The sequence below is a fragment of the Lissotriton helveticus genome, chromosome 2_1 (genome assembly GCF_964261635.1).
Source record: "Lissotriton helveticus chromosome 2_1, aLisHel1.1, whole genome shotgun sequence".
NCBI lineage: Eukaryota > Metazoa > Chordata > Amphibia > Caudata > Salamandridae > Lissotriton > Lissotriton helveticus.
In genome coordinates, this window is record NC_136059.1 from 1231981833 (window position 1) to 1232053921 (window position 72089).

At 45.0% G+C, this 72089-nt stretch overlaps 1 protein-coding gene across 1 annotated transcript; it reads right to left on the bottom strand.

Moving 5' to 3' along the window:
- Positions 1 to 30257: 30257 nt before the first annotated feature.
- On the bottom strand, positions 30258 to 36890 carry LOC144818581 (uncharacterized). Its single transcript, XM_078676121.1, has 5 exons — positions 36759 to 36890; positions 33481 to 33547; positions 33329 to 33373; positions 31540 to 31767; positions 30258 to 31097 (listed from the first exon to the last, which is right to left on the bottom strand). Exons 2-5 carry the CDS (start codon positions 33538 to 33540, stop codon positions 30657 to 30659), a joined length of 774 nt encoding a protein of 257 aa, XP_078532247.1. The 5' UTR covers positions 33541 to 33547; positions 36759 to 36890; the 3' UTR covers positions 30258 to 30656.
- Positions 36891 to 72089: the final 35199 nt, after the last annotated feature.

A 72089-nucleotide genomic window follows, 5' to 3' on the forward strand; every position in this document is an offset into this window, starting at 1 on the left:
CCTGTTGGAAATGGGGGTCTCTAGTTGGCAAGGGCTTGCACTTTTGTCCAAGTAGGGGCCCTTCTTCCTAGTCGGGGTAAGGGGGAACACTTCTAAAATAACCCTTGTGCACCCCCTTGGTAGCGTGGCACGAGCAGACAGGCTTATCTCAGAGGCAGTTTGTAAAGCATGTGTGCACACATACAGTAATACAGTGAAAACACTACAAATGGACACTACTCCTGTTTAGAAAAATAAGTAATCTTTATCTAAACCAAAGAGGACCAAAACAACAAACATCCACAATACAGTAATCAAAATATGACTGTTAAAAGGTAGAAACAGTTCTGTCCATAGCAAATTATAGATGCAACAGTTTCAACACAAAGTACCTTGGAAGTGTATAAACCATGAACAAAAACAGCCGCAGGGAAAGTGATACGTCGGTTCCTTACTTCAGAGGAGGTGATGCGTCGGTTCCTTACTGCCACGCAGGGGAGGTGATGCGTCAGTTCCTTACTTCAGGGGAGGTGATGCGTCCGTTTCTTTTCTGCGTGGAGGTGATGCATTGGTTTTTCACTGTGGCCCCAGTGTTCCTACAGACTTGGCGCGCCAGTGAGATGCATCAGCTCTCTAGGTGGTGGCGGCAACAGTTTCTCCAGCTGCTGTCCCACAATGCATTGACTCTTGCAGCCGCACAGCAGGGCCTGCGTCAGAATCAGTGTGGTGATCTCAGACTCTGGAGATCGGTGCACTCGATGTAGTGTGTGGTGATTTCTCGAGTCGCGGGCGGGTGTTGCATCAGTTTCTTTGGCGATGCATCAGAACTAGGTGTGGATGTGTTACGCTTCTTGTCTTTGCGTTACTTTTCCAGCTCCAAATAGCAGGAACAACCTCCAGAGCCCCAATTCAGCAACTGGCACCTCCTGGCAGGTCAGAACTCCCAGCAAGGAAGTTCAGGGGAGCTGGTGGTGAGGTCTTTGTATCCCTGAGACTTCAAAACAGTAGGCAAGCTCTACTTCCAGCCCTTGGACATCTTCCTCATGCAGGGGATGCAGCACACAACAAAATCCTTGTCCTTTACTTGGCAGAAACAGCCACTGCAGGCCAACCCCAGACAGCACACAGCAAAGGAGCAGTATTTCTCTTCCGTTTCTCTAGCTTGTCTCCTTGGCAAAGGTTCCTCTTCAATCCCAGAAGTAATCTAAAGTTCAGGGGACTGGGCCACACCTTGTATAGTCTATTACTCTTAGTTCTCTGGTGTCAGAAAGGCTCTGTGCTTTGACAAAACCAGTGCTGTCCTCTCTGATGCCAAATGCAAAAACAACAGTTGATGGACAGAATGCAAATGTCATACATTCACCCCAGTACAGAGATCTGGGCCTAAACCCATCGTTTTTTTTGCTCACCATGCCATTCCAGTTTGAACCTAGCCATATGCAAATCAGTCTTGACCCTGTGCCCCATGGGAACAGTCCAGCCCGAACTGCCAAGCCAGGTCCTCCCTGGACTGGAAACAAGCATCCTAGGACCTGTTTCAGGCTATCAGCCCCCATCAGCCAGGATAGCTTGATTCCAGTGGCATGGAGAGCAAGGGAGTCACGTCTGAGCATACCCGTCCCACTCGGGGGGACAAATGCAAAAACAACAGTGGATGGACAGAATGCAGAACAATGTCATACATTCACCCCGTACAGAGATCTGGGCCTAAATCCATTTTTTTGCTCGCCATTCCAGTTTGAACCTAGCCATATGCAAATCAGTCTTGACCCTGTGCCCCATGGGAACAGTCCAGCCCGAACTGCCAAGCCAGGTCCTCCCTGGGCTGGTAACAAGCATCCTAGGACCGGTTTCGGGTTATCATCAGGATAGCTTGATTCCAGTGCATGGAGAGCACGGGACTCACGTCTGACCATACCCATCCCACTCGGGGTGACAAATGCAAAAACAACAGCTGATGGACAGAATGGAAAACAATGTCATACATTCACCCCAGTACAGAGATCTGGGCCTAAATCCATTGTTTTGTTGCTCACCGTGCCTTTCCAGTTTGAACCTAGCCATATGCAAATCAGTCTTGATCCTGTGCCCCATGGGAACAGTCCAGGCCCAACTGCCAAGCCAGGTCCTCCCTGGACTGGAAACAAGCATCCTAGGACCGGTTTCGGGCTATCAGCCCCCATCAGCCAGGATAGCTTGATTAAGCATGGGCGTAAAATCCGCTCCGATCGCGGATTTTTCGGATTTTCGGCAAATTCGCAATCCGCGAACTCTCGCGAATTTGTCGAAAATCCGTGAATCCGCTCGCGGCGGATTTTTTGCTTGGTTGCGGCGCGCGGCGTGGTGCACGGCGTTCACTTTCCGTCATTAAGCGTTTGCCGAGTTGTTTTTCTCGATCATATTTTGCGAGTGCCGCGCCATTTTAGATCTTGCTGCGTGATCCCGCAGGAGTTTGGCGCCCGCGAATACGTAATCGCGGCTTGCCACTTTGCACAGCACACCTCGCGAGAGTTCGCAATTGCGAACACGTAGTTGCGGCGGAAAGGAACAATCTCGCACTCGCGAAATAGAGATTTTGCAATTCTGCACAAGAAAATCACCAGCAAACAGGATAAACCTTCAGAAAATTATGATTTTTATCAGAATCACTCCTCAGGTTGACATTTGCGTGGCCTTTTTTTTTGCAAGGAGTCCATTTTTGGGGGGGGAGGAAGGAAGTGCCCCACAGTCTCCAACTTCCTGTTCCTGTCCAGCAGGCTCCTCCCAGTGCTTTGTCCATCTCCTGGTCACTTTCATTTGGATCTGGAGCTGGAAGGATTACTTTTTGTGGGTGCTGCTGGATATTTGGATTTGAGGCCTTTTTGACTGTCTTTGGATCACTTTTGGATTAGAAATCAACTTTCACAAGTAAGTTTGTTTGGGGCATTACAGTTGCTGCAAGTACAATTTTGGAACTTTTTCAGAGCATTAAATAAATTATATTGTGGGTAGCCACAGTATCCAGTAGGACCAGGGTTGGTTAGGGGTGCATGATACAACTGTTTTGTTGAATTTAAACACCATTGAGGCCATGGATGGGCTGGGATTGTGCTGATTTTTGTCGTTTTTTGGGCCTGCTGGTGTGGCCCTTTGCCCAGGGGTGGTGAGTGTCGCATGGGCCTAGTCTTTCTGTGGGGTGTCTTCTTGAATTTAAACATCATTGAGGCCATGGATGGGCTGGGATTGTGCTGATTTTATTGTTTTTTGTCGTTTTTTTGGGGCTGCTGGTGTGGCCTTTTGCCCAGGGGTGGTGGTGCATGGACTGAGTGTGCCTGTGGTGTGGTCTCACTCTCTTTAATGTAAACATCATGGATGGCATTGGATTGTGGTGATTTCTGGCTGGTTTTCTGTTTTTTGGGGGTGTACTGTTGATGTGGACTGGCCATGTGGGTGGTGGTGGTGGCCATCTTGAGTGCTGGCTGGTACAGGCAACATGTGCTTGGGGTGCAAGGGGCCATTTTGAAGAGAGGCAGTGTCTGAGGCCTGCACTTATTTTGCCTACCTTTCATCCATTATGCCCAGGGGTAGTGAGTGTTGCATGGGCCTAGTGTTTCTGAGGGGTGTCTTCTTGAATTTCAACACCATTGAGGCCATGGATGGGCTGGGATTGTGCTGATTTTATTGTTTTTTATCGTTTTTTTGGGGCTGCTGGTGTGGCCTTTTGCCCAGGGGTAGTGGTGCATGGACTGAGTGTGCATGTAGTGTGGTCTCACTCTCTTTAATGTAAACATCCTGGATGGCATTGGATTGTGGTGATTTTGGGCTGTTTTTCTGTTTTTTGGGGGTGTACTGTTGATGTGGACTGGCTTGGGGTGTAAGGGGCCATTTTGAAGAGAGGCAGTGTCTGAGGCCTGCACTTATTTTGCCTACTTTTCATCCATTATGCCCAGGGGTAGTGAGTGTTGCATACTTGCATGGCCCTAGTCTTTCTGTGGGGTGTCTTCAATGTAAACATCATGGATGGCATGGGATTGTGCTGATTTTTCTGTGTTTTGTCGATTTTTTGGGGTGTATAACTGAACTGATGTTCCTCTGTCTTCCATTGCTTTTAGGTGCACAAGACTCAAGAGAACCACCAGGGCCAGGAAGAAGGACTGCAGCGGTGTGTGTGTGCAGCATAACGTCACGCGACGTCACGTCTGGACACAGACAACTCTGCAACTTGTGCAACTGCTGCCTGCTGTTCTGACCTGCTCTGAAGAAGATGGCCCCCAAAAAAGTTACCCGTAGCTCCTCTAGCAAGAAAGGTGCCAGTAAGGAGCAGAAGAAGCAAGTTACCAAGGAGACTGGTGTGCCGCCCGCCCCTTTTTTTGGGAGTAAAAAAAAAAGTATGCCTGCAGCAGCAGCGGGATCTGCTGGGGACCAAGCTGGCAGCAGCACCCCCGCTCCATTGGGCTCAGTGCCACCACCACCACCACGCCAACTTAAGTCCAAGCCCTTGAGTGCTGCAGAGGCAGCCAGTATAGTTCTTCAATCACCATCGACCAGTGATGTTGGCTCATCGCAAGAAAGCAGCAGCAATGTCCCTCAATCAACACAGGTTGTTGTAGCTCATCTGACGAGTGTTGAACAACCACAGCCGCAACAACAATCACATGTGCAAGTACAAGCCCAAGTACATGTGGAAGGAGAGGCAGCGCAAGGAGATGCGCAAGCAGAGGTGCATGGAGGGTCACAAGTGCCCACAATAGTTGTTCCTCCCGAAGTAGGGGCACATCAGGAAATCGACAATCAAGGCGAGGTATCATTTGAGGAAGCCACTCCTCCTGATGATCATTCATTGTCTTCCACACCCCTAGCAAGGAAGAGATCAAGGGTGGTGTCTACATCTTCTTCAAGCACACCTCCTTCTGATGATACGGATCAAACTTGGGAACCAGCACCACTGCCGTCTGAGAGTGAGGCACACCATGATCTGACAAAGGTAGTTAAGCGTAAAAGGAAGCTCGTCCAAAGTCTCAGAGTTATGGAGTGTGATGAGGCTCAACAAGAAGTGGCGGATACTGCTGCTGATGAAGACTCTGACAACGACGACCCAGTCATCATAAAGGTCACTGCAGCCCCAGCGGGCATGCAGCAAACAGACATTTTGACCCTAGCCCGAAGAGCTGCTGAGCGTGATGATGATGATGTTGTCGAGGAGGAGGCAGTGGAAACACCACAATCATTGGAGTTAAGTAGTACACCAACTCGTCCCGCTTCCATATTTCTTTCTGGCAAGAAGGGACCTCCATCCACCTCGACCTTAATTAGTGGCGGTGAAAGTGCACAACGTACAAAAGTTGGGCAATCCAGATCCTCCACTTCATCTGGCATTAGCTTCATGACCACCACCACCAGTATCACCGCCTCCTCCAGGCCCCACAGACACTTCAAGTCCCCAGTTTGGGACTTCTTTACTGTTTGCCAAAAAAATCCAAAGTTTGCCATTTGTACCCTTTGTAAGCTTGCAGTTAGTCGTGGTAAGTCAGGTACCAACTATGGTACCGGAGGCCAGAGAGGTCATCTTGAGAGAAAGCACACTGTCAAATGGTTTGCGCACCTAGATGCGATCAAGGAAGCTCGAATTGGAAGTCAAGAAAACGTTGATGTTGCATCTGATGATGACGAGGAGGAAGAAGACGTGTCAAACACTTCCCTTACACCCAGTACCCCTGTCAGCAGCACACCCAATGTGAGGCACACTAAGAGTGTTGGAGCGAGTGAGACACCAACGCACAAAAGTTCACCAGCGAGCAAAATTGGGTCAACGAAGTCATTATCAGCCCGTAAATGCTTGGTCCAGGGCAACATTAGAACCTTGTTTTCTTCAGACGTGCCATATGAACGCAACCACCCACTGACGCGTCTGTATAACACTAAGCTGGCTAAAATGCTAGCTGTGGACCTTCTCCCTTTTTCTTTTGTAGAAGCGGTAGGTTTTCTAAAATTAGTGGCAACGCTCTGCCCTAAATGGAAGGTTCCTAGCCGGTTCTATTTTGCCAGAGTTGCGGTTCCAGCACTACATGAAGATGTGCTGGAGGCGATTGGGGCAGCTTTGCAGAAGAGTGCTGTTCACACAATACATCTGACAACAGACATGTGGACCAGTGGCGCAGGCACTGATTACATGTGCATCACTGCATACTGGGTCTCTTTTTCAGGTGTTAAAGCAAAGCTAAACGCAGGTGTTGACCCGGACCAAGTTTTCAAAGCTGCTCGGAAACATGCAACACTAGCCATGTTTGGCTTGGAGAAAAGTCACACATCCGAAAACATTTTGGACGAGTTTAACAAAAAGGTCTCGAAAATGCTATCCCCAAAAAAACGCCAGATTGGTTATGTTTCCACGGATAATGGCGCCAACGTAGTTAAGGCCATGTCGCTGGGTGGCTATTTCAGAGTGCCGTGTTTGGCGCACTGTATCAACCTGGTAGTTCAAAAATTCTTGAGTGATAGAGACAGTGCAGCGTTCGCGGTAATGGCCACCTGCCGCAAAATGTGCAACCATTTCAGCCATTCTTTTAAGGCCCGGAAGCATCTGAGGAGGCTGCTACTTCAAAGTCGAATACCAGTGAAAGCACTCATCCAGGAGGTGGCAACACGTTGGAACTCAACCTTCTACATGCTTGAGCGTCTGTATGAGCAGTATACGGTACTCGATCACTATTTCTTAACAGAGGGTACATCTCAGAAGGAGGACCTGCGGATGGGTGCGGCGCAATGGGACATAGTTAAAAGCCTGACAGACAAGCTTCGTCCTTTTGAGTTCTTCACGCGTGCAGTCAGCCAGGAGGACTGTAATTTGGGAAAAGCTATCCCATTGTTGTGCATGCTGGAGCACCAACTGATGGCGGTGTCTTCTGAGTTTGAAAAAGATGTAAAAAAAAAGACCCTTTTATTTTGTCTGAGAAATTATTAGAGCGCCTACGTGGTGATGAACGTCTTCAAAAGATCAAGTCAGAACAGCATTACATTTGTGCTACTATTCTGGATCCACGCTACAAAAAGGCGCTGGCAGGCAAAGCATTCTTTCCTTTTACTGATGAAGATGTTCAAAAGTACAAACATTGGCCAGCCTGGTCAGCCAAGAGGTTTGAAAAAGAACGGCAGGTTATTGAAGGAGAAGGCAGTACATCAGCATCAGCATCAGCAGGCCATCCCCAGTCACAAGAATCCACTTCTGCACCTGTGGCTGGGGCACAAGTGACCTCTCAGCCGTTAAAGACACCGGCAACTGGATCATCTGCACCACACACAACAGTAACAGTGGCTGCTGTAGAGGATTGGCTAAGTTTGCTTGGGTATGGTTCTCGAAAAAATGTCACAGGCACAGCAAAAAGTAAGCAAAGTGGAGGAACCGTTGATGACCTTGAGTCGATGGTGCAGGACTATCTGAATGACTCAACAGAGGTCTTTCTTAATGATGAGCCATTGCAGTATTGGCATGGCAAAAAACAATTGTGGCCACAGCTCTCCAACCTGGCTATAAACTATTTGTCTTGCCCACTCGCAAGTGTGTCTTCTGAACGTGTTTTCAGTGCTGCTGGTGGCATTGTAACTCCCAAACGGAGCCGCCTCTCGCCCACAAATGTGGAACGGCTGACAATGATCAAGATGAATCAGCACCTCATACCACCAGATTACAAAGTACGAGAAAGCACGCCGCATGAAGACGAGGAGGACGGCAACGTAGATGAGGGGATTTGTTCTCTGTTCGGTGGCACTGACCTCATCCTGCCTGAATTCGCAGAGTATGATGACGAAATCTTCTTCTTATTCCCTGACACCGAGCCCTGAAAATGAGACAATGAATCAATAACTTTCTTTTTCGTCCTTATTCACTTTTATTCCTGTGTGTCTCTCTTTCTTTGTTTTGCACAGTTAATTTAATTCAAACTTTAATCACCTAATCCCAAAAACAAGACCATCAGCAGAACTGTCTTCACTTGTTTGCTTATTGATTTGAAGGTGCCGCAGTCTACATTCCTCAGGTTCACAAGTTCTGAAGAACATGCTCCTCTATCCTCCTCCTCCAGACTGCGATTTCCCTCAAAGCAGAGTGCTGGATTATGCCCAATGAAGAAAGACTCAGCACTTGTGGGGGTGTTCTACTTCTTTGCGGGTGAGTTGACGGCTTTGGGCCCATTGCTGTCAAGCTCTAATAATGGATAAAAGTGTTTTGGACCAAATATGAGGTGGAAATTTCTTGCCGTTTTTGCTGACTTGCTTGCCTTTGAGGTGCTCTTTGGCGGGGTTCCGGGTGTTTGTGGGTGAGTTTTGGGGTCTGGGAGCACTGCTGCGACAATTTGCTTTTCAGGAAATCCGTGGTGGAAAACAGGAGTTATGATGATTGGTGACCTAGCTGCACAGCGCGTTTGGACCGAAGGCCGAGAGATATTGTAAGTATGAGATTTAGCTTTTTTGCTGTTTGGGGGTGTTGTCGAGTGCTTTTTTGCGGGTGGGTTGGCGGGTCTTGGCTGGGGCATTCCTGGGAAGGTCTAATACCGGATAGAAGTGTTTTGGACAAAATCCTTAAGGAAAAACCTTTTTTTTGCTATTTCCTCTGACATCTTGCTCAATGTAGCGTTTTGGGGGGCTTCCTGCTGTTCGTGGGTGGGTTGCGGCCGGGGTCTCTGTCGAAGCACTGCTGCGACAGTCTAATCTTGATTGCATTTGCTTTTCAGGAAATCCGTGGTGGAAAACAGGAGTTATGATGATGACCTAGCTGCACAGCGCGTTTGGACCGAAGGCCGAGAGATATAGTAAGTATGAGATTTTGCTTTTTCGCTGTTTGGGGGTGTTGTCGCGTGCTTTTTTGCGGGTGGGTTGGCGGGTCTTGGCTGGGGCATTCCTGGGAAGGTCTAATACCGGATAGAAGTGTTTTGGACAAAATCCATAAGGAAACACCTTTTGGCACTTTTTGTAAGTTAGGGTTCGTTAGGGTTAGCCCTAGCAGCAGGATTGCATGTGTTTCGGGGTGTTCTATTGCAACGCAGTTCTGGGGTTTTAGAGCACTGTTGGAGCGATGCTGGCTATGGATACTTTTGCTTGCTTGCAAGTGGTTTGAATACAATCCACGGTCGGTAAGGGTGTATTTGGGCCTACTGTTACTTTCAAAGTACGTTTTGTCACCATTTTTCTGCTAGGCATCGTTTTTGGAGATCTGATTGGGGGTCTTCTACATTTTTGCGACTGGCTTTAGTAAGGGTCTTGGTGGGAGCATTGCTGGGAAGGTCAAATTGTGTTCTAAAACACAGTTTACAGTACACCTACCTTGAGGGGAAAGATCCGCTATAATATTTTGGCCATACTTATTTATCCTTAAAAAGGTGACTCAGACAGAGCACGCAATTTCAAAAATATTGTACTGTCTATTAGGGAAATCAAAGTGTGACTTTTTGCACCACACAGCGTACATACCTTTTATTTATTTATCAGTGGTATTGTAATAGCACTTCCTGTTTTCCGTTCAATAATTACAGGCCGGGTTTCAGTCAACATCCGCCAGGCAGGCAGTGGACAGGGTGTCTTCTGTCAGTGGTCACCAACATTGATGGACGAAGCGTCAGCTGGAATGGAGGAGTGCCGCTAATAAGAGGAATTGTTTGCTGCATGCAACTTACTTACCAAATTCAACAGGACAACTCCAACAACATACAGAATACAGATACAGTATCCATTGTTTTCTTCTATGAGTGTGACTGCATGTGCTTAGCTTTAGTTTGTACCCAAAGATTTCTTTATCTTCAATTATTGTTTGTCCAGGCTGTGCATTTTTTTCTTCTCTCAACAAAACCTACCCAAAAAGAAACCCCCATTCCCATCCATTTTCCAAACCCTAACCCTCTTCCCCCGGGCTGTGTTGTTTTGCTTGATGTCTGACTAAAATGACATCAATAATTCCACACACTTGCTGGGGAGGATAAGGTCATAGCAACAGGCTGGTGAAGGAATACGAGGATATCTTCTAGACTTACTCAGCTTCAGTACTATTTCTTCTAGTAGTAGGAGCCAATGTCAAATAAATTCAACGTAAGTACTAGTTATACTTGCAAGCAAATACTTTACCATTTGTTAGGCTACATTATGGCACTGTTCTAGTGTACTGTCACCTGCTATATTCTCGATCGTACCGTAACTGTTGTAATGCTACAGTAAGGACAAACCAGGAAACGTTTTCCTTTTTTTCCATAGGCATGCAACTGCCACTGTGTCACACCACTAGTACCACCGCAATGAGGAAATTTCACCCGCCCAGGATTGCCAACGTTAATCCCCATTTCACGTGGAGCCAGCCCTGGGCCTAGCCCTAATTTCTAACACAAATTACAGGTAAGATAAGCGTTTGGTGGGAGGTAGTATAATGGAGTATTAGGACTAGACGAGAGATTGACGGTAGTACTACTAAAGTCCTACGACTGTTCAGGAAAACAAACTTACTGTTACACCCCCGTCCCCCACCCACCAGACTGAAAAGCAGTAAAAAACAGGTATGGTCAGATAAAGTTCAAAAAAGTATATTTATGTAGCCCTAACAAAATAATCTCCCTCAAGACCCTCCCTAACCCCAACGATTGTCTTTGAAAAGTCCAAAAAAGAACCCAACTCCCAAATCCCACCCCCCAAAAATCTCTAAAAAAAAGGGCAAGGGACACACCACTACTGGAGGGTGCTGGTGAATTTTGCGGCCAGGGCATCATACTCCTTGCGGAGGGTGGCAAGGTCGAAGCGGAGGCCCTCCACCAAGTTCTTGTACCTAAGGACCTCCTGCTCCAGGTAGGACATTCGGACTCCTAGGCGGCGCTGGCGTGCCTTGCAGCTCCTGTGGGGGGCAGCTGGTCTTTCTGCTGCTTGGCGGTGGCGGTTGGCTTTCTTAGCCCGGCTCCGTACCGCTGGAGCACTGCGCATGCTGGCGGCCCGTGGGGTCACGGAGGAGGATGCAGCTGTCCCAGTCGAGGATGTTGTGGTTGCACCGGTCGACTGCATGTCCTCCTCCTCCTCCAGGGCCACCAGCCGCCGATATTCGGCGACAGTGGCATCCAGCCTCCGTTGCCGGGCCATTCGAGCCTGCTCCCTCCGTGATGTCGATTTGGAAGGAGCAACTATATGAAGAAAGAAAGACATAGTCTGTAACCAATGCTCCTTAGCATTAATAACACAAAGTGATTGAGCCGAAAGTTGGGTCACAGTATAAGTAGCAAATTGAAAGCACAGTACATAACTATTGAGGACAGTATCTATGTAACATCCCACTTCTGCATCCTTGCTCTAACATTAGTGGTAGTTTAATGAACAAATTCTACGACCACTATGGACTTCCATTACAGTCGACTATGACAGTACACCAGTCTTATTCTTCTTCTTCTCTCTTGTTTAGGAAAATTGGTACGTTATCTTATGCAAGCCGGCAGAATGGCAGCACAGTGAACTTGCACCCGAGAAAAACAGTTGCACACCATGATGAGTGAGACAGACTGGCGTTACTGTACTGGTCCAGTACATGCAGGTGGTGAAGCTATTACTTTTCTATTACGGGTGGCACTGAGAATACTCTGTTACAAGGGCTACTGCTTAATTAATTTACCTTTCACCCTACAGTGCAAATGAGTACTAGAAAAGGAAAATGAAGAAGCTAAATAATTTGATTATCTATCACTTCACATGGGACGTATTTGATGACATATGGGATGACTTTAGGTGCTTTGCTTAATATTGAGTGAACAGTGATACACCCACACATGAATGACGTACTACAACTAAACTAAAGTTATTAAGAGAGGTACGGAGTGTCCACCGTAATAACCGGATATATGCTGTGCTTGCAGTTGCAATACAAAGTACTGCTACTATTCATGGTAGTATTGGACACATTTACAATTTCTTTTCCTTGCCTTCCCTACACTGGAACGGACGTGCGGGTGCGGTGGTACATGCTCTTCAAGGTAACACTTAGTTCATCCAGCGACCATCTACTCTCTCTAGATACACATGTGCTATCTAAGAGTCAGAGAATACCATGCTCCAGGCATCCATTCATTCAAAGTATACGCACACATACAGTTTCTGTTTCACCCACCCAGGCTGCTGTCCTTCCACCCATCCTTGCTTCATCATTGATCCAGCCATGCACCATACCATATTCTTTCCTTCCCAGCCACCTCGGGGGCCAAGCAAACACATATCGTTCTTCTTTGCCAGCCATCATAAAATTTCGCGTCCCACTTACTTACACCCTTCTTTCGCTTTTCGTTCATCCCATCCATCACGTTCATCTAAGACCTTATTGGGATTCTTCTCACCAAAAACTTCACAGCTAAGTCGGAGTACATTTCGAGGAGGCTACTACCTGGTTGATTTGTAATACACCCGTGCAGAAAGCACACTATGCAGTCTTCAATCTCAATAAGTAAGGAATATATAGCTTACCTGTTCCCGCCACCACCGTGCGAACCCCCACAGGACCGTCCGCCGGCTCTTGCACCGCTTCCTCCCCAGAGTCCTCCGAGTCCTCGCCCAACACCGCCACCTCCGCGCTGGCCCCGCCACCAGATGTTCCACCTACAAAGTACATTTAAGAATGTTAGAATACACCACTCACTACTATATAATATTTGGTCTAGGAGTAATAAAGAAATGTTAAAAAAACAGAATACAATGTAATAATTTGTGACTGTCTACTCTAAAGTAAAAATGTCCCTTTTTCCAGGGAAGGCTGTTGTCTTGCTGCACTTTTATGCACAACTGATGAATGCTTGCTTTTTATTTTTAACACGCACCACTTTTTCTCCTAACAGACAGAAGCTTGACTTCTAAGAACACGAGTCCAGGATCAAGTTCAAACCAGGTGAGAGCTCGGCTCGACCACAAGAAATGTGTCCAATTAATCGTCAGCACTAAGCACTTTTCCGTTTTCAGTTAAATAGTTTTATGACAAAGTTGATTTTAATAAATGTGTTTACTTTTAATAAAGCTTTTAAACTTAAATAGACTCTGTGGTTTTTGGTCCTCCAGACTAGAGTGGATGAGCTAAAGGTTTTGGAATTTTTGCAAGCGTGAGTGCCTCTGACACTTCTTGACTGTGACTCCGTACTCTTGTCCTGCGTAGGATAATCTAAAGATCATTGGGGATCAATCATCGGTGACTTCGGGAGCTAAATGACTCTGCCACACTCTCTAGTCAGTAAGGAGACAGTGCATAGAGCTATTGCTGAATAGAATGGGAGTACAATGGAATTGCCAAATGTCCAATCTTAGTTAGCTACACAGACAGACTAATAAGAATAATCTAGTAATACCACATGGAGTCATATTCGAGGCAGGATAAGAATTTATATCCAGTCTACAAGAAGATCAAAGACGATTTAGAAAAAATCGAATGAGGAACGCTAGGAAAAAATAGGTACTCTTTATTAAAATTTAAACTTACTGGGGCCAGCAAAGGAGCCCTCGCCTGCCCGATCCTGGCCTGCATCCTCCTGAACAGCACCCTCCTCCTCCTCCTGTGTCCGACTCCTCTTGCCCTTGGGGGGAGCTGATGTACAACATGAAAGAAAGAAAGACCAGAAAACATGGATGAGATTTGTCAACCAAATCAAACATTTCAAAAGAACAATAACAAAATATTTTGGAGAAATAGCAAATAGATAGACAACTATTCCACGGGATCTATCTCATGTGGTATACTACGTTATTCGTATTGCCTGATTTGCGGACCGTTCACTTAGAAAGTTCCTATGTAACTCAATAAACAGACTACTAAAGAGGTTTGCCTAGGCCTGGCAGGCAGCAGTCCGCAGCACGCAAAGTGACAGACAAAGTCCATCCTGCTTGCAGATCAGTGAATACTCAAACTATCAATCCACCGACCACCGCCACTATTTCTTCTTATAGCCATGTGTCTAAAGGAAGGACTGGACTTCAGTCTGTTGGGGCTGATTTAGAAGTCCCTTGCGGCTCATTTTCCTCCATTGTTGCGTGACTTTTGTGACGCAGCGGCAGAACAAAAGACTCGCCATGGTGTTGGTGCGGCGTATATATGCATCACGTTGTAAAGCCCTGCGCCATCAGGGGGCGTTCCGGCGCAAGGGAGGGCATACCTGCGCAGGAACGAATCCTAAAAGTGGCTGAGGGAAATCTACAAGATGTCAATCAGTCACTTTTAGGACAATGATGCATGACTCAAACCCTGCGCGCTTGAAGCCGACGTACGGCTTGATGCAGCATTGGGGAGATAGGGTACCCAAGAGCATTGCTGGAGCTGCGCCATCGTTGGCACGCAACTCCAGCAATGCGCCGCCTTTACGGCACAGATGCGTAAGGCTTCTGTGACGTTTTGGGCCAATGGGTGGTGGTGGCATGGCACACAATTACTGCCGCACCCCTGCTACTTTGCAGGGATGCGCCGGTAATTGAAAATATGACCCTTAGTGTCTAGCATTACGCAGTTCTTATCTTTACACTACACTCATACATAATTTCTCAGGCCAATGAAATGAACACAAAATACAAAACAAATAAGCATAGTAGCAAGCAAGGCTACTGAGAAGGAGAGCAGTGCACCTGAAATGCATAGAAGATTTTGAAATATAATTTACCTACAATGTAATCGGCAGCATTATTGCTCTTGGTAAAGAACAAAGATTTGCAAATGACAGAGCCGGATAAAACAGAGTAGTGATGAATAGCTACTACTACTCACCAAGCCCGGGGACCTCTACGCCGAGCGCGTCCAGCAAGTCCCGTTCCCGGTCCATGACATCTGTCCAGCGGTGGGTGGCCTGGTTATATGTGCTGATGATTCAGAAAAGGGGGTGGTGATGAACAGAGTGCCTGAATTAAGCAGACCACTCTTACCCAGTCCAAAGATCAGGGCTTGATCCATCACCGTTTTTTAGCTCACTGCACCATCCCAGCTCAGAACTTGGCTATATGCAAATTAGTCTGTTCCTGTCCCAGTGCATGATGGGAACAGGGCAAACCAAACTACCAAGCCAATTCTTATACTGGGAAGGAAACAAGCTTCCGGGGACCGGTTTCTGCCATTACAGGCGTCTTCGGCCCGGCTTGCTTGAATCCTGATGGTGCAATGAGCAAGGGACTCACATCTGAGTATACCCTTCCACGCTTATGGTGGACAAAATGATTCAGAAAAGGGGGTGGTGATGAACAGAGTGCCTGAATTAAGCAGACCACTCTTACCCAGTCCAAAGATCAGGGCTTGATCCATCACCGTTTTTTAGCTCACTGCACCATCCCAGCTCAGAACTTGGCTATATGCAAATTAGTCTGTTCCTGTCCCAGTGCATGATGGGAACAGGGCAAACCAAACTACCAAGCCAATTCTTATACTGGGAAGGAAACAAGCTTCCGGGGACCGGTTTCTGCCATTACAGGCGTCTTCGGCCCGGCTTGCTTGAATCCTGATGGTGCAATGAGCAAGGGACTCACATCTGAGTATACCCTTCCACGCTTATGGTGGACAAAATGATTCAGAAAAGGGGGTGGTGATGAACAGAGTGCCTGAATTAAGCAGACCACTCTTACCCAGTCCAAAGATCAGGGCTTGATCCATCACCGTTTTTTAGCTCACTGCACCATCCCAGCTCAGAACTTGGCTATATGCAAATTAGTCTGTTCCTGTCCCAGTGCATGATGGGAACAGGGCAAACCAAACTACCAAGCCAATTCTTATACTGGGAAGGAAACAAGCTTCCGGGGACCGGTTTCTGCCATTACAGGCGTCTTCGGCCCGGCTTGCTTGAATCCTGATGGTGCAATGAGCAAGGGACTCACATCTGAGTATACCCTTCCACGCTTATGGTGGACAAAATGATTCAGAAAAGGGGGTGGTGATGAACAGAGTGCCTGAATTAAGCAGACCACTCTTACCCAGTCCAAAGATCAGGGCTTGATCCATCACCGTTTTTTAGCTCACTGCACCATCCCAGCTCAGAACTTGGCTATATGCAAATTAGTCTGTTCCTGTCCCAGTGCATGATGGGAACAGGGCAAACCAAACTACCAAGCCAATTCTTATACTGGGAAGGAAACAAGCTTCCGGGGACCGGTTTCTGCCATTACAGGCGTCTTCGGCCCGGCTTGCTTGAATCCTGATGGTGCAATGAGCAAGGGACTCACATCTGAGTATACCCTTCCACGCTTATGGTGGACAAAATGATTCAGAAAAGGGGGTGGTGATGAACAGAGTGCCTGAATTAAGCAGACCACTCTTACCCAGTCCAAAGATCAGGGCTTGATCCATCACCGTTTTTTAGCTCACTGCACCATCCCAGCTCAGAACTTGGCTATATGCAAATTAGTCTGTTCCTGTCCCAGTGCATGATGGGAACAGGGCAAACCAAACTACCAAGCCAATTCTTATACTGGGAAGGAAACAAGCTTCCGGGGACCGGTTTCTGCCATTACAGGCGTCTTCGGCCCGGCTTGCTTGAATCCTGATGGTGCAATGAGCAAGGGACTCACATCTGAGTATACCCTTCCACGCTTATGGTGGACAAAATGATTCAGAAAAGGGGGTGGTGATGAACAGAGTGCCTGAATTAAGCAGACCACTCTTACCCAGTCCAAAGATCAGGGCTTGATCCATCACCGTTTTTTAGCTCACTGCACCATCCCAGCTCAGAACTTGGCTATATGCAAATTAGTCTGTTCCTGTCCCAGTGCATGATGGGAACAGGGCAAACCAAACTACCAAGCCAATTCTTATACTGGGAAGGAAACAAGCTTCCGGGGACCGGTTTCTGCCATTACAGGCGTCTTCGGCCCGGCTTGCTTGAATCCTGATGGTGCAATGAGCAAGGGACTCACATCTGAGTATACCCTTCCACGCTTATGGTGGACAAAATGATTCAGAAAAGGGGGTGGTGATGAACAGAGTGCCTGAATTAAGCAGACCACTCTTACCCAGTCCAAAGATCAGGGCTTGATCCATCACCGTTGTTTGGTTCTGGTTATATGTGCGCCAGGACCCCAGAGAGCTTAAACATGGCCCGGCACACCTTCTCCCACCGCTTCCGGCGCTCCCGGATGCCATAGCTGGTTGCGATCTTGCCGCCTCCCAGGATCGTCTTGGGGAGGCGGCGCTGGACGTGGAAGATGAGTGCGGCCACCTCCTCCGCGCTAAAGATCTCCCGTGGCACCACTTGCTCCCCCCTCAAACGCCCGCACGGGAGCCGGGCACGGGGTGCGGGACCCTTCCCCTTCTCAGGGTGCTTCCCGGCTCCCTTTACCATGGTCTGGGCAGAAATAAAGTTAAATGATAAAGAAGAAATAGAATAGTGAAGAAGAAAAGAAAAGAGTTTAAAAAAGTAGTTTAAAAGTAACTAAAAGCAGCAGAAAACACAAAAATATAGAGCTAGAAAAATAGAGGGATAGATAATAAGTAAAATAGATCAAATAAACTTCAAACAAGCAAAGGATGGCAGAGATTCAGAGAGGATACAGAAAGCATGCCCAGAACCATAGCAATGAATGAGAAACAAGATGGCCGCGCCCGTTCACGACCGCGTGGGTAAGTTCGCGCGAGATTTTCCTCACGAGCATGCGCGAAATTGTACTAGCGAGCAGCACAGTTTGCGAGATTACACATAGCGGCCGGAAACGGAATTACGTCACGCAAACAAGATGGCCGTGCCCGTGTACGACCGCTAGGGTAACTTGGCAAACGTATAGCTACAAGCGCCTCGCTAACACGCACAAAATCACGCGAACATACACGTCGCAAAAAAAAATTTTGTGTATTCGCAAGCATTCGCGGCTTCCGAAATCGATCTCGCACTGATTCGCGCCCCAAAAAACGCGCGAAATTGCAGAAAAAACGATTTTTGCTAAACTGAAAGCAATGAGCAGGTGCAAAAGTTCAAACTTAACATTAGTAACATTCACTCTAGTGCTTCCTGAGGGGCCCCTCCAGAGTTTGCAACTATTCTATGACCCTGCTATGACCCTAACAGCAGGCTCATAGAATAGCTACAAGTAGACCATAAAGGTCCTGTGAAAAAAAATTGCACTGCAACAGAAAGCAAATTACAGATAAGGAAGGAAGCAGGTGCCAGCCAGACTGGAACTTTCAAAATAACTGACACATTAATCAACCCCAAATTAATTCACGGCAGTTGAAGTAGGGGAGGTGTGCTTGCTTTTTTCAACCCCCATAAACTACAGTGATAAACAAACCTAATGGGTGGCAGTGAGGATGTACCAGAGGGTGGCATGGGTGTCCCAGAGGGTGGCAGTGGTGAAACAGAGGGTGCTGTGAACCTGTGATGATAAACAAGACGTAGAAACAACATAGTCGCGGCCGTTGCGAGCCGAAAAGTACGTTCGCAATTGCGAAATTGTCCCAAAATCCGCGCGAACGCTCGCCAACACAAAAAACGGGAAAATCCGCAAATCCGCGAGAGTTCGCGTATTGTCGCGGATTGCGAATCCGTAAATCTGCAAATTCGCGTACGCGAGATCCGCTAGATCCGCCCATGCTTAAGCTTGATTCCAGTGGCATGGAGAGCATGGGACTCACGTCGGAGCATACCCGTCCCACTCGGGGTGACAAATGCAAAAAGAACAGTTGATGGACATAATGCAGAACAATGTCATACATTCACCCCAGTACAGAGATCTGGGCCTAAATCCATTGTTTTTTTGCTCGCCATTCCAGTTTGAACCTAGCCATATGCAAATAAGTCTTGACCCTGTGCTCCATGGGAACAGTCCAGCCCGAACTGCCGAGCCAGGTCCTCCCTGGACTGGAAACAAGCATCCTAGGACTGGTTTTGGGCTATCAGCCCTCATCAGCCAGGATAGCTTGATTCTAGTGGTGTTGAGAGCACGGGTCTCACGTCTGAGCATACCCCTCCCACTCGGCGTGACAAATACAAAAACAACAGTTGATGGACAGAATGCAGAACAATGTCATACATTCCACCCAGTACAGAGATCTGGACCTAAATCTATCGTTTTTTTGCTCATCATGCCATCCCAGTTTGAACCTAGCCATATGCAAATTAGTCTTGGCCCTGTGCCTCATGGGAATAGTCCAGCCCGAACTGCCAAGCCATGTCTTCCTTGGACTGGAAACAAGCACCCTAGGACTGGTTTCAGGCTATCAGCCCTCATCAGCCAGGATAGCTTGATTCCAGTGCCCAGACGTGGGTCCCTTGCTCACTCTACCACTGGATTAAAGATAGCCTGGCTGATGAGGATTATGAATCCAACACCGGTCCCAGGATGCTTGTTTCCGGTCCAGGGAAGACATGGCTTGGCAGTTCGGGCTGGACTGTTCCCATGAGGCACAGGGTCAGACTGATTTGCATATGGCCATGTCTGAACTGGGGTGGTGGAGTGAGCTAAAGAATGATGATGGATTAAACCCAGATCAGTTGACTGGGGGTGAGTGTTTGATTTGCTCAAACACTCCGTCCATCATCCCCTTTGGTATCCCTTTGTCCTCTCTGGTGCAGCATTCCCACAGGAGCTGGAGACAGCATTGTCCAAAGCAGACCAGGCTCATTCAGATGTGAAATAAATCCCCTCCCCCTACTGTACATGCAGCCTAGGTCTATCCAGCCCAGCCCTGACTCACCCTGGCAAGGTAGGACACACCTCACCTGAGTGGCTGTCTGAACAAAATGCACATCCCCAGCCCCTGTCTCTCCAAAGCCAGACAGTCAATACACGAACCAGCAGAGGCATATAGGATGGCTAACAGGAAAATACCTACTTTCTAAAAGTGGTATGTTCAAACACAGAAATTAAAAATCATCCTCACTAAAAGATGCATCTATATATTCTGAGTTCAGGCATACTAAACGTTATCTTCCTGTCTTGTCCAAATGGGAAGTTAGATTTAGAAGATGTTATAAATAAACTCCCATTCTTTCCAGATAGCCTTTCAATAGTGAAAAATGAAATTGGCAGTATTTCACTATCAGGACATGCCACCCACATCAGTGCATGCCCCACCTTTCACATACGCTGCACCCTGTCCACAGGGGTACCTTGATCCTACCTCAGGGGTGACTCACATGTAAGAAAAGGGAAGGTTAGGGTCTGCAAGTGGGTGTGCTTGCTATGTCAACATGAGAGTACCAAACTGTGCACAGACACCGCAGTGGTAGGTCTGAGTTACATTTACAGGCTGCTAATGTAGGTGACACAATCAGTGCTACAGGCCCCCTAGCAGCATTTGATGCAAATGCCCTGGGCACACACAGTGCACTGTACGAGGGACGGACTAGTAAATCAAATCAGCCAATCATGGAAACACCAATCCATAACAACAATTTACAGAGTTAGCACTTGCACTTTGGTACTGATCAGCAGTGGCATAGTGCCCAAAGCATCTAGACCAGCAAAAAGGAAGCCCAACACACAGCAAAATAACAGGTGGCAAAGGCCAAAATACAGGGGAATCTCACACCAATGATGCAACAGGTCCGTTGTTTGTAGATGTGCCATAACAGAGTTCCTGATCTCCACTCCCAGGCAGAGCACTTTTAGATGGCCTGTTTTCCGTGCCGAGAAGCACATTTAACAACACACACCTGCAGCCTCAGTATGTTCAGGCCATCACCCAGAGGGCCCATGCCTGCTGCTCTGCTAAGGGCGGTAATGCAGGTAAATCAATCAAGCAGGTATGCCATCCACGGCTGGAAACACCTACCTTGTTCTCTGTACCACTGTGAGCCCATAGTGCGCTGAGGTACTTGTCGTGTTCTTCGTGTGCGAACACGAAGAACACGACAGTACTTAACTTACTTGGCGCCCTCTCTGGGGGTTTCGGATGGCACCTTGATTTGTCACATTACTGTGGTCTGAAATACCCTGGCCTCTTTTCTCAGGGCTGCAAATAAGATGTCCAATATCTTCCTCAGACCAACCCGATATTCTCATACTAAGTTCATGGAATGAGGGCTGTCTCCATGCCACTTCATCTGCATGTGGTGGGCACACAGGCTAGGTCCCTCCAGTAGTCTAATTGCATGCTGCCATCTTGGATAATACTCCAGCCATGTCCCCCAAAGGGAACATTTTAGCGTGGATTGTTCTTAGTTTTTAGAAAGATATGATCCAAGAAAGGATGACACTTCCAAGACTTGTGGATTGTCGGAGAATGCTAATAAGTATACAATTTTCAAAGGACACTCATATGTTTGATTGTATGAGTTCTTGTGCATGGAAGGGGCGTAACACAGGCCCCGCGCTCCAGGGCCCCCTCACTTAGCAAGCCTCGTCTTCATCATGAATTAAGTTGTGCGCACGCCCGGTCTTATTAAGAGGCCGGGCGTGAGCACCATTTAATTCATGAAGAGCCTCTGGGGCCCGGCCGGGGCCCAGGCGTGCCTGCACACCATTTAATTTATTAATAAATTAAATGGTGTTAAATGGTGCGCACACCATTAATTAAATGGTGGGTGGGTGCGCGCGGCGCGCAGTTGTCACTCCCTGCGTCTACGCAGTCTTCAGGGTGGGGCTGGTGAATGCCATTCAATTGGTCATGCGCATTGCGGAGCGCGCGTAATTAAAAGTGTGCATGAGACTTGTGTAAGGCATCCCAGGACCCAGCCACGCCAGACACTGAGAAAGACCGTCCGTCATCTGCCATAATTTTATTATTACTAGCCCCTGGCAAGCCTTGCCCTGCCTTCTGCTGAACTTCATGATGAAGACGAGGCTTGCTGTGTGAGGGGGCCCCTGGAGTGCGGGGCCCACCGCAATATGGGGGCTGTGCGGGCCTGTGTTACGCCCCAAGATGGGAGGGGTTGTTTTGGGGATTGCAGTAGTGTAGACCAGGGAAGAAAGGAGGCTGTAGCAAATAAAAGATAAATACACGAGAAGGCAAGCAAATTCCCGGAGAGCTGCGGCACAGTGGGAGGACGTGGAAGTAGGAAGAGAGGGGGGAGAGGAGGCAGATAGCAAGAGGAGGTGCAACATGAGGGGGGGGGGTACAGGCACAGCTGGAGACGAGAATCGGCCCCTGAGGGAGAGATGGGGCACAAAACAAGACTAGACTCCAGTTGTGCTGGGATTTGATTTGACAGCCTGGTGGGTTCTGGGAGCTGTAGTGATTGTTTCTTTAATGGAACCAAATGGACTACAGAGCAACATGATGATCATGATAAACAGGATAAGGTTGTGACTTAAAAGAATAATGACCTGGCGACGTAGATGAAGGTAGCACCCGCAAGGTGGGAGGGCTGCACAATGAGGCGAGGGGGCTGCAGTTCGCTTTAGGGTCTTGCTAGGGGTAGTAAGCGCTGAGCTTGCATACAACCATGAGGAAAGCGGGTAGAAGGTTATAGTGAGAGAAGAAATAAGTGGGGGTTTGACAGTGGTGCTAGCGGCGAGCTGACAGTGGGGGGACTGGAAGGTTGATGGGTGGGAGGGAGACGGTCAGACTTCAGAAGTGGAAAGTGAGGGGTCGAACTAGTTGGTCGGACGAGAGGATGATTAAAAAGAAGGGGTGGGGGTGCAGACGGAGATGGTGAGACCAAATGGGACCGGGAAGCGAAGATTGTGATTCGGACAGATGGAAATTTCACGAGAGGGGCAAGAAAATGGTACGTGCACAGACGCGCTTGATGGGGTGGTTGGCAGATCAGACCCGGAGGTAGAAAGTGATGTAGTGTAGAACGTGCAGAGCAGACAAAGTGGGAGGACAGAAGCGTGAGATGGAGGGGAGGCGGGAAGGGGGTGGGAAGCGGTGCAACGAAGCAGGGACAAGTAAAAAGTGAATCAGGATGAGGTCGAGTAAAGTGGATGGAGACAGAACAATGGGGGCAGAGAGCCAGAGAGAAGGCGGTGAAGGAAAAAAGAAAACACCTGCTTGGATATCAGTAAAAAAGAGTGCATCATGGTGGGGCCCGGCCGGGAATTAAAGTAAAACATAGTGTAGGCCCAGGGAGTAACACAGGCCCCCGCATTGCAGGGGGTGTGTGTGTGTGTGTGTGTGTGTGCGGGGACCTCTCTCTCAGTGAGCCAGCAGCCCACCTCTTCATTAAGTGGTGCGCTCACCCAGGTCCTGGCTGGGCCTGGGAGAGGCTCTTCATTATGAATGAGATAACATCTACTCACTGTTTTCCTTTCCTTTCCTTATTGGGTCTTCCTAGTATACCCCATCCTTACTGTCGCTCACCACTATCTTCTTTCTCCCCACTACCTGCACTGCTGAATTGTGTCATTGTTGTTACCTTCCCACCCCTTTCCTCCTTTTCATCTTCTAAGCTCTCCATGATCTCAGTCCATTCACAGCCCCTGTTCAAGATCCCTTTGTCTGGTTCTTCTTTTCTCCTCCAAGTTCTCATTCTTTCTCTCCCTAGTGATTCCCCTTCATCTCTTAAAAATCTTTTTTGTATGTAGTGTTTATGACCGCAGATCTGTCTTTTCATATCACTACAGGTCTATCCCCTTGATCTTGCACTCTGTCGAAAAGAATATGCCTGTGGGACAGCTTTGAAGGTACTAGAAACCCAAGGAGCTAATTCAAGTTATCTGACCGGGGTGACAAGTCTTAACAGCTGAGGTGTTTATCCCTCGCTTCTGCCCCTCTCCTCCAATCTATCCAACTCTAAGTCAATTAACTTCTTGCCCACAAGAAATGTCAAAATAAAACTGCAAAAGAGGAGAGGGTGTTTTAAAGAGAAGGGTGCTGATTAACTTGGCCAGCAGATCATATTCTGTGGCCTGTTTTGAGAGGGGCTACAGGTCCCAATCCAGCTTCAATGCTTGCTGAGCCTGAATTACCAACTGACCTCAAGTCATCAGAAGTACGGCAATACAGTCTTGGATTTTTAGATAACAGTGCTTTGCATGTTGGTACTGAAAATCCAGTCTATGTAATGTCTCTTTGTCTACATCCACACTCTACAGTAGGCTATGCTTATTTTAAACTTGCGTAGAAAGGGATAAACGCATAAAATACCCTGTCCACACCAAATACCAAAACTATGTATTGTATTGTTTAATAATACCTTAAAGGAGAACACCTAGCTAGGAATTAGAAACAAACTAATATATCTCTATGCCCACTTCCTGGAATCCTATTTAAATTTCTTTCAAGACTTGAGGGGATAAGTGTTGGTAGTGCAAGAAAAGAAGGCTGTGAGAGCAATTGCTACCACTCGTGTTGCTTGCAATCCCAGTGGACTGCTTTGCAGCCCCATAGGTTGACCCCATCTGACTCCTAACGTTTTAAACCTTGTCTTTACTTTAACAAATTGTAGTGGCTGTTTATTTGTAGCTGTTTATGATATATATCACTGCAGCGAGGGGCAAAGTTTGGCATTTAGAAAAATCTGAGTTTAGCCCAGGACCTGAGGATTCAGTTTCAAGAAGGATGCGGGTGAAGGGATTGAAGAGAGCAACCCTTCTATTGTTAGGACAGTTCCTGCCACAGAAAGGGACACTGCAGTGTGACTTTATTAGACTGTGGACATGAGTTTGTGTGCGTGAGGACACTGAACTCAATGGTTTATACCAGCTGCTAGGTGGCTTGGAGTTAGAATGATGACGACACAAGCCGTCCAGCTTCCTGTTCTGAGCTGGGGTCTTTTATGAAAACAGATGGCATAGCTGTTACTCGATGGCTGCATTTAGGGGAGATAGGTATAAGCTTCTGTAGATGAGACAGAAAAGTCCCATGTGGTCAGAAATTGTAAATAGTACCAGCAATCACTTACCTTCCACAGAATTCAGGGTCGTTAACAAAATGAGAATATACAACCTCATGAAAACTCTGACCTCTATGACAAACCAACTACTTTTTTTTAAAGTTTCACCATTCCAAGCTGCACACAAATCTCACCTCTTTTGAATATTTGTTTGCAAAAGGAGGGCTATGCTGATGGCACCACAATACCCCCTGCATGCCACTGCTGAAGAAGACTTTAGTATAACATAATGGTAACACCCAGTACCAGATCATGACTCACAGAGATGGCAGAAAATCTCCTCTCTGTGAGCTCAGATTTACATTTTTTTAAAAGGTGGTGATAGTGAGGTGAATTGTTTTATTTATTTAATTTATCAATAGAAAGAACCAGACCTATTCGGCAGCAAAGTGTTTACAGGAGGTGTTGGGGTTTCATAACCGGGACGTGTGTTCATTAAAGCTTTTCCTAATTATAGCAGACCATGGAAAGATCAGAAACAGCGTTGGTGGTTTTGGCAAGATGAACAACTGTAATTCAGGGATGTACCACAGTGGGGCTTCAGAGTGCAAATGCTAGTCAGATGTGCAATGAACTTGTATATTAGCAAGGCCACTGGCATTATGGCTTCTGCAGTTGCAACGTTTTCTGCATAATTATGCCACATTTGCCACAGAATCCGTCACCGGATGCATAAATTGCTAATTTTAATGAAAAATGTTTCTAGCTCAAACAGATCAAGGGGCATATTTTCAAGAACGGCGTTAAAATTATCGCCGGTTTAGCAGCAGAAAAATGCAGCTAAAGCGGAGATAATGGGCTTGATAATATGCCCTGGAGAATTCCAATAGAAGCCCATGTTCTCACCAGAACATGGGCTTCTATGGGAATTCTCAGGGGCATATTATCAAGCCCATTATCGCCATTTTAGCTGCATTTTTCTGCCGCTAAACCGGCGATAATTTTTAACGCAGTTCTTGATAATATGCCCCCAAGTCTCTAAACACTCAAAACATGTGTTGCTGTGCAGTAGAAGGCCCTTCACAAAAGTTGGCAGCTCAAGTTTCAGTTGCTTATTCATGTGTTGGGTGCAAAACTTGTATTAATGGGATGAAACATGTGCCCAAACATTTATAACTGGAGTAAAAATAAAAAAAATAATGAGGCAATGCTATCCCAACATTGTGCCACATTATACAGCATGCTTTTCCTTTTCTTGCAGCATAATATAGTCAACTCTGCCACATAATTTGATGTATCCCTGCTACATAATTCCAGTGGCCTTGAATATCAGCAACTGAAAGTAATGAGCGAACAGAGCACAGAAGGCATTGCGATCAATGAACCTCTCCACCATAACATAGACCCCCGGTTTCTTCTCATTGGCTTTGGAAGTGGGTGGTTTATATAAACAAAAATTGTTTCATTTAGCTTAAAATGTAGAGGGAGTATTTCTAAAGTTTCATGATATCATTAATTGTGGCTGTGAAGGGAAGCAGTAGCGTAACAAAGGCCCCAGCAGCCCCCATGGTGTGGGGGGCCTCTGTTCTCCAGGGGTTCTCCTAAGCACATTGTCCTAGCCTGAGAGCTCCTCAGTGTGGTTGGAAGGGCCCCCCTCCATGTACTTTGCAGGGGGCCCCCTCAAGTTTCCTTACACCACTGGTGCATGGCCTTTGTGAGAGATGATCAAGATCCTTTCTCTGTTATTTAGAAAGGTGTTCTCGTCCCCCCCCAATGAGACTGAAACCTCTTTTAGTGGGCTATGTTTGTATAGAGGTGAGGAGATTTGTGATTTGAGACCTGGATTCCATTTTGTCATCAATGGATAAGCCTGATAAAGATGTATAATTATACTGACTCTCAGGGACAGCAGTCATGGTTATTAAAAAGAAGTGTCCTATTAGCACGTTATCAGTTCTTAGGGAAGACAGCTGCTGATACGGAGGCATTGGTGAACTTTGGGATGAGTGGGGGGCATTAAATGGGGACCTATAGTGATGACCTTACTATTGGAGATTATGTTGCGGTCGACAACTTCTTGAATGTAGCATGATTTTTCCGATGTTTTCTTAACCCCTTCGGTGCTCATGACGGAGCGGTTCCGTCATGAGCGTCGGTTGAGCTGTGCTCATGACGGAACCGTTCCGTCATGACCACACCCATTTTTAAGAACGTTCAGCACAGCGCGAAAATTCGTGTCGCGCTGAACGGGTTAAAAGGCTTTGCCTCATGGATGGCCCGGGGGGAGGGGGGATCACTGGTTCCATGTCATTTAAAAGAAAAGAAAACAGTGGGATTTAGAAGTACCCTGTGTGCTAACACTGATGATCAAGAATATTTTCAGACAGTTTGGCTTCGTTGGAAGACCAGCAATTCTTTGAAGCTCTAGAAGAGTTTGCTTTTTAATCATGTCTTCGATGCTTGGTTGGTAGTGGAACTTCTTTGATTATAGAGGTGCCTATTTTTACCCCTGGGCATGAATATGGCCAGTCATGAGGTCTACAAGCAATTACAATTTCTTCCATGTACATTTGAGTAATCTGCTTTGACATTTTGCTAGATGAATGCCACCTGTGAACCATTTTTCTTATTACATATTTAGGTTTGAGAGAGTTGAGTAGGCGTACCTGAATGCAAGGGGTGGGGGAGCCCTCAGAAGACAGTAGGGTCTGTGCCATTGTATTAAAGGAGATTTTGTTTAGGTGTCTTTCACGAGAATGAATCGACACAAGCGTATAATGTTTTTATAGTCAAATTTAATAACAAAGTTAATATTTCAGTAAGCTGCCAGTATTAAGTAGCTCTGCAGGTCCGTTTTTGGTATTTCACATGTTCATAGTCTAGGGGAGAGGTGTGGCGCCGCGGCCAGGGCGACTGACGCTGGAATCTGGGGACCACGGTTCGATCCCCGGCTCCGGCGGCAGGTTAGCCCAGCACCATGTGACTCTGGGCAATAGCTCGCTTAATCTTCCCGACGGCCCCCAGCGCCTAGAGACCCTTACGGGTGATTGTGCGCTTTACAAATGTGGACTTTACTTTACTTTAGCTAGCTGTTTACAGTACTGGGATGTCCATTCTCAGGTATTTGTTTTACGTTTATCGTCCTGAGTGGTCATAGGTTCATGGGAGAAGCAGTGGAGAGATCTGTTGTGATGGACTTTGTTATTATAATCTCAAATCTGACTGTCATTGTGAGATGCCAAGAAGTGGCCATAGTATGTTGCTAGTCAGGACCTGCAGTGTTGGACTGTATTACTGTCCTCCATTGGCCAGCGGTATGTGACAGATCTCTTTATGTATTTTGTGCTTGTTCAGTTGGTGATGGGTAACTGTGAAGAACCTTGTTTTAAAAGAAATAAAAATTGAAATTTGTCTACACTACATGATTCCTTTGGATTAAGAAGTCGTGTCTTTGCGTGCGAATTGCACATGGATGAAAGAGACACATCTCTGAGGCCAATTATGACCATTCCCAATTTTGGTCATGACCAATTCGCATACTTAAATTTAGTGCTTAAAAACGATTGTGTAAGTGTTCAACTTAGATGTGAACTTTGATGTGAAATAGAGCCAAACGCCTTCCCTTTTACCTAGTGTGAAGGTGGGGAAATGTCTCCAAATGGAAGCATATTTGCTCCATCTCTTTAACAGGAAATCTATGGCTTTACTGCTCTCTGTAATTCCGTTAGCTCAGGATTAGATGTGAGCGCAGAAATCTATAATTGTTATAGATGTAGGTGTTTGAGCACTGCTCTGTCTGTGATCCCCCCCAAAAAGCCACTTAATAAAAGGATAATACCTTTTTTCTGAATGTGCACCCGTGTAGCTTTTTTACTTCTGTTTATAAACATGAGGGGCCGGGAGCATAGGGCCCGATTAACAGAACCAATTTAAGACAAAATCCTAAACTTATTACTATTTTGGTATTCACAGAAGGCCCTTACTCATTTTGGTATTCACAGAAGGCACTTACTCATTTTGGTATTCACAGAAGGCACGTACTCATCAAGGAGTAGGTGCCTTCTTTGAATACCAAAACGAGTAAGTTACTCAAAAAGAGTAAGTTACTCATTTTGGTATTCACAGAAGTCACTTACTCCTCAAAGAGTTGGTGCCTTCTGTGAATACCAAAATGAGTAAGTTACTCAAAATGAGTAAGTTACTCATTTTGGTATTCACAGAAGGCACTTACTCATCAATGCGTAGATGCTTTCTGTGAATACCGAAATGAGTAAGGTACTCAAAATGAGTAAGTTACCAATTTTGGTATTCACAGAAGGAACTTACTCATCAAAGAGTAAGTGCTTTTTGTGAATACCAAAATGAGTAACTTACTCAAAATGAGTAAGTTACTAAAAATGAGTAAGTTACTCATTTTGGTATTCACAGAAGGCACTTACTCACCAATGAGTAAGTTAGTGCCTTCTGTGAATACCAAAATGAGAAAGTGCCTACTGTGAATACCAAAATGAGTAAGTGTCTTCTGTGAACACCAAAATGGTAGTAAGTTAAAGATTTTGTCTTAAGTTAGTTCTGTGAATCGTGCCCAATGTGTTGTGTAGAAGATGGGGAGCATCCATGAGCTGCATGTTACAATTTTCTAAGCAAAAGAGAGATAATGAGAGAATTAAAATTAAACAAGCCACTGTAAAAGGAAGATAGAGAATTTGCACATTGTAAAAGAGCCTCAGATCCTGGGGCATATTTACAAGCCCCTATTGTCACTGGAGCGTCACTGTATTTGAAGTTTCTGTGGCGTAGCACCATTTTCCATATTTACAAGGTGGCACTAAGCCACTTAGCATGAATTAATGCCACTTTCTAAATATGCCCCTTTCTGCTGCAGTCCTCGGTGGCAAAGAGGCGTGCTATGTGTGTTGCTGTGGATGTTCCACCGCAACTCCCTTTGCTTTTTGATGATGCCCCAGCACCAAAAACGAATGCCATTAAATACCAGGTGATACAAGGATACATTATTAATTTCTCCTTGTTTTGGGGGGTTTCCATGTGTGCTGCATTCTGCAGCACACATAGAAAGAGCAAATTGTCAATGAATGGTTGTTTTTGTGCAGGAAGGTGTCCCTTCCTGCACATGAACAATCGCCCCAGCAGCGCAGGTACCCTTACAACATGGCGGCAGGGTGCCTGAGCTGGTGCTAGGCAGCCTTTTTTGCACCAGCGCTAGGGGAAACACAGAAAAAAGGCTTTAAGCAACAGGTCAGTGTTTACTACTCTCCTGATTGTTCTTGATTGTTCTGATTCACCTGTTCTTTGCAACTGACCTTACAAGAAGGATAACCCTACACCAAATGGGGAAGCCCTGATTTTTTGGATTTCCATGTATAGAGGGATTACACAAACATTCAGGAACTTACCAGGAGGGCCAAAACAGCAAATTCAAGAGCCCTCTTCACAGGTCAGGCTTTAGAAACCGCAGACCCTTCTCAGATATGCAGATGTTCACACTTTCAGTGCAATCACATTACCCCATCACTTTACTTTATATATCAGTTTGTTAACCTGAGCTTCACCTTAACTGACACAGAGTGTACTCTGCTACCAACGTGATCTATGCAAATAATTCTGCAATCATGGGTTTTAAGGTTTTATTCAAATTATAAACATTACAACAAAATATACAGTGTGCATTATAAGAGGTAACAACAGCTCGAAACGTATAAAACTATTTTTCATGTAATTCTTACATAATATATTCATATCAACACAATCAAAAGTTTAGTTAATATTAGCAGTAGCTTGTCTTGCAGTTATTGCACATGACAGAAGGAAGGTCAGGTTTTGCCTACTAGTGTGCTGGTGAATGCTGTACATAAGGTGTTAAATACAATCAGAACTGCCTTAGAATGGCAATACAATCTTTACAAAAAAACTTTAACAAACAGAACACCATTTTGGCATATTATTTGTCTCACAGACAAAGATAAACAGGACTTGGGCATCTAAGTTGCATCCTTGGTGTTGGGGTCTTTTTTAGGGGGACACGTCGTGGCTCTCAACACTGTCATGAGGCGTTGAGTCCTCCTGACTTTCTGAGCTTTCGCTGCTCTCCGTGTCGGGTTCAGCGGTCGCCTGCTTCAGACCCCGGAGCTGCACGTGTTGCTCAGGGCTCTCGTTGCTGGCGGGGGTGTCATGGTGGCTGTCCGCTTCCACGCTGTGGTCAGGCTGGGCTTCTGGACTCTCGTTGCTGGTGCTGTTGTCCACTTCAACGCTGTGGTCAGGATCGATTTCAGGGCTCTCGTTGCTTTGGTGGCTGTCTGGGTGGCTGTCCTCTTCCACGCTGTGGTCAGGCTGGGTTTCAGGGCTCTCGTTGCTGGTGTGGCTGTCAGCATCATCTGTGGCAATATCGTCAGCATCTGCTGTGGCTGCATCACCTGGTTCATCAGCCTGCTCAGCGGTGGTATCCAGAATAGCCTGTTTGACATAAACAGAAATTAGACACATCCCTTGAACTACTAAACAAGACTTTTCATAAAAAATATCTACATGTCCCGAGTGCAGCTTAAAAAATATTTTTTGGGGAGGAGTTTTTGTTGTCTTCATGTTAGTAGCATCTACGCTTAACTTTACTTGTGGCATAGCACCCAACAACAGACTTGTGCAGTTGATGTCTATTTTTTTTTAATTAGTAAATCAGCTCCTTTGTCATAGTATGATGGATCAGTGTGACAAAGTGTGACCATGTTGTCTGGCCGTTGAAGAGCTAGTCTGAGTAAATTGGGGCAGTATAGATACTCTGGATTAAGGCAAGTGAGAAGGGGCGTCAACTAAAAATGGCCTCCTTGGGGAACAGACAGAGCTGTTTTAGTCATTTCAGGATCTTCCGTGACCCACCTTGTCCAATAAGGGTCCTTACCTGGGCGGCTGCTCTCTTCCAGTCTTTTGATTCGACGGAGTGGTCTTCATCGTCCGCTGCCCTGATTTCCAGTGGTACGCTGTCACTGTCTCCTCTACCGGCACTGTCTCCTTGAGTAGAGTCATCGATGTAGGCTTCAGTAGAAGGAGCAGCAGTAGTGGCCGCAGGCTGTTCCTCTGAAGAGTCAGAGTCTGAATGGCTTTCAGTGGAGACTTCTTTTGAGGAGTTCTGAAAAGTGAGCAGTGAGAATAATGAATTACTACAGTACTGAGCACATGTGATTCATTGCTTGTTGTTGATAGGATACTGTGGTGGATCTCAAGCAACCCTGTTTCTTTCAAAGATATTTTTGTGGCCTTGCAGCACCTGATAAACTGTTCTTCGAAAACTGGATTGGCACTGATCTGCTTGGGGGGGGGACATTTCTGTAATGGCAAAAAAGCCCAATACAGATGGAGCTGCTGTTACTAGATATAGTGGCGCAGAAACTCTGCTATCGCATTCCTATCCAACTGTTCTCAGTAGTTTTCACCAGAGCATCTCAGTTTCCTCCGATCAGGTAATCTACAATACACAACTGTTGGTGGCTGTCCTCTCCTACATGCTTTAGATGGACAGAAACACTTTTAAATCACATGGGAAACCCTTTGTCTATCACCTTCCTATACCACCGACTTGTTGTTTCAACAAACATTATTCATCACGATAGTGAAGCTTACATCATAAAATTGTACTTAAAGGGACATTCGCATCAGAAGTACTGATTCTGCTTTACAAGTAGGGACAAAAGGAAGCAAGAAGTGATTGTTGCAACCTCTTTGGAGGTTTGTTGACTAGAATAAACCAAGTTTATAATTTCAGGCAGCTACAATGTGACAATATTTATACACTTTATAAAAGCAACTTTAACCAGAATTGGCAAAGCCAATAGGTCTGGCGTTGTATGCCAGTCTTTTGGCTTTGTCAGTGCATGTTTTGCGTTGTCATGGATTTTGGGAAACTTTGTTGTTGGGGAAACTGTGGGCCCTTGTCAATATAAAAAATATATTGCCTACAGTCAAAAGAAAAAGCACACTTTACTATAGTATTCCCCGCCATTGAAAGGAACAACATATATGCGCCTTGTGTAAGGGCACCGCGACTTTACACGCAGTAAAATCAGCCAATAGTTGAAGCTGACTAACCCACTGCCTCACACTGGATGCTGCTGTCAGTGCTGTGGGCAGAATTAAAATGTGAATGACACAAAAACAGACCAAGGGATGAGGAGGACTGGCTGAAAGCCCCTATAAAGTAAGTATATTGTAGAAATAATTTTCGTAAAATTAAAATATATTGTCTTGCACCAGACCTAAAAAGTGTGAGGCTCTAAATTCGGTGGCTTAGGTGCTGCCTGCTCTGCGAGTCCTTTATTTTGTGGCAAAAACAGAGTGGAAAGACACAATGGAGTGTTTGAAGGCGGTGGTTGGGGGGCGGGGGTATTCCGGGTTCCAGTGAGGAATACTGGGTACTGTGAGAGGGGACGCTATTAAGAAGAGGAAGGATCTGATCGATGACGCAATTACTTAGCAAATTGAAGAGAGAAAAGTAAATTTTCAGACTAAATTCTTGCGAAATGAAACTTTAATCTCAAAAGCATTTGTATCACTATTGGAACCATCACACTTAATTTTATTTGTTGGAACTGTTTGTGGTCAGATCAATTCACGAGGATCACTTAGATCTCAGTGTCAAACACGAATTGGATTTTTGCTAAAATAAAAATATTCCAGTTTCACTGGATCCTCACCTGGCTGTCTTCCGTGCTAGCCGAACGTCTGGATCGGTGGCGTGTCTGTGAAGGACAATACAGTAAAATTGTATGTTAAATGCTTTTTTGCTTTCAATCAGGTCAAAAACAACATTTGGTGTGAAATTACACAAAGCATCAGCGGTACCTACCGGCAGAGCACAGGCCACGCTGAGGAGACAAAGGCACAGCACTGCAAACTTCATGTTCATTGTCAATCTATAAACAGATAATATAGGTTTAATTATATACAGTGCAAATGTTGGAACAAAAGACCTCTTGTGAAACGTGCATCTACTGGCTTTTTACTGTGAGACCTACAGACGTGTCTCTAGTGCATAGCGTGTAGGACTGGGCTACATTTTAATAACCCCAGAGTAATTGCAGTAATTTCAGTAATCAAGCATTACTCCTATGAATTACCAAAATTACACTATTACACCAACTTGAGTAATTAAGAGTAATTTGATGCAGAAATCCTACTCCTAGAGCACAGAAACTCCATACTGACAGTGAGGGGCAGCGGACTTCTGCTGTTCGGGTCCTGTAGTATTTTTTTATATATATTTTAGCGCGAAATGCATCCTCAGGCCTGTTTTGGACGCAAAGATGCATTTGCACTAAGAAAATAGAGCTAAATGCTGGATTACTGTTTTCATACAGTTACCCATAATTAGGAGTCATTTTGTGGTAATTACGGGTTATTACCATAGAGAGAATTATGCAGTTATTCACACTCCTAATAATATGCCATGTTATTCCTCATTTGAACTGACTATTCTTGTCGCGTTTTATATAGTATAATATCCCAAATGCTATTTCCAAGCTAATACACTATACACAATTCCAAATGTATTTTTATCAAAACTCAAAACGAACCAACCGACCCTGGTAGCATTGAGGCCCTTTTCTCCCAAACATATGATTGGTCAATTTGGCACCCATGCCATCCTCCATCTCTAAACCTACCTTTCCCATTTAGAGAGCTCAAATTCTCCTGTCAGTCCTCCTTAATTTGAAAGCAACCTTTCTAACCTTCCATACTTCATCCTACCAGTGCTCTGGGAAACCAGCTTGCTCGTACGACAGGGATGTGGAAACTTCTCACCCTTGCTAGCAATTCTTCAAACTCCGGACAAACTTAATACATCATTTATGTAAATGTTCTTATTGTGCGATCTAACAGAAGTGCTTACAAGTGACATTTCAAAAACTTTTGATCAATTGGACCTTCTCCATGCATTGTTGCGATGGAGGGCCTCTGCAGTGGTGCAAGCTTCCCATGCAGTGTTGAGACTCAGGAACTCAGCAGTGGTGCAAGCTTCTCATTCATTGTTATTATGAAGGACTTCTAAATTGGTTTGGCCTCCCCATTCTGCCTGCCAATTACCTGAGACCCTGATCAGACATTGTGTAGTTGAAGGAACATCAAAGCCCGGGGGTGCAACATTTGAAGGTTTTCAAAACTACGATTTTAGTTGTCAAGACACCTGTGGGTCAGGCATCTTCTATAGGGCAAGTTTCAGTACAAATGAGTGAGGCTTACGATTCCTTAGTTTCAGCTTACGTTCATTCAATTCTTGGCCTCTCAGCTGGGATGCTGTTCCACAGAAGTGGGCCACCGCCTATTGGGAACTGATTGAGCCCTGTCAGTAATGTCACCCTGGCATGGAGGTGTACAGGAGAGGCCTGTCACAGAATAACCGCAAGATCTAAAGAAAAGGACATCTGCGGCCTCCTCTCAGAATGCAGCTATGGGTAATGTGCCTGAAACACCACGGATACCGGGGCCACAGAAAAAGAAAAGTAAGTGATATATTTGCTTACATTCATTGCTAATGACTGACTCACAAACATTAAATATGTGTCTTTTTGCTTTCGCTTGAAGTGCATTGCCTTCAATCGACTCCTATCCTCGTGCAAATCCCTCTATTTTTTTCAGTGACCCTCTGGCCACACAATTTCCAGCTGAACCCACGAGCTCAAAGGTAAAATGTGCAGATTTGATGCAGTGGGAGGCGTGAGGCCTACACAGGGCTTCATCCGCACTGTGCATTCAGTCCTTCGGCTCTATTATGGTCACTTCCTCACTCGTGTAGTCCCTGTAGAGCATCCATTATGTCTGCTTTCACTATGGCTGCCCGCTTCCATCTCACTTTTTTTCTAACTATAGGTTTTGGGTTTCTATCTCATAACTGCCCCCCCTCCCACATACACTGCCACATGCAGGGGCTTACAAACAGGAGTGGCAGACTCAACAAATGTTTGACTGGGCGAATTAAAATATTTTCAATTCATAAAACAGTTTTGAGCTGCCACGGGTGAAACTTTTTCTTCATTAGGGGTTCCTACGTTTTACCCTGAGGCTGAAACTTGATAAAGTACGCAAAGCTATTTTTCAACAAATGCCAAAGTTGCATAAACCCTTTCATTTTTATTACACTCAGCCTCGGAGAATAAGTTGATGTCTTTCTATCTTCAAGAAAGACATACTCTTATTATCAGAGGAATGGGGCTGAGCAAATAAATATAAGGACAACAAACAAACACACACAAATTCCATATTTTCTTTGGCACACATGCCGATCAATTTTGTAATGAATGCTTGTAGTCAAGAAAGTGGTCACTTGAGGTCACAGCCTTTTCAGTGTGGCTGTGAAAACAAGGCCAAGTACACTGCAGCTAAATCATTTTGAGGAAATGTTGTTTTGCATTTCAGGCAAAAACATTTCTCTATGTGACCTAGAGGGACGCACAAAACGATATTTGTCCTATTGCCTAAAAAAAATCAGTTTGGAACCAAGTGACCAGAATTCTAATTCCAGCTTTTCCACATGACCAAATTGTGTGGTCCTTTGCTAATTCCAAAAGTTCCCCATTCATCTATTTTGTTGTTTGCTAAATCCGCAGGAATTAGTTTTCTCCCAGAATTATCCGGTGTATAATAACTAAACATGGCTTTAAAAAACACCAAGAAACGTGTAATTGGCAGGAGATATAGGCCTGGATACCAATTGTCAACTGAACAACCAAAAACGCATGGGGTTTGTTCCTGAATTCTTTACATTAAACATGTGATCAAATGCAAATAATCTCACTGAACATTCAATGTTTTGCATGTGAGGAGACCCGGGTACAGCAAACCCCAGTACCACTGGTAGCTGATAGCTGAACATTAAACATGGTGATAAGCACTCCCAATTTGACAGAATCTTAACGCCATGTTTAAGGTTCAGCTATTAACGAACCAGTCTGAAAGCACAACTGGGGTTGCAATTCATTGCAGCTGTGTAAGCATCCTCATGCATAAGAAACACTACATTTTGCAGTTAGCACGTTTTGTTATAGATCCATAGCCTAAAATACATTCTGCATAGAACCCCAATTGAAAAAATGCATATAGCAATCTCCTATTTTAAAGCCATATTACCTTGTCTTTGTTGTCAATCAGGAGTATTTGGGGTCTCTGGCTGGTGAAGCTTGTCCGCCTGGTCAGGAGCAGCAGGAAGTTTGGTTCGGTCCTTTCCGAAAGGATGCTGAGATTCTCTGCTCAAGCCTCGTTACCTCCTGCTATTTAAACGCTGCCCACGAGCCCCCTGTCCAATCCCCGCGCAGCAGGCATCGTGACGTCATGAGGTTTCGTGCAACGCTGGCTCTGCCCACGTGCACCCACGCTTCCGCCTGCGGTTGGGGTTTTAGGGAAAAAGCACCGTTCTATAGTTAAACATTTGTTTATGAGCGATGTCGGCTGGTAACCAGTCGCCGACCTGGACGCATGCCAGATCAGTAAGGCAGAGTGAAACTGCCACTGTCTGTGTTGTTTTTGGGCACTGGTTTGAAGCAGTGTTTATTTCTAGAAATTTCGATTTCTCCGCTGTCTCTCAGACGAGTTACCGTCTTTCTCGTGTGTAATGCGTGATTACTGATGACAAAGCTTCATTTTATAAAGCAGAGATGGTAGAAGTTGGCTGCGTCTTTTACATGCATGTTTAGACATATTCGTATTTTACATAATTTGTAATGATAATTTTATTTCTGGTAAAATTATCATGAATATTTCTCCAGTATTTACCGTGTTGTTCTCTTGTTTTCGAGGAAGTAGAAACAAGGGGCACTGAAGTCCATTGAAAGGCCTTGCAATATCCAGCTGACAGTGGAAACAATAGGAGAGAGATTTGCTTTTCTGGTTCACACTCCTATTCCAATGTTGTGTAACTTTCCAGTATTGTATTCAACAAATTCGAGCTATCTCAATTGTAGCATCAGTCACCTTGGATCATAGGTGCTGGAAGTAGAGGTGTGGGGTGCTGCAGTACCCCCAAAATAACCATGTGAGAGTTCAGAAGGTGCAGAGCAATAAAAACGCCGTCATAATTTGTTTTTATGTTTTCACAGTTGCTGTGTGTTCCAAGACAGAGGGCAAATGGCAGGCTGTGCCTTCTGACAAATTGCTGCTTATTATCTTAACATGGGGAATGGTGTTAACCTTTCTTTCTTTCTCTGCAAAGTGAGAGGATTGCTACAAAGCGAACTATGTAACGATCTTCCTATGGGACAGGGAGTGTGAAAGGAAGGCTGCAGGGTATCCATTTTATTCTAACAACTACAATTAAATGCCTGTAAACTGTACAAATATTTCAAATGACAGCCCGAGGCACACTTTTTTGTAAATCGGAAGTGTGATGGAAACCAGGATTTAAATAGAATCAAAACAAATCAAGAGACTACTTGGTAATGCCCAAATGATAAATGTTCGCTGAAACCCAATTTCCATACATGATCTTTTGTGCAGTGTATAGTTTTATAAGTAAAACTGCATGTCTAAGCAAATTGACTGGCTATTTCAATGTGAAATGTGATGTCTGTAAATGACTCCTCATCATGCTTCGGTACTATATTTGTGACGGTGTGCTCAAAATGCACCACCAAAACACACAAGATGATGGATGGAATGTTGCACAATGGCAAAACATTCACCCCCAGTCACAGATCTGGGTTAAATCCATTGTTATTTTGCTCACCAAGCCACCCCAGTTCAGACATGGCCATCTGCAAATGAGTCTTGGCCCGAACAGCCAAGCCATGTCTTCCCTGGACCAAAATCAATCATCCTTGGACCGGTTTCTGGCTATCAGCCTTCATTCAGCCAGGATAGCTTGACTCCAGTGGCACAGTGAGCATGGGACCCACGTCTGGGCATACCCTTTCCACATAGGGTGAACAGCAAAACACACAAGATGATGGACGGAATGTTGCACAATGGCAAAACATTCACCCCCAGTCACAGATCTGGGTTAAATCCATCTTTATTTTGCTCACCAAGCCACCCCAGTTCAGACATGGCCATCTGCAAATCAGTCTTGACCCTGTGCCTCATGGGAATAGTCCAGCCCGAACTGCAAAGCCATGTCTTCCCTGGACCGGAATCAAGCATCCTAGGGCCGATTTCTGGCTATCAGCTGTCTTCAGCCAGGATAGCTTGACTCCAGTGCCGTAGTGAGCACGGGACCCACGTCTGGGCATACCCTTCCCACATAGGGTGAACAGCAAAACACACAAGATGATGGACGGAATATTGCACAATGGCAAAACATTCACCCCCAGTCCCAGATCCGAGTTAAATCACCACCAGCATTATAGTACACCTGCCCCTTTTTCCTGCGAACTGGAGGAAGCACATTTGCCACACTGTAACGAAAAATGCAGAACCCCCACAGGAAAAATTACTCTGGCACCGTGCTTTTCTCATTACCTTTATTATTAATAGTAATATGAATGTGAAAAATAATAGCAATACCTATGAATTTGATGTTCCAAAGATGCTATAGAGGAACAGATCCCGGTCACCATGGTTTGCATAAGTCTTTGGAGCAACTTGTACAGGGAGCAAAACTTGCCTGTATTTGCTGAGTGTCTTTGAGGCATGCTTATCTTTGTTCTGTCACACCTAAAGCATGGATGTCATTTCAGGGTCATCAGGGGACACAGATGTGACCCCCAGACTTGCCCCTTGCTGCCCCTAGCACTGCTTTTGCGACCCCTGGCCTCAGAGGTGGCAAAATCAGTGCCTGGAACACCGGGGCAGCTCTACCTAATGGAAACGGTTTGGAGTTCCACTTGCCGGGTTTAAGTCAATTTTTTCATTATACAAATAGTGAATAATATTATTCACTATTAGTGTAATAAAAAACAGAGTACATTAGCTGGAATATGACCCTATTTGGAAGTTAAGGTAAGTAAAAAATGCTGTTAAATGTATGTTGTATTCATGCTTGCAGGTGAGAGTGTGTTTATGTACGCAAGAGTGTGTGAATGTGTTAGTATGTGTAAGCATGGGAGTGTGTGTCAAGGTAAAGGTCAAATGGCATAGATGTCACTTCCGCTACCCCTTGCATTTTGGTGAATTAGCGTCCATGACTTAAAGTGGTACTTCTTGTAAATGAAAGCATTATTTTGAGCTTCTTTGTTGCTAATTTGAATAATATAAGTTTTGCCTTTGCATTTATTCTTGGTTAAATACAGTCCGAAAAACAAACTGCTTGCCAGTATAAGTATTTAGATTTTTGCCTGTAGTTTTCTACTTCATAAGGAAATGTGAAATGATAATTTTAGACGCGAATACATGTGAAAACAGATCCGGATTCTACTCGCTCTTAGCACATAAGCGCTATGTAGTGTTGTCAAATGTGAATTTTGCCTCTATAGAGATGAGTGCAGAATTCACACGTAGGATTGAGCTTGTGCGTTGCTAGGCCTCGGAGGCAATAGTAGCTTTGTTTCCAAGAGCTCTTGCAAAGACTGCATTCTTCTTCCTGTAAGTGTACTCTGAGTTTACACCTACAATGCTTTCCTTCAAAAGAATTACTGAAATGTGTACTGGAGTAGAAAGGCATGAGTCTGCCTACCTTTCAGCAGCTACCAGAAAATACTGCAAATGCAAAGCATGAGGCCTATTGTTTATGCCAGCACAAGCTCTTGGCTGTCTTCTTTTTTTACGTTTGCATGCATCCCTGGGGTTTACTGTGCACAGCCATCAACTTCACTGACCACTGGAACAGTTTTTCTATCTGTCTAATTATGGCGTAACAATAGCCCCCGCAGCTCTTGCAGTGTGGGGGGGGGAGGGCCTGAGCTCAAGGAGGCCCCTCCGGCACTGTGTACAGGCAGTGCACCCCTGGCCTGTGAGCTCCTGACTGAGTCCGGAGCGTGTGGGGCCCTCTCCATGCACATAGCAGGGGGGCCTCCTCAGGTTTTGTTACGCCGCTGGCACATACCCAAATACATTCTGTTAGACCTACCATGTCTTGGGTTGATTACCTCTGACTTTTTGCCTCTGCCTCCTTTGCAATTTAGATGCTTTGGGTACTTTGCCACTTCTGATCAGTTTCAAAGTACAAGTGTTCCCTATGTAAAATGTAATGGTGATTGGTTGGCCATGATTGGTATGTTTGCCTTCCTAGTAAAGTCCCTAGTGATGTGCACTGTGTGTGCCAGGTCTAGTAATGCAAGGGCTCACAGAGGCGGGACCTCAGGCCTGCAGTGAAGGTCCTGCGCGTAGAGGGCTAAGTTATCATGTTGTCCTGACAAGTGCAACCACTTGTCAGGCCTGACCTTCCGTTTTACATACACATTGGGCACCCCTGTGGTAGGTCCCGGGTAATCCCTGGGCAGGGTGCAGTGTAGGTAAAAGGCAGGATATATACTAAGGTGTGTGTTCTGTCCTGACTGTGAAAAACACTCCATTTTATTTTTACTGCTGAAAGGCCATCCTGCCCATAGGACAGAATGGGGAAGGCTGGGTGTTGTGTTTATTAGCCTAGTTTCCTGTAAGCTTATAATGGAGAGGTGAAGTTTAGTATGTATGAACTCACAATGTCATAACACATCTTTCTGTGAAGGTGGTTTTGTCATTGTGTGTTCAGAAACCACTCTTTTAGAAAGTGGCTGAGTTTTGTGCTCTAAGCATTTCTGTGTATCTCTGCTGAAATGTGGATTGTCCGTCTGAATCTGAAAGATGAAAGGAGCTGGGAGAGGTCTTGACCCAGGGAGGCGTGGAGATGGCACCAGGCTGCCCTGCATCTGGAGAGAAGGGGGAGGAGAAGCCCGGGAGGTGAAAAGGCCTGGGCTGGTGCTATAAACCAATTGACCCATCTCCTGCTGAGTGATTAGGGATCCAGACCCCCAGTATCAAAGGAAGAGAGATGACACTGGGAGGGAGATACCTTGAACTGATTTAGGCAGGGGTCAGGGACCCCTGAGCACAACGAACTTCAAAGACATTAAGAGGCATAACTATGAGAGCTGCAACCCCTGAATTAAATAGAAATGGATTGAGACTGAAAAGGCTTGGACCTATTCTGTGGTCAAGAGGAACCTCTTCTAAAGAAGGAGCAACTGAAGAGACTGGGGCTGGTCAGCAGTTTGATGTTCTAACCAAGGGAGAGGCTGTTGGGACTGTGCTTGGAGGCGCTGGCTGGGTCCCACTGCTTGAAGAAGACTGTGCTTTGTGCAGTGTGTTGTAACCCCAAGGGCCAGAGGTGAGCTGGCTCCCTGTTTGGAAATACAGGATCATAAAGGTTTCTGGAGAAGTCCCAAGCAATGCGGTGTGCGGGTGCTTTTGAAGCTTGAGACCCTCTGAAGTTGTGCCTTGTGATCGTGGGCACGCAGGAGTAAGCTGAGCCTCGGACGCGCAGGGTGCGTGTCGTGGTGCTGGCCAAGGCGTTGGTGAGGAGCGCCTGGTTGTTGTGTGCACCAAAAGAAGAAGTGAGTCTCAGACGTGCAGCGTGCATGACGTGGTGCAAGCCAGGGCATTAGTGAGGAGCACCTGGTCATTGTGTGCGACGGGAAAAGAATGAGACTCGGACGCGCCGTGTCGTGTCGTGGTGCAGTAAAGGCATTGGTGAGGAGCGCCTGGACATTGTGTGCACCAGGAGAAGAGGAGAGATTCCGATACGCAGGGTGCATGTCGAGGTGCATGCAGAGGTGCTGGTGAATAGTGCAAGGTCATCGTGAGCACCAGAGAAGAAGCGAGTCTCGGACGTGCAGTGTGTGTGTCGAGGTGCAACCGCGCTGGTGAGGAGTGCCTGGGTAGGGTGTGCACTGAATTGGAAGTAAGGTCTCCACAGTGCTGAGGGTGGGTCTCGGTGTTCACCAAAGGAGGGCCAAGTCATTGGTCCCTCGGAGTAGAACAGCAGCAGCCCGGACCGCCAGCCCCGGAAGAGCTGAGCCGCCGCCCGAGCTCGCCGAACCCCATGACGGAGTTCTGTGTCAAGGCCCAAGTCGCTGACGTCGGAGAGGAGAGTGGGGTTACGCACCCCCAGATAACGTGGATCACCACCTGGGGTTGGATGCGGACCCGGAGGGACACACTCTCAGCCTCTCGCTTCTGTCAGCTGCGCAAACCTGTTGCTTCGGCTCGGATCCTGGCCCATGCTGACCCAAGGAGGGGCAGTACTGGGGCCGGAGTGGGAAGCATTACTTTTGTGTAATCATTGATCCATATTGTCGGCACTGTTAATGGAGCACCTAAACTGTCATATTACACTTTGCATTATTGCTGCTAACGAACTATTGAACTGCCGTAGGACGCCTGACCTCATTTGTTCCTGACGAACTACATGCTTGGTGCGCTACGCACTGCCTTATTTTCCCTTGCAGATTACCTGATTGTAATGTGGCGCATTGCATTATTTCTTCATTGCACAGTATCTGATTAGAACGTGGCGCAGTGAATTATTTCTTCATTGCACAGTACATGATTGTGGCATGAAGCATTGCTTTGTTTCTTCCTGGTACAAGGCATGCTGGTAGTGATACGCATTGCATTATTCCTTTTATTGCAAAGTATATAACTGTGGCGCTAGGTATGGCATTGTTTCTCTGTTGCACAGTACAAGAGAATATTGTTACGCATTGCAATATTTGTTTCCTTTTGCAACGTGTGTGATTCTAGCAAAACGACTGGCCTAACCTTTTGGAAACGGTTAGAAGTTCGCTTAACTCTTGGTTAGAAGCAGTGGTTGGGATTAGAACCTACCAACCTACCGGAAAGAATACTACCCATTCTTGTATGTTGATTTTGTATTGTGTGGTCCTATTGTATAACCTCTTATATAAAGTTTATACCCATTTTATAAAAACTTGTGTGGAGTCTATTTGTGGTGACATAATTGGGTTACTGTGAGCGTGGTTTCACATACTGTACACTCGTGTCTTGGAGATAAGCCTGCCTGCTCGTGCCAAGCTATTAAGTAGTTGAGCAGGGCTATCTCAGACGGTGTCCTTACTCAGCCTAACGTTGAAGTGAGGTGTCGGCACTTCCGCCTTAAGCATTTGGTGGCGGCGGTGAGTGATAAGGACCCCACTTCCAACACATTCATAACTTGTAGGGATGGGAAATGTATATTTTTTTCAATGTTTGCCATTTAATGCAAGAGCTATTTAGTGCAATACGCACTTCGGGTGGTATTTCAGGGGCAAGGCAGCACACAAAGGAAAGAGAAAGAACAATGCATGTACTCACATGGAGTGCTGAAAGAAAAAGAAAAAGTAGTTCCCAGCATATGAGCAATGGAAGGAAGCACATCATCCAATAAAAAGGATAGTAAAGAAGCTATGCTTCAAGGGCGGGGAAACACTAGAAGAGGTTGGACATCCAGTGAACAGGAAGCAAGCAAATAAGAGTGACAAGAAAGCAAACTAATGGTTAGTAGTGGGTGTTCTTAAAGCCCTCTGTAAATATTGGTATGATCTTTAGCAAACAGATAGCTAAACGTTTTCTGGTACTTGAGACCTTAGCATTAGCCTTGCATGTTGAACATAAACATTGTTTTCAATGACCAGGCAGCAACAATAATGCAATGACCATTCTTACTATTTTACTGTCCTATATTCGGAATGTTCATCTGATCATGATGAGAAGCTCAAATACATATATATAGTACTTTCAATTCCTACCAACAGAATATTCTCCGGTTTAAAAAACAGAATAAAATGTGCATGTCGATTTGACCACATATACTAACAATTGTCATTGCAAAATATTGGTATGTTCAACATGCAAGCCAATATTTTTCATGCACAAGTTTATTACAAGTGGTCACTGGGACTTGAGGAGGAAATGCTCTAACATGTGGTTGCATCATCTCTGCATTCACAATCAGCCAACACCATGTAGGTCCACATTGGGGACACAAATTTGCTCTATTAAACATTTTGACAAAAACAACCTGGAGGTGTGTGTTCCTCCAGGTCCCATAAAAATTGAAGGGCATGTCCCCTGAAACAGCATCACCCACAATGACAGCACTGTTGGTTACTCTGGTTTGGTTTAATGACAGGAGAAACAGCCCCACACCAGTCTTCTGGGGTTGATTTCACATCATATGTGCTCTACCAGATCTGGGATGAGTTTCTGCCTATGGAAAAGCAAGGTGTAAGGAAAAATAGGGAAAGGAGACAGTGGGCACGGAAAACTTGCACAAGTCATGTGTGCTAGCTTAAGCCAGTCCTGAACTTTTAACCAAGTACATTTGCATGCTGAGACATGTAGCCCGAATCACCTATTAGGAACAGAGATAATGTTCCTAAAAAGCGAAGCAAGGATCAAGGGGGATGGTGCCATGGACATTACTTCTAGATGGCACCAAATAGTAGTGAATGAGTCAACCGGACATCTTCACACTGTGAACAAGAATTCCAGAACTATAAGCACTAGAATGCATAGTGCATTTGACTAAAAGTCCACCGTATCCTGGCTGGTGGGGTCAGGATTCTTCCTTTGGTTCAGAAAAGAAGCAAGACATTTTGCGTGTGGGCGGGATGGAGAAGTCTTGCTATTTCCCCCTGGGGTAAAGTTATTTCCTCTGCTAGTTAGGGTTCTTTGATCAACACAAACTTTGGGATTTTTCTAGCAATTCCACACCCAAAGGTGGTTCTGAACCTTGCTGTGCTTCATTGTGCATGGCATGATGTGAGGTGGATGTGCTCTGTGATGAGCGTGTAATGCTGGTAATAGATGATCTACAATTCGGATTAGCACATGTTGTTTCTTCAGTAACATTTGTATGGCTATTTAGAAGCCAGCTACTGTAACTGATGTTTTGGCTATAGATAAGAAACAACAAGTTAATCATTAAGTATTTCAGTGTAGAGAGTTAAAAAAAAGGAGTAGCACCTGTGCCAGGAGTAACTGTTTAGCTAAGAGATTTTGGAAATGGATCATGGAGGTAACAGGTTGCTTTTATGGTGTAGGACTAGGAGACGTCTGGTGGGTGAAGCCTTTGCCTGGGAGGCAGATGTTCTTGTTGTTTCTAGACCCCTCTCCAACAGCTCACGGACCGGTCGGGTAGTCTCCACGCATTGCTAATCCTCTTGATGATGTCATGGGTGAATGGTGTACTGGGAGCGATAGTGCTATGTAGAGCTCATCAAAGCCCCAACGTACCTGCAGAGATTGAGTGACATTTATGCGCGTTGCGACGAAAGTATAGTTTGAATGAAAGAGATGATGCATCCTTCCACACAAACTTGAATGCAAGAGTACAGCGGTATCTATGCAGTGTAGTCCTATAGAGACGCTCAACAGAAACTGGGTGCCATGGTGGCCGTCATGGTGTTGTCAGGCCAAAAGCTCCTTTGCTGAGTGGTGCTTGTGACTGTACACATACTTCTAGACTTGCTATCTTAACTAAATGGATGTATGTAAATAAACAGGAAGAACTCCATACATCATGACTGACAGTAACAATCAACAATTGGTTGAATGGCTGATGAATGCAGGCTGATCAATGTGTAAAGAAGGCTTACATCTACCAATGGTGTAAATGGTATACGCGTCTGCCAGACAGCTTAAACCGTACCTAGCCAAACTCAATGCATGTTCCTTTACTTGACTTAGTGATGGGCCTTGAATGCAGGCTCATAGGAGCAGGGGAGTCTGAGGAGGGGGTGGTGCTGGTCCAGTGGGCCTCATCAGACACAGTGACATTTTCCATGGTATGCCAGACAGGAAGCCCCTGATGTAATCTGCTGCAGTGTCTCCTGCTGCACCGACAGCCCACTGCCTCCACATGTCTATTTGCGGCTATAATCACACTCTTCCATCAGCAGAAGGTCTGTCTTGATCTGTTAAAAATTACACTGCGAAAGAAAAATGTGGGTTAATTGCTCACATTTTGTCTCGGAATCTTATGCCACATGAGCATGCAGGCTCGGGAAATAGCTTCTGCCGAAGACTGCATGGTGTAGAAACTCAGAAAAGAAGTTTTAAGACCGACAAAAAGTTCCCTTTCCAGGAAAGAATCACATGGCGTGCCTAGTCTGAGATATTTTAAGGATTTTGGCGCCTTGGGCCTCACTTATTTTGGGGCACCGTGTTCGGAACAGCTTTAAGTTATGAACCAATTTGAGCTCTTTCATGCCCTCTCTGTCCAGGTCACTGACAGTGCATGGGCACACTCGTCCAAATTCTGTATGAGTTTAAATCTAGTGATGTGAGTTTTTGATATTGTCACACAGCACCAGCTAATATTAACGCAAATAATCTCTGTGAAACCCTCCCATTTCTCATATGTGAAGTCCTGTTTTTATCTCAAAGAAACTTTTTTTTAAAAAAAAACATTTTTTTTATAAATTGTATACATACACAAATGCTGCTGCATGGTAACCACCGCTGGTAAAGAAACATAGTACAGGGATGGTGCATAACACATAAATGCAACATTACTCTGCAAAATGTCCGTAATGGACACACTCATCACCCACATTTAAAATACATTAAAGGAAACCGATATTTAAAAGTATCTGTTTCAGAACTGTTCAAGGTCATCAGGGCAAGCCTCTCTCTGCAGAATGGAGCTCGCTGTGGCGCCCCTGAAAGGCTAGGGCTCAGGGCCAGATCCCACTTTACCAATCCATTAAATCGTGTCTGTGCCAAGCCCAAGCATTTCTCCACACAAACACAGAAACGGTGGTTTAGTTACATTAAGAGGCCATGCACCTTTCCATAATGTCTACCATGCTTAAAGAGAGGAAATGTGATCTAGTCATTTCCACTGCACCACCCCCCCCCAATTTTAGGATTCTGAGTGATCACTTTTTCAATGCCTTCCTTGCCAAAATGGTGAGTGCTTCACAGCGGGCTTAGCCCCCCACGTTTTGTATTGTATGAGAGATAACATTTCCGTGTTATAGAGGAACTAACTATTTTAAAGTTCTATACAATGCCTTGAATATTGTGCATCTCTCTTTAGTTATTGACAATCAACAGCAAAAAAGAGAGCCAGCACGGGCACCGCAATAGGGTAGGTAGGCTTTTTTTAGGGGAAGTAATTGATAGTAGTAGGATGGCTTTGTGTTTTCTTCAACTGTGCTAAAAAGTAAACCTCAACAAGAAGAAACTTCTTGGCATGCAGCATGGACCCTGGAAGAGGACCCATTTTTTGAGCAGACAGCATTAGCAGATGTAAGTTGTGCCCTTAAAGACGAGAGTTATGAAAGAAAGTCAGAAGATTAAGTTTATGTTTTAAATTATGAACTTCAATGCAAAACTTTATTCGGTTTTTATTTATCAGAAAAACAATAAAAGTAAATCATATAAAAAAAACATATTTCGTCTGCATACAACACATATTAAAACTATTCGGTGTCATAAAAAGGCTAAAACTATAAAAAGCAATCTTGCAACGTCGACTCACTGAGGGACTACCCAAATGATCAAAGTATTATCCTATACACCGGACATTGTGAAAATAAGTATAAACATCAGAACATACTTTGGCTGTTTCCCGTTCCTGAAGGAAAGTTAAAGTGGGTTGACAATTTCTATACAAGTATCTCCTCAGCAAAGGCTTTGATGAAACTTGTTCCAGGACAATCTTAGAAGTGACAGAAACACATTAAGTGGAGTACACCCTGAGTTGACAAGTTATTGCATGGACGTGTGCCAACATTTTGGGGCCAATAATTACAGTGAGGAAATGGAACCATATAATATACCATGTTGAGTCTAATTCAGGTCACTAAAACTCTCTTTAGGGAGTCGCGTATATTTATCAAATGAGATTGTAAATCCAATGAAAGAGATAATTTAAGATATGTACATTTGAGTTCGACCTGATGTACTCTAACTTCCTCAAGCATCTGCAAACAAGTCTGCTTAAGTTCTGCTTTAGTGATAAAACTAAAGCTAATGGATCGTTAAACAAAGCAGGTCTCATGATAGTTAGGTTTTTGATTTTCCTCAATCGTATCATTTCAAGGTCCAGATCGAGGGCTATACAGTCGCTAATGATCTTCCGGTTAAATTTAGCCTCCTTGTTGGTCCGGATCCTATCCCACAATAAAAACAGGAACGTTTTACGAGATCATCAAACCTAATTCTCAGTAGCACAATAATGACAACGTGATCTTAGGGAGTGAAAACATTGTCCTTAGGCAGGCATTTTCAGCGATCTGTAGAACAGGGGCCTTAACATGCTCCTAAATATGTGCCCCATATGTAGCCACCGAAACACAATAGCCTGGTATACGGCAATCAATTTTTAACGTTTTAAGTCCCAATTTGTAGCCCAATCCCAAAAACTATGTTGTTGTTCTTACAAATTGATCATGCTTTCTGTCATGTGTTTTTCCAACTGCCTTTCTCATCAAAGCCAGCCCCCAGATAGGAAAAGTTTATAGTATGCTTGAGTCAGAATCAGAATCAGAACAAAGCTTTATTTCGATTGTGGTATAACAATCATAACAAGCACAGATAAAATACATAGGTAATACAAAGAATTTCATCAAAAAAAGTATAAATACAGTGTTTAGATAAGAAAAAGAAGTTTCATCTAAAATATATCTCGTATTTAAAAAGTTATAAGAATTAATAAGAAGTGCATCTGAAAGGGGCCTCCTCCTCAGTCCTAAATGACAATACTCTTTCTCTGGTGGAGGATTTTTTTTTAAAACATGGATACCCTCCAGGCAACATGTTCATTTTCTAAAAGCTGGAGCCTGATAAAAGCAGGGCGGCATTGCCTCATACCCCATTTGGGTAAAATCGGGACTATCCAGATCTTTCAGACTTCTGTATAAAATTTAGAGAATAACACAGTGTGTAAAGGCGATTGGGACGATAAGTTATCACATGAACATAGTTGTAGCCCCCTTGCCCAGTCATTCGAGTTGGGGAAGGAAACAAGTCTATGTAGTGTCCCCAATATAAGTCTTAATAATAGGAACCTGTCAAAGCCGCTTGGGACAAATACTAAATAAGGCTGCATACTAAAAGATGAAAGAATCATCTGGTGCTGCAAAACACTAGGCTTGGTGATTTCACCCGATAGTCTTAGGTTTTCCAGGAAGGAGAGGGCCTCTTTTCTAAGATTTTTCCTGGGGACCAGGGTGATGGTGCTAGGGTTAATAAAGTACCCCGGTTTGCCCATATCTTTTGTGAAGTCTTGAATGAACTTAACCCATGGTATCCTTAGCGCACCATCCAGCCTGAGCCTATCCTGCAGTAAGTCCCTGTTAAATGTGGTTTCATCCCTTGACCAAATTCTGTGCCACAAAATAATTGGCTCTAATTTTACGAGGTCGGATATGTAGGGAAGGCCCAATTCGGCATAACTAACATAGGTGGAGGTACTGTGGGATGCTGACAAGATATATTTTAAGAAAAAAATTCTCAACTACTTGAATTGAGTTAGTGTCCGCACAGCTCCAGATCCCAGCACCATAAGTAACAGTTGTAATGCAATTTGCTTTATACATTTTCAGGAGTTCCAAAGGTGGTTTACAACCCAACTTTTTTGCAAAGCTGGCTAAAGCGGTTGTAGTTCTAATTAATGCCAGCTTTTTAGCTACAACTGCTTGGGCCCAAGTATCATTATAGCTGAACAAAATGCCTAAATAAGAAAAGCTGTTAGTAGCGTCTATCAGCTTTCCCTCCACAAGAATATCCCTACATTTCCAGATCCCTCGACCGCATCTCATTGTAAAGGTTTTGGAAATAATAATTCTGAGATCCAGCTCCTTTATAAAATTAGAAAGGCTGTTTAGGGTCCTTTGTAGGCCATTCTCGGTGCAGGACATAATCACAGCATCATCCGCATATACCAATACTGGAATAGGACGCTTACCTATTTGCGGGAAATCTTGGGAATCTGTGAGCAGAGCCTGTCCTAACCCATTATTATAGAGGTTAAAGAGGAAGGGGGCTAGGACACAACCTTGCCTATGCCCCCTTCTGATAGGGAAAGAAGCAGTATGCTCACCTCCCAAACCAAATCACACACAGGATTTTGCTCCATTATAAAGGCGGCAAATAAAATTAATGATATTTCCTTTTCCATCCACCCCCAGCGATGCTAAAATTTCCCAAAGCTTTGAGTGCCTCACACAGTCAAAAGCAGCTGTGAGGTCAAAAAAGACTAGGTACAAATTTCCCTTTTTGGTCGTGGTGTACTTTCCCATGCGGATCGCTAAGTTTAAACTCTACTCCACGGTACCCAATCCTTCTCGAAACCATATTGGATATTGGATAACATTTGATTTTCCTCTGCCCAAAGCTGTAGATGTTCCAAGATAATACGTCCCACAACCTTGGCCATGGAGTCTAGTAAAGAAATGGGCCTGTAGCAGGTGGGATACTGGCGATCCCCCTTTTTAAATATGGAGACAATGCTAGATTTCACCCAGGTGGGTGGAACACCAACTTGCATTTATTATTTGTGTGATCATAGGTACCCATAAGTTGACATTGGACTTATACAAGTCCACGGGAATCCCGTCCCGACCTGAGGCTTTCCCACCTGCACTTAGGGAGAGTGCCCTGCTTACTTCATTGATACTGAAGTGTAAATCCAGTGACTGGTTGGTAACTCCTGCATTGTCACTATCTTGGCCAATAATGGTACGTTGACCACTGTAAATCGAAGAAAAATGTTCGACCCATTGACCCTCTGTGATAGCTATTTCTACAGATGGGCCCCCAGCCGGTGTCAGGAATGTTTTTTGACCGCTTTCCAAAAGGCGGCACTGTCTTTTGATTGTGCCGCCAAAGCAAGTATCTCCCAGGCTTCTTTTCTAAGAGCGTTCTTCCTCTCTAGAAGGGCTGATTTATAGTTCTTTCTAGCCTGTCTAATTTTGATGTTATTCCTTGTGATGTTATGTAACTCTCGTTTCAGCTTTGAGTGTGCGCGAGTGCAGTTTACAACAAACCACTGCTTAGGGGCAGTTTTTTTGGTACCATGTTTGAATATTACATCCCATACCGCGGCTGCTACATCTTGGCATGAGGATAGAATACTCTCGGGGGATGCTAGTTCATTCAAGCAAGTGTCAAAAGCCGATCTACACCTTGTAGTTAGGGATTTATTTACTACTTTAGTATCCATCATGTTCCAGCGTAGCGTGTAACCATTGACTTTGGCAAGTTTTAAATTAGCCAAGGCCTCATCTACCAGCTGTTTGTCTCTTCCATGGCTACTCTCAGGGAGAATCATCGTAATACATAAAGGAAAATTATCACTTATTGAGTTTGTATCAACTGAAAAGGTGAGTAAACTAGAAGCGAACATATTTAATGACAGAATATGTTCTATAGTGGAACAAAGGCCTCTGCCATTAAAAGTCTGCGGCATTGGAACAGGTCTGGTACATAGGTCATTGGCAAAACCTAGGTCTAAGTTAAACAACAATTCATTAAACAGTTCTCCTGTGCTTGAGTGACAGAAATGAGTATTGTGTATGCCTCCCTCCACATTAATACCACATACCCTGTCATCCTCGAAGGGACACAAAGCACAATTAAAATCTCCGCACACAATGAGCATGTTCTCAGAGCCCTTTTCATAACACATACTTCTTAGCTTTTTATAAAGTGAATTCACAACCTTAGGGACACTATCAGGTGGAATATTATTATAAAAGTTAACCAGTCTCATTGAATGAGAAACAGATGAATAGAGAGTTAGTAATTGATATTAAGTGGACACAAGCTGGGGCTCAGTTTTAACAAAGTTTAGCTTGTTGGATACATATGTACAAAGCCCACCTTTGGCTGTGCCATGAAGTCCCCCAATCGCTTGAGTATTAAATGTTCTATAGCCATTTATAAGGCTGGGGTACTTCAACCATGTTTCCTGTAGGGAGATGATTTCATATTTTGATATAAATTCAGACCATAGGGATTGCTAATCTTGGAGCGTAGGCCGGATATATTCCAAGATGCGAGGCTGCACCCAGTACTCGTATTAATAGGGGATGGCCTGGCTACCCCCATGTCAAGAGGGTTGTCAGCTTCATAACTTTCCAACTGCTGCGGTCTGGATCGTAAGTTAGGTGGTGGTTGTGATGGTGTCTGAACTCTAGGGATGGACCCATTTAGTTTGACCTCATTCCTGGCAGTATGGGTACTTAAAGAGTCCATATGTGTGGTATTTACCCAGCTAAAAACTCATTATCCTCAGCTTCAACCACTTTGCCCTCCCCAGGGGGTGTAGGATTTAACTCCTCTGCTAAGGTATAGGGACTAATTGCATGCATTGACGCTCTGTCTCCCAACTGCCTTACTGGCCCGCCAGTAGAGCTTTGATGATTCCTTACATGGGGTTGTCAATCAATATTGTCCAGCGTGTTAAAGATGTCAAAACGATTACTAATTGGGACAGTATATCTTGGATGGCTGCCATACGTACAATCCTTCTCCCTAGAGACATGCCATGGATACATGGGTGAAGGGTGAAAATATGGTGGATAGAAATGCCCCAGAGGTAATATGGCTGGCTCATCTTCTCTCCCCCTTGAGTAACTTACTTGATTGTCCCACCCAACCAATTCTGCGTGCCATCTTATATTCTGAATACATGGAATTGATGTTAATCCCTATCCTGGCACTAAGGAAATGAAGGGATTTATTCCGCAGAGCTGACCAATGCTCAATGTTACTGGCTGCCAACGTGGGAACATTTGCCAGCACCACGGTGTGCAGCCTTACTTCTGGGGGTAGATGTAAATTTGTAGCTGAGTCCCAAGTGACCTCGCGGACAGGGGACTTTCTTCTCGCCGGGTTTGGGGGCGGGCCGCTCTCAAGTTGTGTGCACTTATCCCTGCTTGCATTATTGCTAGATAGTTCTTGTACTGGTAGGACATAACCCTGTGATGTACCACCCCTAGAATTTGTTGGCATTATGGTTCCGCTCTCCATGTTCCAGGACCTATATTAGGCCTAAGGGAGGATCCTGGATTGCAAAATGGTTGACCCTTATCGAGTTGACCCTTATCAGGGCCACTACGCCCTGGCTGGTTAGTAAGTGAAGAAACCTCACTCCCCCTCCCAGAGTTCACCAGTGATAGTTGCGAGGGGATCGACATAATGGTTTCTAGGTTAGCTAACCTGGCTTCGATATGGGTGAGTTTTTGAATTACGGGATCGAGAAGAGCAGATAACATTAATTCCAACATATGTGGAAAATCCTCTTTTATTGAATTATTTGAGGATTCCATGGTGACCCCCTCATTCAAAGCCATTATTTTGCCTTGCGTCTGCTCAGGGCGAGATTGGACGGGTTTCCGACTTGTGTGTTCAGGTATGGACTGGGCTGGTTTGTGGCTACCTTTTCCTTTTCTTGGATGGAGGTGCGAGGGTATGACCCTGCATAGTCTTGACCTTCTGGCCTTTAGTTGTAATTGGATACCTAAACATAGTTTCACTTATTGCCATACCATCACTACCGCTGGCCCTGAGCCTGTGGAGTCTAGTCCATTTGAAGGAAGGGCGATCTCCTCAGTCTCCACCAAACTAGGAGATGGCAGAGTGGATGGAAGTGGGTTTCACGTAGGTGGGCACTAGGGATCCAAGGATAGCCTCCTCTCAGTTAGTTCAATCTCATGGATTAGGTCAGATTATGCCTTTAAAAGGAAAGTGTCCAAAGTCCCCGCAACCACCTACCCAGTTGTTAGTTTCTTACTCTTGGTAGGGTCCCGCAGTGTAATACAGTGAAATACTGTGACCCCCCCAGGTGAGTCACTACAATTTTTCAACAGTGCCTTGTCCACTTGTTCCAGCAGTAGGTACCCAGCTACCTTGATCAATGATGTGGCCCTGCCCAGCCTCCTCCGGCCTCTGACACGCCGCGGGAGCCGTGGGGAGGCCTTATGTGCCTCCTGGAGTGTCACTGGAGTCATGCGGCGTCACTGGCGCAAAGCTTACTGGGAGGTGTAGTCACCTACCTCCCAGCAGCAGCATCGATGGTGTATGCGGGAACGGTGATCTTTCTTGCAGGGTGTGAGCTCACGGGCTCGGCAGGCTCCCCTGTAATGTAGCTCCCATGTGCAGAGGACAAGGCAAGCAAGTGTGGAAAAAAAAACGGGCTCCCTCAGAAGATATACCCCAAAAAGAAGTCTCTTCGACAGGAAAAACAAAATGAACAACAGGTAATCCAAATTAGCTGTTTTGTCTAGCTAGCAGAGCGCTGGATGCTCCTCCGTTATACAGCCAGCGACACACATCTGTCTTGTGGTGAATTCAATGAGGATTATATCCAAGGATACATTTTAAGTTCTAATGGAGGACCATCACCACCCCCTTTTTGAATCGTTCTAATGGAGGACAGCCACCTCCTTCCCCTCCACTGCCTGCTAGGAGACTTGGAAACTAAAGCTCTCACCCCGTCTCCCTGTCTCTGTAACCCACCTGCGCCGGTACTCATACAGTGCTATATGGCATGGTATGGTGCGGGCGACACAGGACAGGACTCTGTTCAAATGCCGGCCAAATCGGCAACTCCTCTACAGCCCCTGTTGCTTCCTCGAATCCTCTGGGCTATATTCCGCTTGGACACCCAGGTGGGCGGGTAACGGGCGCTGCCTGCAAAAACGCCATGCTTGCAACTCGGCTCCACAGTCGATGCTCACTGCTCGATGCTCCGCCTCCACCTCCGCTCGTCACATCACGTCGTCACTGTTAATCCTCAGGATACCTTTGCTTGCTTGGGAGTCACATTTTCAGATAACATCTATGGGAATAGCGTGTACTGGAACCACAACACATAATAAATGTTTTACCCAGGTTGACTTTGAGGTCCAGCTCTCCCATAAATGAGGCAAAGTTATCCAATAGCAGTTGCAGAGGTACCGGTGTACACCACACAAGGACTTCTACATCTGCATAACGCAATGCAGGATTGGACGACCGCCGATAGGGGCATGACCTTGCATCTTTCCATCAATGCCTCTCAAGACTGTTAATATAGAGGGTGAATAGGAAGGGGGCATGGACACAACCTTGTCTTACCCTTCTATGAATTGAAATTCCTTCAGAGCATTCCCTTTCAATGGTAAACACACATTACAACGCATTTTTTACAACGCACTACCATTACAACGGGACTTTTACAACGCAAATACTATTACAACGCATGTATTTACAACGCAGTTTTTTACAACGCAGGTACTTTTACAACGCATACCATTACAACGTAAGTATAAGTAAGTATATAATTATATTTAAATTGTTATATGTTAGTTTTTTTTTAAAGGGGTATTTTTAGGGTTCAGGGTCATTTTTGGGTTTATGGGTAAAGGGGTATTTTTAGGGTTCAGGGTCAGTTTTGGGTTTTTGGGTAAAAGGGTATTTTTAGGGTTCAGGGTCAGTTTTGGGTTTTTGGGTAAAGGGGTATTTTTAGGGTTCAGGGTCAGTTTTGGGTTTTTGGGTAAAGGGGTATTTTTAGGGTTTAGGGTCAGTTTTCAGTTTTTGGGTAAAGGGGTATTTTTAGGGTTCAGGGTCAGTTTTCAGTTTTTGGGTAAAGGGGTATTTTTAGGGTTCAGGGTCAGTTTTCAGTTTTTGGGTAAAGGGGTATTTTTAGGGTTTAGGGTCAGTTTTCAGTTTTTGGGTAAAGGGGTATTTTTAGGGTTCAGGGTCAGTTTTCAGTTTTTGGGTAAAGGGGTATTTTTAGGGTTCAGGGTCAGTTTTCAGTTTTTGGGTAAAGGGGTATTTTTTGGGTTTAGGGTCAGTTTTCAGTTTTTGGGTAAAGGGGTATTTTTAGGGTTCAGGGTCAGTTTTCAGTTTTTGGGTAAAGGGGTATTTTTTGGGTTTAGGGTCAGTTTTCAGTTTTTGGGTAAAGGGGTATTTTTAGGGTTCAGGGTCAGTTTTCAGTTTTTGGGTAAAGGGGTATTTTTAGGGTATAGGGTCAGTTTTCAGTTTTTGGGTAAAGGGGTATTTTTAGGGTTTATGGTCAGTTTTGGGAATTTTAGATAAAGGGGTACAAGAAAAAATAAAATAAAATTAAATATAAATTAAATTAATAAAATTAAATTAATTTAAATTAAATTAAATTAAATACAATTACATTAAATAAAAATAATTTTAAATAATATACAATTAAAATAATTATATATACTTACCAATACTTACGTTGTAATGGTATGCGTTGTAAAGGTACCTGCGTTGTAAAAAACTGCGTTGTAAATACATGCGTTGTAATAGTATTTGCGTTGTAAAAGTCCCGTTGTAATGGTAGGCGTTGTAAAAGTATGCGTTTTAACATCATATATCCCCTTTCAATACCACCGATCACTTTTGTGGTTGGACCATTGTGCATTTCCCTTATGATGTTATTAATATGCCTATCGACCCGCTTATTCTCCATTATGTGATAGAGGTTAGTATGTGACACACCTTCAAATTCACTCGACTAATCCAGAAACCCTAGATATATAGAGCCCTGTTTAGAAACCTAATATTGGCTTACCAGTAACAAGAGGTTAAGGCACAGATCTGTCTTTACACCTTTACGGAACCCATACTACATATACGCAAAGATCTTGATTTCCTCTGCCCAAGCTTCCAATTAGCCAATAATTATCCTCCCCAACACCTTATCCAATAAGTCCAGAAGGGATATTGGCTGATAGCAACAAGGATCGCTGCGATTACCCTTCTTGAAAATGGGTATAATATTTGATTTTGATCATGTGTGAAACTTACCAGAATGAATCGCTGTCCTCAGAACATTGGTTAATATAGGGACCCATAGAACAATATTGGACTTATAAAGGTCCAGTGGGACCCAACTAGGGCCAGGAGCTTTACACCTCCCACTTTTTAAAATAGTTGTGTCTGTTTCATTCAGAGTATACTAATCTGAGGATCTATCTTCCAAGTTCGAAGGAGAGCTTAGATTGGACCCAATGTCAATATTATTTCCCTCGCGTTCCTCTATGACTGAATAGATGTTACTAAAGTGTATCACCAGGGCCGGACTGGGAACCACAACAGGCCTTGGCAAAGTGCTCGGCCGGCCCTCCCTCCCCACTTGGGGGAGGGGGAGTTGGAGGTGCCGCCGAGCTCTTTGCCGGGGCCGGTTTTCGGCCGACTCTGGTACGGGGCAATGCTGCAAAAACGGCCCTGTAAAAAAAACGCCCCCCAGGGGCCCAAAACCGGCCCCCACCCGTGCGGCGCACCGGGGATTGCGCTGTGCCCACTATGGCCAGTCCGGCCCTGTATATCACCTACTCTTGTGAGGCAATTGCAATATCCATCATAGGGCCCCCGTCTCCTTAAAATAGGGTTAATTGATTATGTGTCAGAAGTCAGTGCTATTATTTTTAAGATTCGCTCCCTCCAAAGCTTACCAGGCTTCACATTTTATGGCCTTCTACATGGAGACCAAGGCAGATGATTCCTTTTATTGCCTTTTCCTGCTGTTTCAGTATGTGACCTGCTCAGTTTCTTCAGAGCCCTCATTAAAGCAGCATGTGCTTTTGAGCAGTTATGATCAAACCAAACCTCAGTTGTTTGGGGATTATGTGTCATCGATCTAGTTAGGTCCTCCTTCACGTGATTAGTGATCCTTGCAAAGGCCTCCTTTATTTCTCTATCACTAGCATATTCACCAAGACACATATTTATCTCAGCCTAATAGTCCGTAAGGACGTTAGCTAAGAAATCCTCAGGATTGATTCTATCTAATTTAATACAAGAGCCATTTTGTCTTGTCCCCTGCAAACCCTCGACCTGGTCAAGGGTCTTATAACATTTCCCCCACGGATCAATGTGAAGTTCAATGCTTTTGGAGCAATGGTCACCAAAGGAGTTTCTGTGAGTGTGAAAGTAAAAAGGTAAATAGTCTGAAGGTGGCTTACATTAAAATAAAAGCACGAATCCCAAACCGCTACTCATAAACATGTTAGGGAAGGCCACAGTAGGATTGCTAGCCTCATTCTCAAATCCAGCATTATATTTTAAAAGTAGGTGGTTAATCTGATTATCATATACAAACTGCCAAAAATGAGTCTGGCCTTTTCCCTCCATGTCCAAGAACCCACAGACCTTCATTGCTGGTAATTGGCACAATAGAATCCCTGCCCCAGAATAAAAAGGAGTTCATGTCCTCTTCTACATTTAAATATTCTCAGATCATAATCCAAATCATACAGCACTTGTACGATTTCTGAAAATATTAGAAAAAAGCATACAGACAAGGCGAGATACCCTTTCAAACTCTATATGGATGAGCTATGGGGCATGTACCTAAAAACCCTTCCTGGGGCCACTGATTAAATATTCACTGTGAGGCCCCCCTTGGTTCTACCTACAGTGGATTGAATATCTGTCATGTGAAATATTGTATACCCTTAAATATGCTAACAGTTGAATTCCCAAGTTTCCTGTAAACAAAGAATAGGAAAGTCTTATATACATTAAATCTATCCCTTGTTAGAGAAATTAGTTTTCAGGCCCACCACATTCCAAAAGAGAAAAGCCAGGTGAACCAAAAAACGTCCTGTCACTGCTGCCTCTTGTGAGTCACCTATTAAATTTGAGACTGCAGCCCTCTGGCCTTCAGGTATAGCATTACTTTCCCATCTAGTCGGGCTAGGTGGGCCGCCCCATTGTAAGTCCCTTGCGTTCCCTCAAATGGAGCTATTAAAGTGTTTCAAAGGGGCTCTAAACCCTTGAAGACCAGTTTATGATCATGTAATAACTTAGGACTTCCATGAAGTCATTCGGGGTCATCAAGGTCCATCAAGGAGCTTTAACAATTTGCAATTGGGCAGTTAAAAATTTACAACAATCCTATAACTGGAGCTTTGAGGTGTGTCATAAGTAACATCTGAACAATGGGTGAAGCTTTGGGGTTTATAGAAAAAACTTAATTGAACTACTTTTATCAGCGTAGGAAGAGAGGGATAAAACCTTAAATTACCTAAATTAATTTCAACAGTCATTGAATGTCTAAAATTCATAATAATTGTAAAAAGAACTAATGGACAGAATGCTGAACAATATCAAACATTCACCCCCAGTACTGATATCTGGGCCTAAATCCATCGTGTTTTTCCTCACTCTACTTTTCATGTTTAGACCCAGCCATATGTAAATCAGGCATGACCCTGTTCACCATAGGGACAGTCCAACCCTGGATTGGAAATAAGCACCCTGGGACTGGTATCGGAGTATCACTACTCATCAGCAAGGCTAGCTTGACTCCAGTGGCGTGAAGAGCACAGTACCCACTTTTGGGCATACCTGTCTCACATAGAGTGACAAATGAAAAAAGGAACAATTGATGTACAAAATAGTGAACAATGTCAAACATTCACCCCCAGCTCAGAGATCAGGGCCTAATTCCATCATATTTTTGCTCACCGTGCCATTCCTGTTTAGACCGAACCATATGCAAATCAGTCTTGACTCTGCTCCCCATGGGAACAGTCCAGCCCGAACAGCCAGTCCAGTTGTTCCCTGGAACAGGAACAAGCATCCTGGGACTGGTTTCGTGGTATAACCCCTCATCAGCCTGGCTAGCTTGACTCCAGAGGCATGGAGAGCACGGGACCCACGACTAGGCATACCCAGTGCATTCTTACACATATATTTACACATATATGTTAAAATATATACATACTTATATGTATGTGTGTAGAAAAGCACATACAAAAAATATATATATTTAAAAAAATGTATATGCTTTTACCACGCATGCCTTTTCAAAGAAAATGTATGTGTAAGTAGTGCATTGCGGGGACATGAGTTATAGTTAGCGCATTTATGTTATACCATTATTCGTAAAGTGTACTTTTACTGATTAAATGGTGCCATGTGGCTTTCACAGACTGGGGTCCTTATTTAGGGTTTTGTGGATGGGCTAAATTGCCGCAAACATTACAGATGTTACATGCACTATAGTACAGGTGCATTATAGCCCTCCCTATGGCACTTGTAATACTATTGGCGGGATATCTGCCACATGTTGATGTAGTATCACATTCACCAAACTTTTATCATCGAGTCTGGTTTGAGACAATGTGTCTATCTAATGTAATGTTGAGCAATAGTTCAAAATGAATAACCAGTCAAGTAGTACTTGTCCGATCAGAGACCATTTTAGCGTATTTTTCGTAAGAGTGTGTGCCAAACGTCTTTACTGTTTATTTTAATCATGCCCTCTTCTCATTTTGGGGGCCTCCTCAATTGAAACAGGTATGAGCTCCATCTCAGGGCATAGAATAGGAGCTTGGCATTGGCCTAGGAGTAGCCGGTCTCCTTTTCTCTTCTCACTAGGTATTTTCTGCACATGGCAAATATGGCAGACATCCTCCCTGTGCTAATTCCTTTATTGAACATACTAGGGAATGCTATTCTGGAACCCCTTGTATAGGCCTAAAATGGAGCTTTCTTCTCATCTAGTGATGTCCCCTCAATTGAAAAATGTCTGAACTCCAAACCTGGTTATAGAAGAGGAGAGCAGCAGCTGGATTAGAGAAGCTGGGCTCTACTTTGCCCACAATAGACATTCTCCAGTCAAGGGTAAGACAAGTAAGTGGTCATCTTCACAAGGATTGATCTCTTTCTGAGTAATAAAAAAAGTTACATTTTGGATAGGGTGCTTCTTGCATAGGCCTAAAATCAGTTCCTCATCTCATCTCATGCTTTCTCTGTCCTCAGCCAGGGCTTCCATGTTGGAGTGCCCTCGAGAAGGGTATTGTCTCAAGGGATGCAGACCCTTTTTGGGCCTGTTATTACAACACTGGGGCAAGGGGCATGTCTTAATGCCTATCACACAGAGGATTCTTAAATGATAATTCATTTCAGACTGTCTTTAATTCCATGGTAAATGACAAATACTAATGTTCATCAGATCCACACCAATTACTGTCTCCTTGAAAGTCCATCTACTGGAGTGCTTTCAAGCAAAACCTGTTAGAAAACCTATGATAGGTAGGTAGAAGGTTTAGCATTTCTAACATGAATGCTTTCCATAATTGCAGATCCAGTTGTTGATTCAAGTCTTAGGGCCTGATTTCCAGTTTAGTATTCCATCACAAACATGACGGCTCTCCCGTCCACCTTATTATAATTGCATTAAATCCCATTGCAGACAGAATATCTGTCATATTTGCGATGGAGTAACCATTCACCAAAGTATAAATCTGGCCCTTAGTCTTAACTATGTAGTTCATTTTATCTTGACCACTAACAAATGCTGTAACGCTCGTACAAATAAAATTGACAGTGCAACTAAACGTCTATTACCTTTACACCTTTAGATTGACTTGTGCTACTAGTTGCATTTTTGCTTCTGAACATCTTCCCACAGATTTGTATTACTGATTGTTAGACCTGGCACCATTGGCATGGGTCTCCCTTCCATTTTTCGCTGTTGCCTCATGTATTTTTGCTGGTGTTAGATGCTTTGGGCACACTGCCACTGCTGTCCAGTGCCACAGTGCAAGTGCTCCCTATTGTAAATGAATGTATTAATTGGTGATTCCATGTTTGGCAATTTGGTTTACATGTCAGACCCTAGTACAGTGCACTGAGTTTGCCCAGGGCATGTAAATCCAAATGCTGCTGGTGGGCTTGCAGCACTGGTTGTGCCACCCACAGAAGTAGCCTGGTAAAATGTGTCTAAGTTCTGCCATTGCAGAGCCTGTATGCAGTCTGGTACTGTCATGCTGACTGGGCAAGTGCACCCACTTGCCAGTCCCTAAACCTTCCCTTTTCTTCATACCAGTCACCCCTATGGTAGGCACAAGGGCAGGGTGCATTGTAAGTATGCGGTAGGACATGCCCTGGTGTGTGTGGCATGTCCTAATAGTGAACTACAGCCATTTTCGTTTTTCACTGTTGCAAGGTTACCTGTTCTCCATAGGCCAGAATGGGCTGTTAGAATTATTGAATTTTATAATCCTGACTGACTCAGAGAACATGGGAGAAATTCGAGTTTAGTATGCCTGAACTCAGAATAATAAAATACATCTTTTAGTGGAGTTGGTTTTAATATTCTGTGTTTGAAAATACCACTTTCCGAAAGTAGGTATTTTCTTGCCTAACCCTTCCAGCCTGCCTCTGCTAGGTTGTCTATTCCTTTGTCTAGAGGTTGTGAGTGACAGGGCTGGGGGATTCCTGGGGACAGGCTGGGGTAGCCCAGTGGTGAATAGAGGGATCTGCATCTAGATGGGAGGGAGGAGTTGCACCTGGGACCTGAATAGGGCTGGGTCTTCCCTCTACAATGCTGGTTCCAACTCCTGTTGTGTGTCTGATGTCTCTGCCCTGCACACTGAAAGAAGAGAAGGAATCCTGTCAACAGAGTGCTCCAGGGCTGTGTCTTCCCTCCCCTGTGCTGGCTCCACCTCCTGTGGGGCGGCTGATGTCTGCATAGAAAGAAGGAGTACTGTAAACAAAGTGCTCAGGAACTGGTTTGGACTTGGCAAAGGCCCCTCTCTCCTCAGAGAACAAAGGATTTTGGGGTATAAATATTAGGACCCTAATCCCAAGAAATTAGATCACTTTGAACTACAAGAAGAATCCTTTGCTGAGGAGAGGAACCTGAAGAAACTGAGGAGAGACTATCCCTAAGCTGAAATGCTGCTTGGGGGATTGGCCTGCAGTGGTTGCCTGACTGCCAAAGAAAGGCGAAAGAACTTTGTGTGCCTTACTTTCAACTTGTGAAGGATCTCCAAGGGCTTAGAAAAGAGCTTGCCTCCTGCTGAAGTCTCAGGGACAACAGACTTCACCCACCAGCTCCTCAAAAGTCTTCCTGAAGTGCCTGCAGCTGTGCTGGACTTTTTGAGGGATTTGCATGTCGCAAGGAACTGGAAGCGTGACTCAAGATCAAGAAGCGTGTTGCAGGTCCCCTGCTGCCGCTACACAACACGAAGCGCACCGCATCACCGGAGATGAGAATCGATGTCGCCGCAGACGCTGATGCATCCCCGGGAATTGTGTCGCAGAAGGGAAGGATCGAGGTCGCATCAGACGCCGCCGCATCTCCGAGAAGCGTGTCGCAGGGCCTGCCGCGGCTCATCACCGGAAAAGAGGATCAAAGTCGCTGCAGACGCCGCCGCATCACCTGGAAGAGTGTCGCAGGGCCTGTCGCGGTTCGCATTTTGTGGAAGCAAACCCGCCTTGCCTGTAGAGAGGATCGAATTCACAACAGATGCTGCCGCATCGCTGGGAAGCTTGTTGCAGGGCCAGTTGCGGCTCGCATCTTGTAAAGTATCTCGCATCACCGGAGAAGAGGACCCTATGTCATCACTATCACATTCCTGCCTAACTCCCCCAAACTGGACAGAAAACATTTCAGTACTAATAAAAAAGCCAGAAACCTAATAGCTCATATTTACTATAATGCTTCAACCAGCGGAAAGAAAACAGAGTTCTTACTGGGTACACGAGAAATTAACAACTAGATAGGATAGTGCGGCCAACGAATACCATGAGTATCTACAATAACTTTTTAATTCTACATGGTCGAAGACCAATTTGCACAGGTGAAAAGTTGAGCATGTGCTATCTCTCTCCGTCTCTCTAAAGTAATGGTAGTATTATGATCCAAGACTCAGACCTCAACGTGCAGTTATTCAAAATGTCCTCCATCATGAAGCCATTTTACACAAGTCAAGAAAAGGTCAACCTCGTACACCTCATCTGCCCTCAAACTTTGGACACAATAAACAAATTCGAGATTCGGACAAATCTGTGTGTAACTATCCCAAGCATATGCACAATGCAACACAATCACAATGCAAGCTCCCTCTCTCAGTCTCTGGCACTTCTGAGCTTTGCTAAAGCATGGATTGTAACACTTACTATCAATGTAGACAGACGTGCAAGCTCAGGGGACGAAAGCAAGGCAAGTCTCTCTAAAACTAAGAATCAATCTATTCAGAAATCAACATTATAGTTTGATTATTAGGCTCGAGTACGGAAGTCACTGAGAATCTCTTCCAAGACAGGGAGAACAAACTTTCAGATCAGACCTTCTCTGAAATAAACAACATAGACAGTGTGGAATCCTTAGGAAATCTGCCAGAGTGTCTCTAAAACAGGAGTTCTCTGAGATTAAATCAATAGAAGGACCATCATGCTCAATGGAGAAGGCCAATAAGAATCACCAATTTAAGTAATCTAAGATATTGACAATTTACGAAGACCGGCATGATCAAAAGCAGTCAACAGGAGTCTCGACCCTGAGGTAACTGAACCTCCAACTTAGTTCCCCTCTGAAAATAACAGCATAAAAATGACAACCAGGCATAGTGCTAGAAACTGCAACATAGTGCCTCATGCGCACTGATGGAAGTCACTGAGAATCTTTAACAATTGTGTACTTTAATGTCCAAGTTGGACCCTCTCTGTAAATGACAACTTAGAAAGACCAACAAGGTCAGTGGCTAAAATGAAGGATAGTCTCTCAAACATAAAAGTAACAGATCATCCAAGTCTCACACCTGCTGACCTTGATAATGTATTCAACCACATGCTGGATGACCTGGATTTCAATCCCACCTGCGTATGATACAAATATACTAAAGAAACACCATCCCACACAACTGTCAGTACTTTCAATGGTCCTTAACAGAAATCAGACGATGTAATATAACCACAATTATCTTCAATTTTATTCACGACAGACACAGCCAGAACAGCAGTTTTCTATAAGAACTGACAGACTTTATTCTGTCTAAAACTCTGGCAATGTCCAACAAGGTATTGCTGGGATATTAAAAAAATAACTACTAAAAACTCTGCCACGGCAGCAAAAAACGTTAAATTACAACAACCTGATCCAATAGCCATCCTTATTCATCAATAATACAGTAAGTGTTGAGTAATCGACCAATAATAGATCTCTTGTGACATTTTCGTCATCAAACTTACAAGAACATGACAAAGTAAGCTTTCTTTAATCAAATGCAGAAACCTAAAAAATATAGATGAAAAGGCCCCGAGTGAAAACCTAGCAGCTAATTGACTCTCCCAGTGAGACAATGACTCTTTTTAAGGATGTAAATCAAATAACACGAATTAACATATAGTAGAAGCACCTGCCTCAGAAAACATAGATAGCAGCCCCAAGGTTCACTGAAGAATAAATAATGCAAGAAATACCCGACGTCTCAGGTCTAGATTGCGCTATATAAAACTCTCAAAAAAAAAAAAGTAGAAGGAAAATACCAAGTCTGGCTAGAGACATTAGATGCCTGAGGACTCCCTAATAAAAACTCTGCAATACCTGCAGCTTCCATCATGTAAAGATGACCCTACCCTACACACTCTCATAAAATTCATAGAGATGAACATTTTATAACAACAATTAACTAATCCCTCCAGAAGGCAATCTTCCGGGGCTGCCTGCAAGGAGATCAGATCAAGCCTCTGCTAAAGAAGCCCTCTGCAGACATGAAGCAGCTAAATAACTTCGGATCGGTGCCTATAGTCCTGTTTATGGGCAAAACAGATCAGAACTTTGTAAACATCCAACTGAAAGATCCTATCAACAATAATAACCTACTAGACTCGAACAAAACCTGCTTCAAGCACAAAAATGGAGATACAAGCTGAGATTGATAAGATCATGGACAAGGAAGAGTGGTGCATCCAAGTCCTTCTTTACCCTGCAGTGGCCTCCACACCTTTCAAAAGAGTATGGGGATTGACAGCAATGTGCCTTAATTGATTTTGATCTTACTTGAGTATACAGTCTATAAGGTTGAGACTAGAACCAAGTGTCCACATTAGAGGAATTGTGTCTGTCAAATTACTTCCTCAAATCAACCTAGGCAACCTAGGCAAGACAGAGTTTCAATTGTTCACATCAGACATCAAAAACACCCTCACACAATATCTGGTGATTGACCCAAACCCTCTCAGAAATAAATCTTTGACTATAAGCACGGACAGATCTCTGTAGCTTGTTCTCAAAAAGAACTGCCACTACCGGGCCACATTAGCTTTACTGCCAAACGTTTTCAAGGCATTATTTATTTATTTATTTATTTTAGGAAATTTGTTAAGCGCACAAATACCCGAGGGTGTCTCGGCACTGAGTGTCCACTATGCTTGTCCATGAAATAATTACTGTTTGAAAAGCCAAGTCTTTATCTGTTTGCGGAAAGAGAGAAGGGAAGTGCAGGCTTTGATTTGGCTTGGGAGACTATTCCAGAGTTTGGTAGTGGTCACTATAAAGGGTCTGTCGCCCCAAGAAACTTTCTTAGTCCTTGGGACCTGTACGAGACCGGCAGTAGAAGAGGGGAGGGATCTAACAGGATTGTAAGGGCAGAATGCCTCTTTTAAGAATGCAGGTCCTAGAGAGTGAATTGCCTTATACGCAATGCAGAGTGCTTTAAATTTAGTTCTTTTCTTTACTGGCAGCCAATGAAGCTGTTCAATGGTGCCGGAAATTGAGGTATACTTGGGGGTCACCGTGATCAATCTGGCCGCAGCATTCTGCACCAGCTGCAGTTTTTTATGACTCCTTCCTGAGCATTGACTAAGAGCGCGTTGCTGTAATCAATGCGAGATATCACTAATGCACTGACCAGAGTTCTGGCCATGCTCGATCGAGATTGCGGTCCTCAATGAAACTTAAAATTTCATATTTATGCTTGGGCAGGGAACGTGCGTTACTTTAATGCTGCCAGGCATGGTTTGGACAATATTTTCTTCCTGCAAATGGTACGTGTTGGTAAGCGACGATAGTTGTTAGTGACAAAGGAGCAACTAGGACAAACATAAGGAAGGGAGTAAGGCTGATTAGCAAGTTCAAGGCGAGGGCAGAGGTGAGGTGAGATATTTAATGAGTGAAGGTACTCAGAGTCATAAGTCAAGGTTATCTCTGGGCCAGTTCTAGGGAAACTGGCGGGGGGGTGGCCCTGGGCTCGGTCCAGGCGCGGACGGGCGCAGACGGGCGCAGACGGGCTTGCCTTAGGTGCGCCTTTGGCGCGCTGACGGCGCGCCCGCTGCGCTCGTCCGCTGCGCGGCCGGGAAGTGCACATTATTATCGGGAGGGGAGGCGGGGGGGCGTGGCCTGATGCAGTGGGCGTCGCCTGTGGGATGACGAAATGGCAGCAAGATTGTAGCCCGCAGCAGCGCTGATATCGGCTGCGCAGGGATGCCCTGAGTAAGGTAAAGGAGAGTGAGTGCTCAGGGAGGGGGGATTAACAGATCTTTTGCTGCACAAATTACCTGCTCACCACTTTTGACCTTCGTGCTTAGCTCCACTAGACTTTGCAGCTGCTCTTCTCACAGGCCTCAACAAATATATTCTTTCACCCCTAAATGTAGCCCTGAATTCGGCAGGGGTTGATCTCAAAATCAAAAAGATGATCACATCTCACCAGTCCTAGAATCAATCAACTGGCTTCTTTCTACGGCCATCATTCCGCATCACAGTTGTTATGCAAATGCCCAAGAGTGTACTATGATGTTATGTTGTGTTATTGCGATTTCGTTCATCTAAAAATTCTATTGACGGAGCATAAAAACAACATAAACGAACCAGACATGCATGCCTGATGTGCACGCCATGTTTTATTTTGCATTACTGTTGAAGCGCAAAATGTGTCCTTGCATGAAAAATTAACACAAGGCCGCATTTTGCTCTAAAAAATAGCTCACAATGTCCGAACCTCATTTCCGGTAAAAAAAAAAGCTTTTTTTAGCATCCTTTGTTTTGTGGAAATTACGCACGTTTTGCCCAGGCCTCGTTCTGATAGATAAATGATGCATATTTTTTTAAAATTGAATGGATCACAACCACATCTTTAGCTAAGAATACCTAAATATAAAAACATTGAAAATCCTAGGATATAACAGAAATTAAAGAACAAATACATGCTGTTAGATTTGGGATTCTCTAGTTGGCACAGGTAGGCACTTGTGACAAATAGGGACCCTCTCCTCTAGTCAGGACAAGGGGATTACACTCCTAAAATAACCCCTGCTCACCCTCTAGGCTGCATGGTGTGAGCAGTCAAGGCTTATTTCAGAGGCGTTGTAAGTTAAGCAGTTGTGACCACATACAGTAACCCAGTGACAACACTACAAATGGACACCACACAGGTTTTATATAAAAAATAAGTAGACTTTATATAGAGTTACCACAAGACCATAAACGACAAAAATTCACACTATGATTACTTTAAGATGGTAGATTTAAGCTTAGTTCAGTTCAGATCAGTTCTTAGATGCGACACTCTGCGTCAATGTACCTTAAGTTGCGTTGCACTTCCACGACAAGCAATGTCGCAGCGATGGGAAATGCGGCAAAGTTCAGATACAAAGAAATAAAGACCTGAAGGTCTTCCAGATGCGGCACACTTCTCGGGGATGCGAGAACTCCTCGTTCGATGCGTGGACTGCAGCGGCGACACCCTTACGATGCAACGGCAACAGCTCCAGCGGCGACGCTTTTCTCCACGATGCGTGAAGCTTTTACTCAATGCGAAGACTACAGCGGCGACATCCAAGATGCGACGGCAGCAGCTCTGACGGCGGTGCGCTTCTCGGATATGCGAGTTGCTTTTGGTCGATGCGGTGCAGTGCGACAGTTCCAGCGGCGACACCCTCCTGCTTCGGAGTTGCGAGGGCAGGCACAGCGACGGTGACATGCTCCGACCTCGTTGCGAGATTCTTCTCCTGATGCGGTGCAGTGAAACAGCTCCAGTGGCGACACCCTACTTCTTCGGAGTTGCAATGGCAGCAGCAATGGCAACACGCTTCCTCTTCGTTGCGGCACGCTTCTCTCCGATGCGGTGCAGTGCGACAGTTCCAGCGGCGACACCCTCCTTCAGAGTTGCGACGGTAGGCACAGCGACGGCGACACGCTTCTTCTCGTTGACTCACGCTTTCAGCTCCTTGCGACATGCAGTTCCTCAGAAGGCCCAAAACAGCAGCAAGCACTTCCAAAAGAACTCTGGGGAGCTGGGGGGTGAAGTCTGTTGTCCCTGAGACTTCAGCAGGAGTCAAGCTCTTTTCCAAGCCCTTGGAGATCCTTCACAAGTTGAAAGCAAAGTACACAAAGTTTCTTTCTCCTTCCTTTGGCAGTGAGGCAACCACTGCAGGCCAATCCCCCAAGCAGCACTTCAGCTTGGGAATAGTCTCTCCTCAGTTTCTTCAGGTTCCTCTCCTCAGTAAAGGTTTCTTCTGGTAGTCCAAAAGTGATCTCATTTCATGGGATCAGGGTCCCAATATTTATACCCCAAAATCCTTTGTTCCCTGAAGGGAGAGGGGCCTTCTCCCAGTCCAAAGTCCAAACCAGTTCTGAAGCACTCCTGTTTACCAGACTTCTCCTTTCTTTTCACAATCCAGGGCAGAAGCATCAGACACCCACAGGAGGTGGAGCCAGCATTGTGGAAGGCAAGTACAGTCCTAGAGCACTTTGTTTACAGGACTCCTTCTCTTCTTTCAGTGTGCAGGGCAGATACATTAGCCGCTCCCCAGGGGGTGGAGCCAGCATTGTGGAAGGCAGGCCCAGCCCTATTCAAGGTTCAGGTGCGACTCCTCCCTCACATCTAGATGCAGATCTCTCTATTCACCACTGGGTGACTCAGCCTGTCTCTTGGAATTCCCCAGCCCTGTCACTCTCAAAACCAGACATAGGAATACACAACCTAGCGGAGGCAGGTTTGAATGGTTTAGACAAGGAAATACCTACTTTCTAAAAGTGGTATTTGCAAACCCAGAATATTAAAATAAACTTTACTAAAAGATGTATTTTATTATTCTGAGTTCAAGCATACTAAACTTGAATTTCTACCATGTTCTCTGAGACAGTTAGGATTATAAAATTTAATAACTCTAACAGCCCATTCTGGCCTATGGAGAACAGGTAGCCTTGCAATAGTGAAAAACGAAAATGGCTGTAATTCACTATTAGGACAGGCCACACACATATGGGCTTGTCCTACCTTATACTTACAATGCACCCTGCCCTTGGGCCTACCATAGGGGTGACTGATATGAAGAAAAGGGAAGGTTTAGGGACTGGGAAGTGGGTGCACTTGCCCAGTTAGCATGACAGGACCAGACTGCACGCAGGCTCTGCAATGGCAGACCTTAGACACATTTTACAAGGCTGCTTCTGTGGGTGGCACAACCAGTGCTGCAGGCCCACTAGCAGCGTTTGGATTACATGCCCTGGCACACTCAGTGCACTAGACTAGGGTCTGACAAGTAAACCAAATAGCCAAACATGGAACCACTGATTAATACATCAATTTACAATAGGGAGCACTTGCACTGTGGCACTGGATAGCAGTGGCACAGCGCCCAAAGCATCTAACACCAGCAAAAACACATGAGGCAACAGAAAAAATGGAAGGGAGACCCACACCAATGGTGCCAGGTCTTACACATGCCCCCTCCAGCTGAAAAGTGGGGAGAACTACCCTAACTCCTGGGAGTTCTCTTCACTAAGGCGGAAATATCTGGTCGGACCATCAGAGTTGGCGTGTTCTGTACCAGGGCGCTGTTCCAACGTAAAGTCCATACCCTGTAGGGAAATAGACCACCTCAACAGCTTTGGATTCTCACTCCTCATCTGCTTCAACCATCTGAGGGGCCTGTGGTCTATCTGAACCCGGAAGTGAGTCCCAAACAGGTATGGTCTCAGCTTCTACAGTGCCCAGACCACAGCAAATGCCTCGCGCTCAATTGCACTCCACCGCTGTTCCTGTGGTAGTAACCTTCTACTGAAAAAGGCTACAGGTTGATCTAGGCCCTCCTCATTCATCTGTGACAGAACAGCCCCCACACCATGCTCTGAAGCGTCTGTTTGAACTATAAACTCTCTTGAGAAGTTGGGTGCCAGGAGCACGGGCGCCGTGCACATGGCAGCTTTCAGGGCCTCAAAAGTTTTCTCACAGGTGTCAGTCCAGATCACCTTCTTGGGCTGCTTCTTGGAAGTCAGCTCTGTCAAGGGTGCAACAATGTTGCCATACCCCTTGACAAACCTCCTGTAATACCCTGTGAGACCTAAGAAGGCTCTCACCTCTGTCTGGGTTTTGGGTGGCTCCCAAGCCAGGATGGTTTCAATCTTGGGTTGTAGGGGCGCCACCTGGCCACTCCCAACTTGGTGTCCCAAGTACACCACGGAACCCTGCCCGATCTGGCACTTACTCACCTTGATCGTGAGGCCTGCTTTCCGCAGTGCCATCAACACTTCCCAGAGGTGGCGCAGATGTTCCTCCCAACTGGCACTGAACACTGTGATGTCATCCAGGTAGGCGGCACTGAATTCCTCCAGTCCAACCAACACCTGGTTGACCAACCTTTGAAAGGTGGCAGGGGCATTCTTCATCCCAAAGGGCATAACACGGAACTGAAAATGCCCATCTGGTGTGGAGAATGCTGACTCCTCCTTAGCCCCATCAGTCAAGGCGATCTGCCAGTATCCAGATGTTAAATCAAACGTGCTGAGGTACCATGCAGCCCCTAGCTGATCTATGAGCTCATCAGCTCTGGGGATGGGGTGCGCGTCAGTCT

Bases quoted from the DNA above. Each gene is read 5' to 3' on its own strand.
- LOC144818581 (XM_078676121.1), bottom strand. From the start codon at position 33,540: ATGAACATGAAGTTTGCAGTGCTGTGCCTTTGTCTCCTCAGCGTGGCC. The intron at 31,768-33,328 runs GTGAGGATCCAG...CTCACTTTTCAG, and splicing joins CTAGCACGGAAGACAGCCAG to AACTCCTCAAAAGAAGTCTC. The intron at 31,098-31,539 runs GTAAGGACCCTT...TATGTCAAACAG, and splicing joins GGAAGAGAGCAGCCGCCCAG to GCTATTCTGGATACCACCGC.